Source organism: Lithobates pipiens, unplaced genomic scaffold (assembly GCF_037356315.1).
Source record: "Lithobates pipiens isolate NorthernLeopardFrog02 unplaced genomic scaffold, aLitPip1_a1.2 Scaffold_23, whole genome shotgun sequence".
Taxonomy (NCBI): Eukaryota; Metazoa; Chordata; class Amphibia; order Anura; family Ranidae; genus Lithobates; species Lithobates pipiens.
Window position 1 is genome coordinate 52,485,446 of NW_027507785.1, and position 72,089 is coordinate 52,557,534.

A 72,089-nucleotide genomic window follows, 5' to 3' on the forward strand; every position below is an offset into this window, starting at 1 on the left:
ATGCGTTGCAGGATTGTGCGTGTATTATGTATTAATGCAACACACTGCAGCATACAGTGTTCTGATGCACCCCGACCTATAAAAGCAACACACATTTAAAAAGCACCTGCAATGCAGAGCACCACAATATGTGGTAATGCATTACTGGGTGTCAGCAAAAATGGTGCAGGTGTGATTTTAACCACTTAAGGACCGGAAGGATTTGCCCCCTTAATGACCAGGCCATTTTTTTTGCGATACGGCATTGAGTTACTTTAACTTACAATTACGTTCGTGCGACGCTGCACCCAAACAAAATGGACATCCTTTTCTCCCCACAAATAAAGCTTTCTCTTGGTGGTATTTGATCATCTCTGCGGTTTTTATTTTTTTGAGCTATAAACAAAAAAAAAAAGATTGACAATTTTGAAAGAAAAAAATATATATATTTTTTACTTTTTGCTATAATAAAAAAAATATACCCAAAAAATATATACAGTTCTTCATCAGTCTAGGCTTGATTGGTTTGCACAAAAGTTATTGTGTCTACAAAATAGGGAATAGATTTATGGCGTTTTTGTTATTTTTATTTTTTTACTAGTAATGGCGGTGATCTGCGATTTTTTTTTAGTGTGACTGCGACATTGCGGCGGACGAAATCGGACACTTCTGACACTTTAGCCGTTTCACAGGCTGGGTTTAGCCGTTTTGCATTCTCTGGATGCCGAACTGATGGTTTTTATTTTTTATTTATACTGGATTTTAGTTACTTTACAAAGTGGAGACTATTTTAGACTCTCTGACCACACGGTTCATAAAGTGGTTGTAAACCCCTTTTTACAACTTGTGCCTATAGGTAAGCCTTATTCTAGGCTTACCTATAGGTACTGTAAATATCTCCTAAACGTGCGCTGTTTAGGAGATATTTACCTTGTAGTGCGCCGATGATGTCATCAGTGCATGCGCTGCAAAGAAAGGGCCCTCCGTGAAGTTTTTTCATGAGTGCCGTGACTGGGGGTTCCGGCGCGCAGTGAAGCAACGCGGCTCCGGCCAGTCACAGAGACAGAGTCTGCGGCCCCTGGATGGAAGGGGGGCGAAGATGGATGCGGCCACCAGCAGGGACAGCGCGGGCTTCGTTTTCCAGGTACAGTAAGTGCCACATAATGGGCTAGTATGCGTTGCATACTAGCAGTGGCGGTGAGTCCATAAGGGCGCACGGGCGCTGCCCGCTCTCTCCTGCCACCCCCTCTAGCAACAATAGATAGATTCATGCAATGCAAGAATCTATCTATGGCCGCCACTGCCACCCCCTATTCAGGCACAGGGCGCCTGAATTACAGCGGTGCGGGGGGGGGGGGGGGATTGAAGCATCTGATTAGAGCCATGCCGGGCGCTCGCAGGTTACTCAGCTGTGTTATGCCCCGTACATGCGATCAGACATTCCGAGAACAAAATCCATGGAGTTTTTTCCGACGGATGTTGGCTCAAACTTGTCTTGCGCACACACACGGTCACACAAAGTTGGTCAGAAATTGCGAACGTCAAGAACACGGTGACGTATGACACATACGACGAGCCGAGAAAAATTAAGTTCAGTGCGGCTCTTCTGCTTGATTCCGAGCCTGCGTGGAACTTTGTGCGTCGGAATGGTGTGCACACGATGGGAATTTCCAACAACGGATTTTGCCGTCGGAAAATTTGAGAACAAGATCTCAAATTTTGTGCGACGGAAATGTTCGATGGAAAACGTCCAATGGAGCCTACACACGGTCGGAATTTCCGACAAAAAGCTCCCGTCGAACATTTTTCCTGTCGGAAAATCTGACCGTGTGTACGGGCATTGGGAAAGCGAATGGATATTCGCTTTCCTAACATTAAACCGCCCTGTCCACCAATCGGGTGCTCGGATCTGTTACCCGTCACCTGATTAGCTGAAATGACAGGCGCTGTGATTGGACGCTCATCAGGCGTCCAATCATAGCAGAGGACGGGAAGAGAGGATGGGAGAAGACATCGAGGAGCTGTCCCACCGAGACAGGGTAAGTGCAGACAGCTGGCCGGCTGGGGGGCACACTGCATCTGATATGGCACAGCGGCGGCGTTTGATGGGGCACAGTGGCGGCGTTTGATGGGGCACAGCGGCGGCATTTGATGGGGCACAGCGGCGGCGTTTGATGTGGAGGCGTTTGATGGGGCAATCATAGCAGAGGACGGGAAGAGAGGATGGGAGAAGACATCGAGGAGCTGTCCCACCGAGACAGGGTAAGTGCAGACAGCTGGCTGGCTGGGGGGGGCACACTGCATCTGATAGGGCACAGTGGCGGCGTTTGATGGGGCACAGCGGCGGCGTTTGATGGGGCACAGCAGCGGCGTTTGATGGGGAGGCGTTTGATGGGGCACAGCAGCGGTGTTTGATGGGGCACAGCGGCGGCGTTTGATGTGAGGATGGGAGAAGACATTGAGGAGCTGTCCCACCGAGACAGGGTAAGTGCAGACAGCTGGCTGGCTGGGGGGGCACACTGCATCTGATATGGCACAGTGGCGGCGTTTGATGGGGCACAGCGGCGGCGTTTGATGGGGCACAGCGGCGGCGTTTGATGTGGAGGAGTTTGATGGGGCACAGCGGCGGCGTTTGATGTGGAGGAGTTTGATGGGGCACAGCAGCTGCGTTTGATGGGGGCTTTTTCTCAGAATTTTTCATTTTGTTTGCGCCCCCCTAAGAATTTTGAGCACCAGCCGCCACTGCATACTAGCCCATTATGCTTTTACTTTGCAGGATTTGCAGGGAACAAAAGAGGAAGTAAAACCCATCAGGGTTTACTTCCTCTTTAAAGCTTTCATATATTTGAATTGTATATCCTCTGACCAGTACACCAGGATGTCTTCTGGAACTGGCCAGTTTTAGCTTTTTTTTTTTTTACTGCATTTCAGTCACTTTACAAAGTGGCCAGTTTAGATTTTACTTTTCAGTTTGTTTCAAGCATTGCTTCGTTTTAAGACATCAATAGGTCCCAGTGGCCTCTGAATGTCACAATTATCTAAACACCATATCGGTGTCAGGAGTGCGAAGAAGCTCTCCATTTTAATGCGTCCGCTTCCGAAACTGGGGCACATTAACGCCATCCCCCCTTGCTTTACGGAGCCTGTTAAGTCAGCATCCCGAGTGCTCGTCGTGACAAAAGGGTGTCAACGCGGTGAAAAATGGTCTCATTAACCCCCCCCCCCCCCCCTTTTTAGCGTTGCTGGAATTTGCAGCTCGCTATGGAACCGAGGGTCTTCGGGGTAATAAAGGATTCTAATTGAGAGGCCGACGCTCCATAAAAGTGCGCATGCAGTATAAATATTTGGAATAAGTCGGAGACAATGAGACGAGTGGACACCAGGGACCGGGATGCTGTGTGCTAAGCACATCGGGAAGCGCTCGGAAAAGGGCAATGAAGCCTCCGGGACGGCTTTAAAAAGGGCTTTGGGGAGGCCAAAGAAAAAAGCGCGGTGCGGCGCTGGTCGCGGGATAAGGTGGCGGAGATCTCCGGGGGGGGGGGGAACTTATATTTTAATGAGCTGGGCTTGTAAGACAATTTTTTTTTTTTTATGTATCCTAAAACATGCAAGGGTAGCAATTCCTTTTCATCTCTAAAGTAATTCCACCTCTGGGTACGTTTATCCCGAATAGTCACTTTTCATCGGCCTTTTTATTCTACTGCATACAAATTTTGGCACCTCTTGCCAAATCGCATGGTGTCGATTTTGGTTGAATAGGATTTAAAGGGTCACGCCACCCAAAAAAATATTAGCCAAATAAATAATATAGCATATACAATTGCTGCATTCTGTACCAGCTGGTTTGATGGCCATAAAACATCCGTATGCATTACGAGCATAATCCGTTCCAGAAGAATGCTTGTAATCCAAAGCGCTCGCATATCAAAGTGAGTTTCCCCATAGAAAGTCAATGGAAACGAAGATAATACGTTCCGCATTGACTTCTATTGCATGCAATACCGCATGTGACCAGAGATGGGGGGGCGCTAGAGAGCCTCGGAAATACTCGGCTGAACTCGGAAACCCTCGGTAACACTCGGAAACAAAGTATTACAAAGTGATCCCAAGTATTTCCGAATGGCTCTGAACCGTTCAAGTGTCCCCGGCACTCCCGCACCTCTGGCCAAATGTGGTACTGCACATATCCCATTGGCTTGAATCTTGCTCGTTTTGCAAGACAACACTCACAAACGGAGTCAGGATTCTTAAAAAAAAAACAAAAACAAAAAAAAAGTTGCTCATCTTTCAAAACACTTGTTAACCACGTTACTTGTAAACCGAGGTTCCACTGTATAGTGAACAGTAGATAGATAAAAAGTAGAATACAACCCTCAATTTTTTTAACTATAATACCGAGCACAATGTAAACTATTTGCCCAAATTCTTACCCCAGCACTTTCCAATTTTTTAATACTGCTGGCTTCTGTGCTCTCAGGGTTGTTTCCCTCAACTTCCAGTCGTCACAGGAAACATTCTCCAGTCAGTCTGTTAGCTTGGAGAAAGGAGGGGGGAGGGGATGAGCAGAGAAGAGCCTTGACACCCTAGGCTATGGGGCTGTGTGTTTCTATTGCTGCACATAGTGTAAGGAGACAGGACTCTAGTCCCTGCATACAAGGGTAGCTCCGTAGAGCGAGCCACCCTGAAACAAGGAACCTGGGGCTGTGATCATGGGCACCAACTTAAACTGGAACACAGGTGAGGATTGAAGCGGACCTCCACCTGAAGTGGAAGTTCCGCTTATCTGATCCCTCCCCCCCTCCGGTGCCACAATCGGCACCTTTCAGGGGGGTGCAGTTACCCGGATAATCCAGGTATCTGCACCCACTTCCGGGACAAGACTGCCGCAGATGCCGCCCCCCCCCCCCCGTTGTGTTCTGGGAAACACACAGTTCCTAGGACACAGCGGGGACCAGTAGAGACGCGCAGCACGACTCTCGCATGCGCAGTAGGGAACCGGACAGTGAAGCCGCAATGCTTCACTTCCCGATTCCCTGACAGAGGATGGCGGAGGGGGCAGCAGAGAGACGAACGATTGCTCGTCATCTGCCGCCGACATCGCTGGACCCCGGGACAGGTAAGTGTCAATTTATTAAAAGTCAGCAGCTGCAGTATTTGTAGCTGCTGGCTTTTAATATATTTTTTTTAAAAAGGTGCAGCTCCTCTTTAAAGGCCTGATTCACACTTGTGCATTTTTGCAATACACATCTGTAAACCATTGAAGTCTATGGAACCAAAGACCAGAAAAAAAATTAAAAACCCTGGCCCCTTTCAAAAACTGCACAGATGTGAACTACATCCATAGGAAACCATGTTAAATGGACTGGACTGTAGTGCGTTTCTGCAAAACTGAAAACGCACAAAAAAATAAATAAAAAAGTGCATAGATGTGAACCAGGAATGAAAGAGAAAGAAGCTGCACACTCAGCAAGTGATTAAAGTGATATTAAAACAAATCATGTTATACTTACCTGCTCTGGGCAACTGTTTTGCAAAAAGCAGCCCCGATCCTCCTCTTCTCAGGTCCCCCACCTCCACTCCTGGCCCCTTCCCCTCCTGCCAAGTGCCCCCACAGCAAACAGCTTACTATGGGGTCACCCAAGCAGAGCTGCTGCTCTGTGTGTCCATTCAGACACAGCTGTGGCTCGGCCTTGCCCCCACACCCACTCTCTGTTTTCATTGGCTCACTGGCTGTGATGGACAGCAGCGGGGAGCCAATGGTTCCCGTTGCTGTCTCAGCCAATGAGAGAGGGAGAGTCCCTGGAGAGCCGAGTTTCTGGTGCACATTGCTGGAACGCGATGGGGCTCAGGTAAGTATTAGGGGGGCGGCTGCACACAGAAAGTTTTATTTTACCCTCATGAATAGAATACATGAAGGCCAAAAACCGTCAGCCTCTACACTTTAAATCAGCTGCTGAAAGTGTTTAAAATACTTTAACCACTTGCCAACCAGCTCACGTACATTTACTGCGGCAGGTCGGCTCTCCATGCAAGAAGAAAAGCGGGAGCGCGCTGTGGGAGCATAGCCCGCGGGCCCCACGCCCTCGATGTCCGCCGGTGGAAAAGGCGATTCCCCGTTCTGCCTAGTGACATGTCAGATCTTCGGTTCCTAGTGATCGGGAACAGCGATCTCTGTCAGGTCCCATCGAGCCCACCCCTCCCCCCTCTACAGTAAGAACACAACCCCCTTGATTGCCCCCCAGAGTTAACTCCTTCCCCGCCAGTATCATTTATACAATGATCAGTGCATTTTTATAGCTCTGATCAATGCAATAATGTCACTTGAAAGTGTCATTAGGGGTCAGATTTGTCCACCACAATGTCGCAGTCCTGAAAAAAAAAAAAAAAAAAAAAAAAAAAAAAAAAAAATAAATAAATCGCAGATCGCTGCCATTACCAGTAAAAACAATAACTAAAGTTCCTAAATCTATTTGTAGACACAATAACTTTTGCACAATATAGGCCTATTGTGATTTTTATTTTTACCAAAAATATGTAGAAGAATATCGGACTAAACTGATGAATACATTTTTTTAATATGCATTATAGCAAAAAGTAAAAAAATAAATAATAATAAAAAAAAAAAAAAAAAAAAAAAAAAGTAGATTATTTTTTTTCTAAATTGTTGATCTTTTTTTTGTTTATAGCGCAAAAAATGAAAAACCGCAGAGGTGATCAAATACCACCAAAAGAAAGCTCTATTTGTGGGGAAAAAAAAATGTGTCAATTTTGTTTGGTTGCAGCGTTGCACGACTGCGCAATTGTCAGTTAAAGTGATGCAGTGCCGAATCGCAAAAAGATGATGGTCATTGATGCTTCCAGGGTTGAAGTGGTTAAACATAAATTTCAACACTGGACTAAGTTAAAAAAAAATAAAAAATCCATGCATTTATACGTACTTCATGAACAAAACTTGTTAATTATGAAATAAATTTATTTTATCTGTAACAAAGTATTAATTTAATTTTAATTGAAAAACGATTAAAACATCTTTCCTTCTGCCTTGGAAACACTCATTTAGAACGTTTATTACACACTGCTGCCCCCTGCTGTACAGCGAGTTCAATTCACGTAAATCAGTAAGACCCCTTTCACAGTGAGGAGTTTTTCAAGCGCTTTTGTTGTTTAAAAAAATAAAAAATAAATAGCGCCTAAAAAGCTCCTCAAAACCGATTTCCATTAATTTCAATTGGTCCTTTCACCCTGGGGCGGGGCGCTGGAAAGCGTCCCGCAAGCAGCATCTTTGGGGCATGTTTGGAGCATTTAAAAACCTGCCTCAAAAAACGCCCGTCCATTGAAATGAATGGGAAACGCTTCAAAAGCTCTGCAAAATGTTTTTTTTTTCTTTTTTTAACCACTCCCCGTCCAAGGTCGTCATATGACATCTTTGACTTTTAGGCTGGGTTTACACTGGAGCGATGCGGGAACGCCGCGGATCCGCGGCGATTTCCCGCATCGCATGCCTCCCGCCGGCAGTTCACACTGCCCTATGCGGACTGCTGGGAGTGTCAGTGAAAAGTTAATGACACCCCCAGATCAGTTCGCACATCGCAGTGCGATCTGCAAACTCGGACAGGAATCGGATCGCATGGTGTGAACACCCATGCGATCCGATTCTGCTGCGGACCATAAAAAGGGTCCCGCGCGAGTTTGCGGCGGGTGCGATGCGAATTCAGCCATACTATCTGTATGGCTGAACTCGAATCGCACAGAGATCGGATGTGATTTGCACTGCAGTGCGGTGCGAATCACATCCGGTTCTCGCTGCCGCAGCAGTGTGAACCCAGCCTTAGTGGGAATATCTGAATGATGCCTGCAGCTGCGATTTCTATTACATGGGATGTTTACATTCCTTGTAATAGGAATAAAAGTAATAAACATAATTAAAGAAAGTAAAAATAAAAACAAACTAAAGTAAAAAAATCTTTTTTAAAAACACCCCCGTCTCCGGTAGCTGGCGCTCAGGTGCAAACGCACACGTTAGTCCCGCCCACATATGTAAACGCCGTTCAAACCACACATGTGAGGTATCACCGTGTGCGTTAGAGCGAGAGCAACCATTTTAGTACTAGACCTCCTCTGTAAGTCTAAACATGTAATCTGTAAAAAAAAAAGTAAAGCGTTGGCCTATGGAGATTTTTAAGTACCAAAGTTTGGCGTCATTTCACAAGTGTGCGCAATTTTGAAGCGTGACATGCAGAGTATCCATTTACACTGCGTAACATCATCTTTCACGTTATACAAAAAAAATTGGGCTAATTTTACTGATTTGTAATTTTTAAATTGTGAAACCCCCCCCCCCCCCAAAAAAAAATAAAACAAAACAAAAAACACACGTTTCAAAAATTTTTGTGCAAATAGCATGCGAGATAAAAAGTTGCCACGACCACCATTGTATTCCCTAGGGTGTCTGCTAAAAATAAAAAAATTTTTTTTTTATATATATATATGTGTGTATATATATATATATATATATATATATATATATATATATATATATATATATATATATATATATATATATATATATATATATTTTTTTTTTTTTTTTTTTTTTTTTTTGGGGGGGAGTTCTGAGTATTTTTCTAGCAAAAAAAGTTATGATTTTTACATGTAGGAGAAGAGTGCCAGAAAAGGCCCGGTATGGAAGTGGTCAAGGTCACGTGATCTTTAAAAAAAAAGAAATGCCGCGAAAACACCCGGCGTTTTATGGACGGTTTTCGAGCGCCTCAGTGTGAAAGGGGTCTAAAAGGAAACATGTTATAGGGATGGTCACTTGTCCAAAGTCCTGACCCCTGATATGTCCCTTACCTGTCCCCTGACACTTTGCTGATATGCAGGATCATGTGACCTGCTCCCCTGTGATTATTTCAGTGCCTAAGTGCCAATCGCTGTCACGTGGCCCCCCTGGGCCCCCCGACACAGCTAATCTCCATGCTGCAGCGGAGGACAGGTAAGGCGAGTATACCGGGGTTTCACACCTTAAAAAAAATTAAAAAATAAAATTATATTTTAGGCTTTTAAAACCCCTAAAACAAACGGTATGTTTTCTGAAATCAAAGACCCTGGAGAATAAAATAGCGGTAGTTCTAATTTTTTATGTCATATATTTGCACAACAATTTATCAAGCATAATTATTCAACCAAAAATACACTAAAATGAAATTTTGGAGCATATAAAAACACCATATATTATCCAATTTTGATAAAAAAAAAAAAAATATATGAGGTTGTGCCAAGTAAATAGATACCCAACATGTGATGCTTTAAAATTGCACATTCCTGTATACATACGGTTAATAATTCCGTCTATAGCCCTACAGAATAGACAGTGCACAGTCCACGTGTGATATTCTGCTGCTTAAAGGGTAACTCCACTTTCGAGGAGGAAAAAAATTTGCAAATAAAAAAAAAAAAAAAAAAAAAAAAAAAGCATATACAATTGCAACACAAATCGTATTGTACTTGAATGCTATTAAAAATTATCTTCCCTTTTCAAATCTGCAGCTCTGCCATTTTCTGCAAAATGTGGTCACCTGGAGGCGTTCAGTACACAGATAGTATACCCCCCCCCCCCCCCAGAAATGTAATTTCCTGCTTGTGTGATCGGCTCACAGATTTTCCCAGAAGTCTGCACTGAGATACAAGTTAGATTTTGGGCATCTCCTGCAACACAAATGTAATTTTTAGCGAGATGCTCTCAAGAGCAAATCACGTCTAAAAGGGATGCAGACCCTGCAACTTTCCTCATTAGAACCCTGCAGGTGCAGCAGCCGATTGATAAGCATAAAATCACTCCCATTAGATGTGCACATGGACACAAACAGCTATTTCTTCAGAGTAGCACAAGGTAGGAATCTGCAAGAGTTAGTGAAAATCCCTGCAATGTACAGAGATCACCCAGAGAATTTTTTATTTTTTTTCTCAACAAAAGTGGAGTTACTCTTTAAAGCTGTGTTCCGCCTGGGGTCTCCCCCCCCCCCCCCACTTGGTGCCAAATGTGGCATCAAAAGCTGGGGGTGGAGGAAGCAAACAAGCGGAGGTGCCACTTTTTTTATCCCCTGCTTTAGAAAATTGGATCATTCTCTGCTGTTTTTTTTTCGCCTTCCTCTGGATCAACTGTGGGTACAGAATTGGGTATATGGGACTGTATGATATTTTTTTTTGTGGTTGAACTGGATGGACTTGTGTCTTTTTTCAACCTATGTAACTGCGGACAGGAAACAAACTTTTATTCAGGGAAAAGAGAGGATACCATAGATGCAGCTACAAACACTGCCATCTACTGGTTGAAGAATATACATCTACTAAATACTGATGTACAGTAGTACAATTCTGTATTCCAACACATACCATAATATATATATATATATATATATATATATATATATATATATATATATATATATATATATAAATAAATAAGGGGGGGGTCGAGATAAGCACTTGGTTGTAATTGTATTTTTGACACTTGTTTTCATTAAAACTTTATTTATATTAAATAGGTCATCACAAAAGTCCCCAATGTGTCATGATTTCTTTTTCACAGGTTCTCTTTAATGAGGCTTTTAGACCTCCAATCTCTCCCCCCACCCCCTCCATGGAAGCTAAAAAGGAGCACAGATCAAGTTCTATTAGTTTATACCCTGGCCTTAGGATGTATGTAAATGCCAACAATTAATTCCTCTTATTTGCTCCCTTTTGCTTTGCGGCCATGGCAGGAATTATACAGCCCCCCCCCTCCCCCCCCCCCCCCCCCCCCCCCACTTGGTGCCAAATGTGGCATCAAAAGCTGGGGGTGGAGGAAGCAAACAAGCGGAGGTGCCACTTTTTTTATCCCCTGCTTTAGAAAATTGGATCATTCTCTGCTGTTTTTTTTTCGCCTTCCTCTGGATCAACTGTGGGTACAGAATTGGGTATATGGGACTGTATGATATTTTTTTTTGTGGTTGAACTGGATGGACTTGTGTCTTTTTTCAACCTATGTAACTGCGGACAGGAAACAAACTTTTATTCAGGGAAAAGAGAGGATACCATAGATGCAGCTACAAACACTGCCATCTACTGGTTGAAGAATATACATCTACTAAATACTGATGTACAGTAGTACAATTCTGTATTCCAACACATACCATAATATATATATATATATATATATATATATATATATATATATATATATATATATATATATATATATATATAAATAAATAAGGGGGGGGTCGAGATAAGCACTTGGTTGTAATTGTATTTTTGACACTTGTTTTCATTAAAACTTTATTTATATTAAATAGGTCATCACAAAAGTCCCCAATGTGTCATGATTTCTTTTTCACAGGTTCTCTTTAATGAGGCTTTTAGACCTCCAATCTCTCCCCCCACCCCCTCCATGGAAGCTAAAAAGGAGCACAGATCAAGTTCTATTAGTTTATACCCTGGCCTTAGGATGTATGTAAATGCCAACAATTAATTCCTCTTATTTGCTCCCTTTTGCTTTGCGGCCATGGCAGGAATTATACAGCCCCCCCCCTCCCCCCCCCCCCCCCCCCCCCACACACACACACACTTTCAAGTGAACAAACAGGGCCAGAATCATGGGCCTAGTGCTGAGGATTTTATTTTTTGCTAAATTAATAAAAAAAAAAAAAATATATATATATATATATATATCTTTCTTCGTTTGTTACAAAATTTTGTAAATAAGTAACTTTTCTCCTTCACCGATGGGCACTGACACAGTGACACTAATATGCACCAATATGCAGCACTGGCAGGCACTGATGGGTAGCCTTTATGGGCACCACTGATTGGCACCAATAAGGGGCACTGATTGATATTGCTGATGGGGCTGCACCGATAATCAATGTGCCGATTATCAGCCCAGACCCCCCCCCCCCCCCCCACTTATCGGCTCTCCTACTCATGCCCTGTCAGCACGAGTAGAGGAATGTTGATAACCTGCACTTCCCATTTACACTGTGATTGGACACAGCTGATCGCGGTAAATAACGTATGCTCTTTACCACATGATCAGAGATGCCAGAAGACACACCACACCATCAAAGTGCCTTGTTCTGAAGATCGTCATATGGCATCCAGTCAGGAGAATGGAGCCCCGCCTGGGCGTCATTCTGCTATAGGCCAGGTGGGAAGGTGTTAGGCTGGGTTCACACTGCTGCAGTGTATGAGATTGGATGTGATTCGCACCGCACTGCAAATCACATGCGATCTCTGTGCGATGCGATTTCAACCATACAGATAGTATGGCTGAATTCGCATCACATCCGGCCCAAACTCGCACAGGACCCTTTTTTGGTCCGCAGCAGAATCGGATCGCATGGTTGTTCACACCATGTGATCCGATTCCTGTCCGAGTTTGCAGATTGCACTGCGATATGCGAACTGATCTGGGGGTGTCATTAACTTTTCACTGACACTCCCAGCAGTCCGCATAGGGCAGTGTGAACTGCCGCTGGGAGGCATGCGATGCGGGAACCCGCAGTAGATTCGCAGCATTCCCGCATCGCAGCAGTATGAACCCAGCCTTAAAGGCCCCAAACATTCCTAAGTGCTAGTTCACACCAGACGCAGTTCTGTGTGCTTTTTTTCTGCACTAAAAATGCATGCACAGTGTTTTTCCATGTATTCCAATGGATCTAGTTCACACCATGCAGTCAGTTTCCGGTGCAGAAAAAAAGCACACAGAACTGCATGTGGTGTGAACTGGCCCTAAAACCACCTCAGGATTACAATACGGTTTTGGTTAAAATTATATATTTTTTTTAAATCAGAACAAGTAGATTGTCATGAGGGACAAGTAGAGTTGGGACCCCGATTTAATCCCTTGGACAACTAGTTTAATGTTTCCTCCAGATCCCCGATCGGTCCTGTCAGCATCATATCTTGCAGCGGCTTGTCACCTTGTGAAAAAAAAACAAAAAAAAACCCTGCCAACACGGAAATACACAAGAAGTTTTATTTTTATATTACAGTAACTGAAACATGGGTCAAAATGTCCAACACTGAAAATGCTTACAAAAGAGCAAAGCACAGGGGTGACCTGATCAATGCTATGTAATACCATACCTGCGAAAGGCTTTATCTGCCAATGATTTTAAACCACTTAGCGCTTTAAGAGGATTATGACATCAGGAGGCAGGGCACGGCTGAAGATCATGTGACTGTCGTGATTGGCAATCCAAAAAAACGCTGATCGCTTGTTGATAGGGAATGGCAACTGTGCTGGAAGCGCGCAGGGTGCACCCTCTCAGCACAGGTGTATACACAGCAATTCAGGCAAATATGTTTTAGGCTAGGTTCACACCGGAGCGATGCGGGAACGCCGCGAATCCGCGGCGTTTTCCCGCATCGCATGCCTCCCGCCGGCAGTTCACACTGCCCTATGCGGACTGCTGGGAGTGTCAGTGAAATGTTAATGACACCCCCAGATCAGTTCGCATATCGCAGTGCGATCTGCAAACTCGGACAGGAATCGGATCGCATGGTGTGAACACCCATGCGATCCGATTCTGCTGCGGACCAAAAAAAGGGTCCCGTGCGAGTTTGCGGCGGGTGCGATGCGAATTCAGCCATACTATCTGTATGGCTGAACTCGCATCGCACAGAGATCGAATGTGATTTGCACTGCAGTGCGGTGCAAATCACATCCGGATCTCCCACCCGCAGCGGTGTGAACCCAGCCTAAAAGGTTAAAGAAGAGGTCCACCCAAAAAAAAAAGAATTAAAAGCCAGCAGCTACAAATACTGCAGCTGCTGGCTTTTAATAAATGGACTCTTACCTGTTCCAGGGTCCAGCGATGTCGGCAGCCGAAGCTGAGCAATCGCCCGTCTCTCGGCTGCCCCCGCCGCCATCCTCGGTGAGGGAATCAGGAAGTGAAGAGTTGCGGCCTCACTTCCCGGTTCCCTACTGCGCATGCGCGAGTCACGCTCTGCGTCCTTACTGGTCCCCGCTGTGTTCTGGGACCTGTGTGTTAGCCAGAACACAGCGGAGGATGACACGAAGGGGCGTGATTCCTGTGGGAATCTATTCCTGGGAAGTGGGTGCAAATACCTGTATTATACAGGTATCTGCACCCCCCCGAAAGGTGCTAAGTGTGACACTGGAGTGGGGGAGGGTTCCGAAAAGCAGGGGTTCACTTTTTTTGTGTATGAACCTCCGCTTTAAAAATTCTGTTCAGTGGGTCTTATGATACAGGCACACCTGCCAGGTCAGTAAGAGATCGTAGCATTAGCTCCTGCTCGGGTGATCACTGTGATTGGCTGTCACAGTGATCACGTGAACTGGAACCCATTCTAACAGCTTCCAATCATTGCTAAGTGACCAGATGCTGTCAAGTGACTGTGCAGTCGCAGTGCTGGGGGTGCCAATTGAAAGCGTTCCCAGCACAACAGGTTCACGCCACATTGCGCATCAATATAGGTCTAAATTTTTTCAAAAATTTAGTAAATGCACCAAAAACAGCACAATAAAAAATAAAAAATAAAACGCATTTACTAAATGTTTGCTTTGGGTCCTGCAGAGATCTGCAACCACAATCAGGTTGTTGCAGATAAAATGTACAGGCTCTTGCAGTGTTTTAATTCCGGCACGCTCGGCTGCTGTGGCAGAGGGGACTTCGGTATTTTCAATGAGAGATCCCACTGAACAGGTGACGTGGCTGTAGGGCGGAGTCATGCTGAAATAAAGAAAAAAAAAAAAAAAAATCATAAAAACGCCCCATGATTCAGGTAAAAGGGGAGTGGTTTTGATTTAGTGGGATGATCTACCAGTGGTTCTCAACCTCAGTCCTCAAGTACCTCCTAAGGACCATGTTTTGGGAACTTCCCTTAGATAAAATTGCTCAGCTGCTTTTAATCAATATCCATGACTTGGTATTGATAAGAGCTAAGTAAAGAAAAACCTGAAAACATGGCCTGTTGGGGGTTCTTGAGGACTGAGGTTGAGAACCACTGATCTATGCTACCATGCTTCCTTCATGTTACTGTACCTTTTAAATATGGGAGTAAAAAAAAAAGAAGTAGACTATGCTTTTTTTTTTTAAAAGCCTAGTACACACCACTAGTTTTTTCTCGTTCAACCCGAAAACCCCCCAAAAAACTGACAGCTCTGGTCGGAGCCGCTGTACAACAAATCCAATGTTAGTACAGCAAACTCCCCTGTTATGCCATTATGTTCTGATGGGGGGGGGGACACCCCCCCCCACTACAACACTCCGGTCAGCGCTCTCAGCCCCCCCCCCCCCCCCATCCCTGCACAGTGATGTAGGATCAGGTCACCTTCCTGTAATAAGACAACATTTCATCCAGACTCCGCTCGTCCAGCTTGGCGGGCTTGTTGGGTCCCGGTGCTTCCTGTGCATACTGGTTGTTCTCTACACCCGATCCTGAAGTGTCATTAGAAGGTCCCGCATTAGCGGGTCCTGCATTAGAAGGTCCCGTCTGGTTCAATCTTTTATTCTGATTCCTTTTAGTTCTTTTGTTCTTTGAAGCGTAGAAAGACGGCGGTGCAAACTCGGGTTCGCGTTCGTTTCTCAAGTCGTCACAGACTTTGGACCATCGGCCGAATGTGAATTCTGAAACAAAAAGAGCAGATTGGTGGTGATGTCATGCTAACAGACCAAACTGCAGAAGCTTATATATTACTCGTTCCACCCACCCACCAACCCAACAACGCTTAAATGGTTCTTCATATTACATTAAAAAGTGGTTGTAAACCCTAACATACACCCAGTGAAGGGACTGGCCTCAGGATGATACACAGAGATAAAACAAATCCTCCTACATATGTTGTAGTACTTATCTGCAGTCTTTTCCTCTCTACAGAATTTATAAAGCTTGTCCGAGATGTCAGAAAAAAGGGATCAGAGAGGTGAAGTTACACTCTGCAGATCAGATCTCCTCAGGGAGGAGATCTGATTGAAGGGAAGGGTAACACACCCCCCTTCACACAGTACACAGGAACAGAGCTGAGAGCTTCCTCCCCTGTCACCTTTCCTCTCTCGGTGTCAGGAAAGCTTGTTAGAAGCGATTCATGCTGATAGCAGAGGAAGGAAGCAGAAGATGGAAATGACACTTAGTGCTCGGGATTTAGACAAGTACACACTATAGAGGGATGTGCTTTGTTCATATTTCATGTTGTTTCTTAGTCAAGGTACTTGAATTACTGCTCTTAATCTAACGTTGGCAACTATACCTCACGTGTGGTGCGATCACCATTTACATATGCGCATGAGACTTGTGCATAATTTTGCATTCACACATAAGCATGGGGGGGAGCAGGCGCTTTTTAAAATTGTTTTAACTTATCCGCTAGTGGCCAGGTAAACAGAGGCGGAAACGGAAGTGACGAAATCCTTGTCACTTCCGGTTCCCGGGGTCACAGAGAGGAAGTCAGTTCCTCTCTCTCTCTGTTCTGTGCAGCCATCACCACTGGTCATAGCACTCCCGGGCTCCGTATTACCAGGGGCCCCCACCCCACTTCTACTCCAACCGATAGGTGTGCAGAGCGGAAATTCTACTCCCCGCCCCCGCCTGAAGACAGCACTAGATCCTTGGACAGGCAATAATTTCGATGTCATAATTATAACAATGATAATGTCATAATGAGTATAAGATTTCCTATCATTTGAGCCAAGTCTTGCCACAAAGTTAATCCAGCTCTGAGCAATCCTCTTATTGTTCAGTCAGATAAATCTTGACAAACAGAGAAAAAAATAGTCAAATCCTCCCCCTTGTTGTAAGTGACAGGTGATTTACATATCTCGCACACTAGCCTAAGAGATGTGCATTATTTTTTTTAATTCCTTCCCACTCCTTTCTGCTGCTGCTCTGCCAGAATTGGATGTTCCCCACCTCAGCCCGATTTGGCATGTTCGAGTCATGTGGTTACTTTCCTGTCTTTTCACTGGATGTTAGAGATCATAGTAGAAGTTCAGTGTAAGAAATACACAGGAGAAAATGCATATTGATAAGAGGAGTGTAGAGGTGGGCGGGGAGTCTACTGACAACAGACCCACCCACAGAATATGTAGTTTTTCGGGTCTCATAGCAGACAGAGGGGAGGAATTTGACAGGTAAAGATACATGCAGGAGGTATGTATATCCTTCTAGATAACCCCTATGGTAGTAGTTTAGAAAGGATGACATTGGGTTTACATCGACTTTAAAACTCTTTATAGATGGTATTCTGCAGGTATGTAACATCTCTTCATTAAAATTGGATTGAAACTTTAAAACTACTGTATTTTCCGCACCATAAGATGCACTCCCCCCCGAAACATGGGGGAAAATGTCTCTGCGTCTTATGGTGCGAATATACAGGCATCCAAACCCCCCGTGGGCGCTGGGCCCAACACTGTTTCTGTTTCACTGTTTTCCGTACACCATTTGGTTCAGAATATTTTTTTTCTCGTTTTCCTCCTCTAAAACCTAGGTGCGTCTTATGATCAGGTGCGTCTTATGGAGCAGAAAATACGGTAGAATGTGTGGCCCCACTCATGGCCAGGACAAGGGGTGGGCAGGAGGGACAGTCGCCTTAGGCGCGGCAATGTGGGGGGCACCCCCCTCACAAATGCACACTCCATGCAAACTATGGGCAGCAGGCAGAGAATAGGTGCAGGGTAGTACAGCTATTCAATGGCACTCACTAGCAGCAGGAGAGGAGGGCGCAATTCTCAATCCTTGCCTGGGCACGGGGACAAACCTGTCCTGGTACAGGGTCCACTAATGAGAAGCTATGGGAGGCCCCCCCATAATCTATCATTCCACACAGACAAGCCTTACCTTTGCCTCTGTCCCACTCCCTGACATGGGGGACTCCGGGTTTGGTATCTCTTCGCTCTTGAATGACAACTTCCACCTTCTTCTCCAGCTCAGGGGGCTCTTCTGGCTCCGGCCCAATCACTTCATCCTGAGCTTCTGTGTCACATACAAAAGGAAATAAATATGTACACTGACAAACATAAGACAAATATACACATATCTTAAAGTATCACTAAACCCACATCATAAAAAACTCTCAATAAATGGTTTATTACGTGCTGTTCATACTCATTTCTGTATTCTGCATGAAACCTGGTTGATCCTGCTGCTCTCTATCTCCCCCTTCTGTTTATGTCCCCAAATCGGCATAGCGATTTTGCAGAGCAGTGGTGGCAGCTCTGCACATGCTCAGTTTTCAATGAGTTTCTATGCTGAGTGTTTCCTCCCTATCACATCTGAGCAGCCCATGTGACTATAGAGTCACACATGTGGGCGTATACACAATGACAGCCCACTCCCTCCCTTCCTCAATGCCTACTAACCAGCTAAACACAATGAGGGCAGGATATTACATGTAGATTAATGGCTGCTTCACCTCCCTCTTATTCCAAGACTGGAATGACCTGGAAGGGTGTGACACAGCCTGTGACTGGCAGAAATCCACCCACACCTTGTATTTTTTATATATATATATATATATATATATATACACACACATATACACACACACACGTTTGACAATTTAAAAAACAGTTTATTGATTTATTTATTTTTTAATATGTGACCAGCAGAAGACTATAAGCTCCTCCTGCTTAGGTTTCCCTGCTGATAGGCTGTGAAAGATCTGGGTGATGTGACAGCTGTATATCGATTAGGAAAAGGGTACTTATATGCGGCCGCATATTTAAGTGCATTTAGAGCTGTGCCGAAAGCGCGCACCCTGCACGCTCCCGACAGTTACCAGCGGCTAACGGCTCACTAACGCCACTTGTGATCAGGAGCTTTCGGATCATGTGACAGCCAATCACGGCAGTCACATGACCATAAGCCCCACCCCACCTCCCATCCTGGCATTCTGAACCCCTTTAAAGGGGTTATAGACATATACAAAGCAAACAGGTCCCAATGCCATTGTCATCAGACTGATTAAAAAGAAAAAAAGGTCTCCTGCTTTTAGCAACAATCAAATAATCATCATTTCAACAAACTCAATGCATTATGAAGGGAAAAAAAAAAAAAAACAGAATCTGATCAGCAAAAGATAAGTTTTCAATATCCACGATATCATTTCTTTTCCCTTACCCTGAGCTGCCTCCGGCTCTTCTCCTTCTGTCACATTTTTCATTTTACGCTGCCGCAGTTTGGCAAGCCGTGCGTCCAGCATTGCTTTACGCTTTGCTTTTAGGCGTTCACGCTTTACCCTTTGATCTTCAGTCTGCAAGAGGAAGAGAAATTTTTTTTAATTTTTTTTCCACATTACTTGAGAACGTTGTAAATGTTCATTTTATATTTGTGACATGACATTCGGGTTTGTATTGTAATAATGTTCATCTCCATCAAAACCTTCCTGTCCCTTTAAAGCTGAACTCCGGCCTTCCCTTCAGCCTCCTCTGTTGGACTAAAATTGATTACTCTGATTTCACTGCACACTGCGAGAGCTTTTCACAATGTGCATTAGAAGCTGCAGCGAATCAGATATAGCCAGCCCCATTTAGTGGCTGGATGATATCCAGCGTCATTTAGCCTTTTCCCTCCACAGCCTGACTGTGCCTGGGCTGCCCTTTTATTCATAATGTATGTAATAAAAAAAAAAATGGAATTGCTTTATTTATAATATTTAAAAATGTAATTCACATGTTGACGAGGGGGGGGTTGCCTTTGGCAAGGGTATTCTGGTGGTGTCCTCAGGAATGAAGTTCCACTTAGGGCCAAAGGAAAGAGCAGAGTGCTTAATAGTACAAAGCAGAGGTAGCGATATATGTGGGGGCTCGCCTGAGACATCTCTACCTGGTCTGTGAGTTAGAAGGTGGCAAAATCAAAGCAGATTCAAGTTCAGATTTAACCACTTGCTTACTGGGCACTTTCAGCTCTGTCACTCTTTGAATGACAATTCTACGGGCCATGCTACATTGTACCCATGTATGAAATTGTTACTTTTTTCACCCAAAAAGAGCTTTCTTTTAGTGGTATTTAATCACTACTGGAGTCATTTTTTTGCTAAACAAAAAAAAAAAAAAATGAAACAAAAAACAAAAACACAGTTGTCACAGTTTGTTATTAGTACTTACAGGAGCTGGAAGGTGGCACTTATGAAGCGGCAGTGGCTCTCCGTGTGCAGGACTGATGTCCCGTTTACACAAGCCGGTAATCAGCTTTTTTTATTTATCCTCATGCTGTCAGTGTGAGGAAGAAAAAAAAAAAAAGCAGATCACCGCCTTCTGTTTAAATCACGTGATCAGCTGTCATTGGCTGACAGTAGATCACGTGGTAAGGGGCCCAGGATCTCACAGACTCACTGATCACAAAGGGCAGCGCCGGCGCCCCGCGAGCGTGGGAGGACGTACATGGACGCCCTCCCGGCAATTTAGGCCTGCGTTATAGCGCCGGTGTGAAGAGGTTAAATAAAAGAAAAAAATGCTGCAGAAATCAGCTCAAGGAGCTTTGGAGAGAATTAAGAATGCATTCATAGGATGGCTTGACCTCCAGTTAAAGCCCAACTCCGGGCAAAAAAAAAAAAAAGATAAAATTTCCCATGCTGCGGGGCTGTGTCCGCACTGCACGGATCAACTGCTAGTTTTTGTCTAGGGGATTGGAGAAAGCTTTTACTCATCAAATCCTTTGCGCCACCTGCAAACGGTACTCCCCCATAATCCAGCAGTGGACTATTCCTGATGTCTTCATGTTCAGAGCAGGTCTATGGGCAGGGACAGTCCACAGCACAAGACCACAGGGAGGGGCAGGAGCCACAGGGACTAGTCTTGTGTCAGGAAGGATCGGAGAAATAGACAAGTATAACTCCATTTTCCAAACCCCTAGACAAAAAGGAGAAGCTGACCCATGTAGCACAGGTCCACTGCATGGGAAATTTTTGTTTTGCCCGGAGTTCAGCTTTAACCTACAAAGCTGCTTTAAAGAGGAAGTAAACCCTTTCAAACCACTTTGACCTACAGGTAAGCCTAGATTAAGGCTTATCTGTAGGTCCAAGCAATATCTCCTAAACCTATATGGTTTAGGAGATATTTGCCCGAAAATGGGCACCGCTGTCTACGGCGCATGCGCCGTAGACAGCGGCGCGCAGGCACACTAAATGCGGCAAGTCCAAGAATGGATTTGCCTAATTTGTCGACTCCCGTGCGCATGCGCGGGAGTGACGTCATTGCGGCTTCGCCGAATGGCAGCGGCGGAGCTGCGAGACACGACTCCCGTGCGCATGCGCGGGAGTGACGTCATCGCGGCTTCGCCGCTGTGATTCGTCGGAGCTGCGAGACGCCACCAGCAAGATGGATGCGGCGGACTACAGGGGACAGCGGCGACTTCGCTGGCTCCTGTGTCAGGTAAGTGACACATAATGAGCTACTATGCGATGCATAGTAGTCCATTATGCTTTACCTTTGCAGGGAAAAAAAGAGGAAGTAAACCCATCAGGGTTTACTTCCTCTTTAACCTGCGTCAAGCTTAAATCAGGAAGGCTGGCAACTTGGATGCTCTTGAATAAAAGTACTTTATTAGTTACATTGGTACAGGCGATACCTGCATCAAACTGCTTTTGCTTTCCCAACAACTGGTGCAAACAAAAGTCTATCGACTTAGGCCCTAATATAGAGAATTGCAGTTACCTTTATCCATGCCTCTTACCTGATCTCGCAGCATATTCAGCGTTTCTCTTTGCTTCTGACGGCTCTGTTCATCCTTGGAAAAGGCAAAGTAGCCAACACCCAGCTGCCTGGCCTCTGCAATAGCAAAACAGACAACAAAAAGTTTATTATCATCAATAAAAAATAATTTTTGTACTCCCTGTAAAATCCTTCTCTTGTACTCTATCAAGGCACACAGGAAGTCGCGCACTTTCGGATTATACTGCTGTTTACAGGAGAACAGGACATTGGCAAAAAAAACTGCAGGCCAGCCCAGAATAACAGCACCTAGTACCATCTTGCCTCAGTTAAGTAGCAAAGTAGTACTGAGACTATACAGTACCCATCTCCCTGAATGGACTCTAAGAATAGGATTTTACAAATAATCCTTGTACACTGAGGAATACTGGCAGTCATTCACTTTTGGGATGTCCAAAATCAGTCAAACTGAACAGTGGACAACACAAAAAAAAAAAAGTGGGCATGCTGGTAGTGGGATGGGTTATCCCGAGCTAACCTACAGTTTTTTGTTGGCCAATGTTCAAGCCCCCCCGTAGTGGAAGTAACCCAGAAGTGGTCAACCTCCTGTGTCCTTCAATGAAAAAGAAAGAAATGTAAAGAAACAGATTGCAAAATAGACATTTATAGCAGTGTTGTCTCAAGCCATAGTTTAGAGCAGGGGTGCTCAACCTTTTGAAGAGTGAGGGCCACTTAAAGCAGAAGCTCCACCGAAAAGGGAAGTGTCGCTTGTTCACACAGCGCCCCCCCCCCCCCCACACACACACACTTGTCACTTTTTGGAGTGCTGATCGTTGATCTACGACATTTCTGGCCCCTCCTCCTCCCCTGCCTTCTGGGATACACACAGGTCCCAGAAGATGGAGGGACCATTCAGAAATCGCGGCGCAATTAGCACATGTGCAGTAGAAAACCAGCTGTGAAACCTGAAGGCTTCATTGCTGGTTTCCCTTACTCACAATGCCAGCACCTGCACCCGAAAATGATTGACGAATCGGCTCGGGGGAGGAAGGCGACATTGCGGGATCCCTGGACAGGTAAACGTCAGCAGCTACAGGATTTGTAGCTGCTGACTTAATTTTTCTTTTTTTTTACAGGAGCTCCTCTAGGTTATTTAGTAACCAGTCACTGGCCACAATGAACTATGGGGTTCTACCCCCCCAAACGTAAATGAGTCCTTATTATTCTGAGCCCCCTATAAGACTGCTTTCACACTGATGCATTCCAGTTTCTACACCACTGCACCACACCCGCAGGATATAATAGAGGTCTATGGCTCAGTGCAGCTAACCAGCAAGAAAGCCTCAGGTGCACCTGTGGATCAGTCTGAAAGCAGCCTAATAATCCTTTTTTCTAAGTGCCAATATGCCTATTCAAAGAGTGCAGTGTGTGATGTTTAATACACTGACCTCTTCCAGATTCTGCTGGCATCGCTCTCCAGGCTGCTAGACGAAGTGCACTTGGTATCACTCCATCTGGGACAGGAGCTGCTGCTTCAGAGGAAGCGTTGGCTAATGCGGCTCTTGCTTCCTCTGTCCGCATCGGCTCCATTCACTCTGATGCTCTAGGATAGCCTGTCGGTAAACAGTTGATTTTGATCTGGGCTTGCCCACCTGCCATCCCAGAGCATTAGCTTCCCTGGTTTGAGGTTGAGAGCCACATCAGAGGGCTCCGCGGGCCACGGGTTGAGCACCCCTGGTCTAGAGCATTGCCCATCATTACCCAAATTAAAAACTTTCAGCAGGGGCTCACACTCCTTTATTCTAGGCTGGCTATGACTGTCACAATACTACATTAAAAAGTAGCAGCAAAGCAAACAGAATATTGCTATGGATTAAAAAGGGGATTAACTCCAGAGATAAAACGATAATTCTCACGCTCTACAGGACTCTGGTCCGGCCGCACCTGGACTATGCTGTCCAGTTCTGGGCACCAGTCCTCAGGAAGGATGTGCTGGAACTGGAGAGAGTCCAGAGAAGGGCAACAAAACTAATAAAGGGTCCGGAGGTTGTTCGTTTGTTATGAAGAAAGGTTACGAACACTGAACTTGTTCTCTCTGGAGAAGAGACGCTTGTGGGGTTACTGTACTGGTTACCCCACAATAGGGATTCAACTTTTCCGTGAAAGGGAATTTATAAAGACATGCGGCCATTCACTAAAATTAGAAGAAAAGCGGTTTAACCTTAAACTGCGTAGAGGGTTCTTTACTGTAAGAGCTGTAAGAATGTGGAATTCTCTTCCACAGGCGGTGGTCTCAGCGGGGGGGCATCGATAATTTCAAAAAACTTAGATAAACACCTGAAAGACCACAACATACAGGGCTATACTATATAATAAAAGCACAAACACTGACATAAAAGCACCCACATAGGTTGGACTTTTTTCAACCTCACCTACTATGTAACTGTCCTCATGTCTAAATTCATAACTTGCCAAACCATTTAGAAGTTTAAGGTTATTAAAAACAACCTTTTCATTTCAATCTGCAGCCAGTTATGATTTCAAAGGGCCTGTTCATTTCATGTCCAATGTGCTGCATTTTTCTGCACCCCACCACATATGTCTTGTGTGAACAGGGCACACAGAAAACAATTTTGCCCTCAACAGCTCCTTTTTTTTTTTTTTTTTTTTTTTTTTATTAATCAGGAAATTCAGTCTGCTATTGTAGCAAGGGCATTTCCTGTTGAGGAGATGGGTCAAAAGGCAGCTAGATGTGTACTTGGGGCTTGAGACTACCTAATACACATATGCAAAGAGAAGAAGGGAAGGGGGCGCACTAAGTGTACCGGTGTAAGCATTTGGAATAGATAAAGACGCCACTATGTATCACCCCCCCACCACCACATAGGGACGTCATCCACAATGAAAGCTACGCAGAGAAATTGATCACTGCTGAGTGGACCAAGCGTACCCGGAAGCTTCCGCACAGCCAATCACCTTGTGCTCCAGCTCCATATCCAGCTGCTTACTGGCGCCACTCTGCCTGTGCCCTGCCGCTTTCCCGACGATCTTTGCACATTCCAAAAGAGCCACTGTGATGACATGCACACCACCCACTTACTAATACTGAGCTCTACTAATACAGCCGCTTACCTGCCGACCTCTGCATATCTGCCGATCTCAACCCATGTCAGTGTATTTATCCTCCTCTATTCCAAATGCTCACACGGGTACATTTAAATGGTGCGTCCCCTTTCCTTCTTCACACTGAGGTAGTTTTCAGGCATTTTAGCGCTAGAAATAGCGCCTGTAAACTGCCTCCTAAGCCGCCCGCATGCGAATGCCCGAGTGCTTTCACACTGGGGTGGTGCACTTGTGGGACGTTAGAAAAAGTCCTGCAAGCACCATCTTTGGGGCCGGTTAGGACCGCTGTCTTTAGCGCTCCCAAAATACCCCTGCCCATAGCAATGAATGGGCAGCAAGTTCAGCAATTTCCGAAGCACCTGAAAAGCCCCTCCAAAGCACCGCAACATGGGAGTTTTTAACCCCTTCTTTGGGGTTAAAAGCATCCCGCTAGCTGCTGAAAAGCGCCGCTTAAACAGTGGTAAAGCGCTGCTAAAAACAAGTGGTGCTTTACCATTAACGCACGGGCAGCCCCATTGTGAATGGGCTCTAACAATGGCAACACAGAAAGTATGGCCGCGTACACACGGGCGGACTGTTTGCCCAACTTTGTCCGCTGAACAGTGTTTCAGCGGACAGTCCGCTCGTGTGTGGGCTTCAGCGGACAGTTTCAGCGGACAGTCTGACGAACAAAGTTTTTCGGAATTCCCGTTAGACAGTCCGCTGAAACTTGGTTTCAGCGGACAGTCCGCTCGTGTGTAGGCTAGTTCGACAAACTAAGTTCCGCGCATGCTCAGAAAGGATTTACACGGCGAAGGTTGCATTGCAGTGTATTGGACGTCGAATTTCTCGTCCCGTCGTACGTGCCGTTCACGTCATCGCGCAAGTTTTCGGCGGACTGTCCGTTCGTCGTGTGTGGTCAAGTCCGTTCATGCCAATTTTGAACGGACTGTTTGTCAAACTGTTTGACGAACCTAGTTTGGCGGACAGTCCGCCCGTGTGTACGCGGCCTAAGTCATTCGCACTGCTGCCCTGCAGCACTTAGGTCCTGGGGTCAATCCCACTAGGGGTGCCATCTGCAATTTGCATGTCCTGTATGGTACATTACTAAAAAAACACGATTGATTATGGAAAAACAGAGTTTATCCAGGTACGGCAGATGCTAGTTAAGAGAAATCATACAGTTTTACAAAAAGAGAAAGCTTCTATACCATTGTCCCTTATGTCTTCATAATGTATGGGACCCATCGGTCTCTTCAAGGCTTCTTCCTCTTCCTGTTCCCACTGCTGTCTTTGCATCTCCTTTCTCATATCCTCAGACAGTAAAGTCTTTTCCTGAGCAGCCGGTCTGTAAAGACACACAGAAGGTTGAGCCGTTTCACACTTGACATTTTACAAAGTTTATGGACATCTTCTATTATCCCCTACACAGCTACTAAAACTGGAGTGTGCAAAATCTGGTGCAGTTTTGCATAGAAACCAATCAGATTTTATTACACAGCGGCAGGTTGGATCTCCTGCGCGAATCGCCGTAGCTGTACGGTGGCCGCTTTAAGGGCTATAGGGGGCGTGATGCCGAAGCCGATGTGTGACCCGCGGTCACTCCTCAGAGAGCCAGAAGGGGGATCTGTCAATGTAAACAGACAGATCCCCATTCTGTCAGGGAAGTAGAGAGAGATCTGCTGTTCCTAATGATCAGGAACAGCGATCTCTCTCTACTACCAGGAAACCCCCTCCCCCCACAGCTAGAAACACCTCCCTAGGACATACCTAAGCCCTTGATCGCCCCCCCTAGTGTTAACCCCTTCCCTGCCAGTGACATTTATACAGTAAACTGTGGCCATTTTTAGCTCTGATCGCTGTATAAATGTCAATGGTCCCAAAAAAAGTGTCAAAAGTGGCTGATCTGTCTGCCGCAATGTCGCAGTCCCACTAAAAATTGCTGATCACCACCACTACTAGTAAAAAATAAATAAATAATAAAAATGCCATAAATATATCCCATATTTTGTAAATGCTATAACTTTTGTGCAAACCAATCAAAAAACGCTTATTGCGATTGATTTTAGCAAAGATATGTAGAAGAATATATATTAGCCTAAACTGATGAAGACTTTTTATTTTATTTTTTGGGATATTTATTATAGCAAAAAGTTAAAAAAAAAATAATAATTTTCCCAAAATGTATGCTTTTTTTTGTTTATAGTGCAAAAAATAAAAATCGCAGAGGTGATCAAATACCACCAAAAGAAATCTCTATTTGTGGGGGGGGGAAAGGACATCAATTTTGTTTGGGTACAACGTCCGAGGACTGCACAATTGTCAGTTAAAACGACGAGGTGCCGTATCGCAAAAAATGGCCTGGTCATTAAGGGGGCAAAGCATCCGGTCCTTAAGTGGCTAACTGAACAAGCTGAGGTTAGAAGCCAATTGGCTACCGTGCACAGCTGCCCCCCAGATTTTGTACTTTCCAGTTTATCAACCCCACTGTATTCTATACTAGTCATATGTTGCGATGTCTTACTTTTTTCCTTGTAGATTTTTGTCCATTTTCAAAAGATCTGGTAGATCCTTCTTCATACAGCGCCTCGATCGGCCTAGTGAATCAACATAATCCACCCTATGGATAGGAGAGAAGACAAATGATCACAGACATTTATACACTTGTGGATCACGCATGCATAGGAGCTCTAAATAGCACTGCAAAAGGGAAACATCGCAGTTTTAAAACTTGCTCTAAACCATAGAAAAGTTAAATGATTGTAATTTTTTTTTCTTCTAAAATAACAAAACATGTCTATACTTACCTGCTCTGTGCAATGCAAGCTGAAGTTAGGCTGCATTCACACCTGAGCATAGTGTTTTCAAGCAGAAAATCACGCAAATTGACAGCGATTTTGCAGCGTTTTTTTGCCGTGATTTTGCTGCGTTTTTTTTTGCTGCGATTTTGTGCAGGGCAAAAGGTCACCAATGTAAAAAGAAGAAAAACGCCCAAATCTGCTCGATTCGAGTGACAAAAAAGGGTCCGGAACTTGTTTGAGCTTCAGGCGACACGGAGTGGAGATGTGAACCATCTCCATTGAGAATAGATTTTTTTTTCCCCCTCTAGCGTTTTGTAGCTTCAGGCTTCAAGCTACAAAACACACAGGTGTGAATGGGGCCTTAGAAGCGGATCGGCTACCATACACAGCTATACCAGGTTTTGCGCTCTCTGCGTTTTGGTAAATCAACCCCTTGTAGTCTCTATTTGAGGGGTGACAACACAGGGACAGAGCATTGTCACCCTATAGAATGCCCGAGCAAAAAAACTGACATGGCAGGACCACCAGATATAATTCTTAAAATTGAAAATTTGAAAGCTGAAAATGTAAAAAAAAATAAAAATAAAAAATAATAATATTGAAAATGATTATTTTCAATTACTTTAACATCTCCCACTGTGACAGCAGGTGAGGAATTTTTCCCATGCACCCTCTGTCAAAATATGAATGAACTACAACTAACATCTGCCATTGCTGCAGGTGGCCTTTAGCTCTCAATGAACTGTGAGGGCGCTGGTGAGCACTTGTTAAACTGCTTCCCACCCGCCCAACGCCATATGACGTTGTGGACTTTGAGCGGTGATATCTGAATGATGCCTGCAGCTACAGGCATCACTGCAGGGTATACGCATCCTCTGTTTTATGTGGTGATCTTTTTCATTCAATAAACTTACATTCTTGAGGAGATAGCCTTTGGGTGTTTGCATTCATTTTTTTTGTTTGCAATTTTTATGGTCTAGTTTTTTTGTATATACGTCCAGCCCTTATAGTGGGCGGCACCTCTACTTATTCTTTCATTGATCAGGCTCCCGGTATTCTAGGGTTCTTTTTACAATATGAAGGTTAATCTGCCTTCCCTGGTTTTCCCTTTTCCACCTCATCAACAGGCTGTTTTTCCAGTACCACTATTCACCAGCTGTGGTCCGATCAGCGTTCAGGTGCCGTTGTTATAGGGGATCCATCTTTTAGAGGGGGTGGGGGGGCGGTTGTGGTCATTCTCTGTCTTAGCTCTCCAAGAGGGCTGCTCTGGGCTTTTGTAGGGGAGTCAGTGTTGGGGATCCAAATTCTTAGTGGGAGGGTGTAGGCATGTGGGTGGGAAGTGTACGGGTTTCAGGGGGGGAAGGGTGGGGGGGGGGGGATTTGCAGGGTATAAGCAACCTCCGTTTTATGCTGTGATCTTTTTCATTCAACATACATGCTTTAGGAAATTGCCTTTGGGCGTTTGCATTAATTTTTTAGTTATTTTTAAAGAGGAAGTAAACCCTAATGGGTTTACTTCCTCTTTCATTCCCTGCAAAGGCAAAGCATAATGGACCACTATGCATCGCATAATAGTCCATTATGTGTCACTTACCTGACACAGGAGCCAGCGAAGTCACCGCTGTCCCCTGTAGTCCGGCGCATCCATCTTCTCGGTGGGGTCTCGCAGCTCCGCCGCTGTCATTCGGCGAAGCCGCGATGACGTCACTCCCGCGCATGCGCACGGGAGCCGACACGCGCGGCATCTTCGTTATTGACGAAGCCGCGCTCAGTGCGCCTGCGTGCCGCTGTCTACGGCGCATGCGCCTTAGACAGCGGTGGCTGTCTTCGGGCAAATATCTCCTAAACCGTATAGGTTTAGGAGATATTTCTTGGACCTACAGGTAAGCCTTAATCTAGGCTTACCTGTAAGTCAAAGTGGTTTGTAAGGGTTTACAACCACTTTAAGATTAACCTGCAGCTTTAGCAATTGGATTTCCATGTACTTGCCATGAAGTAGTCCCTCTGAAATACACTCACCATTCCTCCTCGGGGTCTTTAGGACCTGGGACTGGCAGATCTGGAGCTCTCGTGTCCTCCTCCCCATCGTCCGTCTTCTGCTCCTTGTGACACAATGTCTGCACCTCTCTCTGCTTGTCTATAATCTTCTGTGCAAAATCCACCAGGTACAGCTCCTCCGTCTCCTCATCTGCCAGGCAAAGACGGAGTGTCATTAGCACAGGAGAAAAGGAATGGTTAAAGCAGCGTGTTGCAGCATCAGCTGGCATGGAAAATAAAAAAATAATGGGAGCCGAAAAATCGGGGGCTTTGATGCCACGCTTCAATACAGCATAAGAGAGACTTGAAAGGAGCGCATGAAGTGCGCCGGATGAGAGGCTCTCGTCTCGCACATAAAAGCACCAGCTGTGTCGGCATTGAGCACCTCAATTTACCAATAATGAGATGAAGCAACAGCGAGGCCAAGAGATAGCGAATCGCCCGACTCTGAACCTGGGATGAGTCACAATGGTACGTGCTGATACATACACAATGCAGAGCCGATTCTGTACCGGCTATGAAGGGGAAAATCACGGACCATTATAAATGTCAACTCATTTAACCTTTCAGAGGTGGGAAGAGAAAGTAGATAAACAACTGAACATTTTTACAGAACTGCAATCATTTGGGTAATTTAGGGCTGGCTGAATCCCAGGAAGTTAAAGTGTACGTAATACCCTTCTACATCATTAGAGGCATAGAGTCTAGGAAGACTAATCTGGAACAATCCAGAGATAAAACGCAGCAATAAAAGTATCAGAAATACAATTTTTTAGGTCATCAGAGCCATAAAAGTAGCAAAAGTTAAGTTTTCTCCAGACTTTCTAAGCAAAGGACCGGTTTATGGTTCTTGAGACTTTAGGGGGTTCAGACTGCGGCCAGTGGGTGTAAACCAGGGTGCGATTTTTTTTTTTCTCTAAGTAGGATCGAGGGGGAACAGTACTTCTAGCGCTGGGTCTATACATTAGCAAGTGGTGCTCGAGGGTCTATTGATGCTGGCTAATGGGACTCTATTGTTGTTGGTGGGTGTAGCGTCGCTGAAGGGAAAGCTACTGTTGTGGGGAGGAGTCTTATGCTGCTGGGGGGGGGGGGGGATTACTGTTGGGCAGGGGTCTATTGTTGCTGGGGCATTTAGCATTGCTGGTAGGGGGATCTACTGTTGTGGGGAGGAATCTTATGTTGCTGGTAGGGGATCTACTGTTGGAGGGGGCTTGTTGTTGCTGGTTACTGGGGGGGGGGGGATCTACTGTTAGAGAGGGGTCTATTCATGCTGGTTACTGGGGGATATATTGTTGCTGGGGGGGAGGATCTACTGTTGTGAGGAGGAGTCTCATGTTGCTGGTAGGGTATATTGTTGTAGGCTGCAGGGATCTATTGTGCTGCATTTCTTCGTATCATTAACAAATGTCATAAAAAATTACTTAGCACCGCAAAATGATAATTGGTTCTGTATGGGGTTGGCACTATGAGGTGGGTAGGGGGGAGGGGACAAGAGACGGTGCTCAGAGGTAGATAGGCAGCAAAGACAAGGAGTGGCTCAGGGGGAAGACTATCTGCACCTACTATCTGACAAAAAGCCCTGGGAGGAAACGGTGCCCCCACCCGATGGCGTCCGGAGAGAGAAACGGTGCCCCCACCCGATGGCGTCCGGAGGGAGAAACGGTGCCCCCACCCGATGACGTCCGGAGGGAGAAACGGTGCCCCCACCCGATGGCGTCCGGAGGGAGAAACGGTGCCCCCACCCGATGGCGTCCGGAGGGAGAAACGGTGCCCCCACCCGATGGCGTCCGGAGGGAGAAACGGTGCCCCCACCCGATGGCGTCCGGAGGGAGAAACGGTGCTGTTATATCCTCTGTGTTGTGAGAGACACAAGACTCTGGTATGTGTCCAAGATGGCTACCATACCCCTTGACCCTTGGCATCACTCCTGGGTGGAGCCAGCCTTAAAGTGGCAGTACATGTGGAACCCTTCAGGTATAACACCTTCCATCCATCCCTAAAAAAACAAAACAAAAAAAAAACAAACAAAAAAAAAACAAGAAAAGGCACAAAACATTAACTAATAACTGTCCAATAACAGTCCTCCAAACACAGGAGATGCACAGGACTTTTCCTGCATCCAAATGTGAGAGCAAGATTCCAGGGACAGTTGCGGGGATACAATGTCATTGGATCACTTTCGGCGGCCCCGTCGAAAGTCTCGTAACCGGTCTTGAAGCTGAAACCGGTCAGGAGGGCGACAGTGTCGTTGAGGGCGGGCACCCATCGACTCGGGATCGGAGGAAACAGGGTCGACTGGAATGGGCACTGGCGGTGCCAAGAAGGGATCCCCCAGCTCAGTGGGTGAACCAACCCCTGGACCAGGGCTGGAGGGCTCTGTTGGAGCTGAGTTCAAAAGATCAGAGTCCCCCCAATCATCAGTTCCCATGCATCCTGATCCGCTGGGAGCAGTTCCTTGCAACACTGGTGGTTCAGCCGGCGTCAGGGATTCATGCAGTTGAAAACGAGGGCGCAGTTGGTCCGCATGCCTTCTGCAAATAGAACCATCTTCCAGGCAGACCCTATACATCTTGGGTCCCAAAGTCTCTGCAATGACAGCAGGAAGCCAACGGGTGTTGGAAGCCCCATAAGATCGGGCCCATACCTTTTGTTGGGCTGTGAATCGGGGGATCTCATGGTGTTTGACCATCTTGTCTTGGGACTGCAGTACATGTTCCTGGACTGTTTGTGGGCGGAGCATGTCCAAAACAGTCCATGGCTGCCGACCCAGAAGGAGTTCTGCTGGAGTTTTCCCGGTGGTTGCATGTGGTGTGTTCCTGTAAGCAGAAAGGAAGGAGTCCAGCTGCTGGGGTGACAGGGACTGCTGTTTACTTGTAGCCACTGTAGCTTTGAAATAGCGTTTAAAAGTCTGCACAAACCGCTCTGCTTGACCATTTGTAGCTGGGTGGTAAGGTGGTAAGGTGCGGTCAACTTGTGCTTGATGTTGTGGGCAGTCAAGAAACGCTGAAACTCCTGACTGGTGAATTGGGCACCGTTGTCTGTGACGATTTCTCTGGGGTATCCAAATGTAGCAGCGAGATGTAACAGTATGGAAACTGTTGCCTTAGTTGTTGGCTGAGTAACAGGAATTACCTCAGGCCACTTTGAATGGGCGTCCACTATGATCAAGAAGGTGTGTCCTCTGATCGGACCTGCAAAGTCCAAGTGTAGTCGAAACCAAGGAACCGTGGGCCAAGTCCAGGGCTGGACGCACCCTCGAGGAGGGTCTCTTGCAGTTTGTGCACATCCAGCACAAGCATTCACATATGTTGTGATATCCGAGTCTAAGTTTGGCCACCACACATAGCCTCGGGCCTTTTGTTTCATACGTGTGCCCCCGGGATGACCAGTATGTAGCAAGTCCAGAATGTGTCTCCGGAGGGTCTGTGGAATGATCACTCGGTCTCCCCATAAAACACAGTTACCAGCCACAGTTAATTCCATACGCCTACGGAAATAAGGTTCATAATCCTGTGTGACGGTTGCAGGCCAACCGGACCGTACCCAGGAGAGTATTGTTTTCAGAAAGGTATCCTTGGCTGTATGGGCTGCTATCTCCCCAGAAGACAAGAAGGACAGGCTGGTGTAACGACAACTCTTGACCGGTGGAGAGGAGTCCATTGACCTCCCTGTCAGTCGGGACATTGCGTCCGCATTAGCATTGGCATCATGACCGCGATACTGGATTTTATAACTGTACGCTCCCAAGAACAGGGCATAGCGTTGGAGGCGGGCCGCAGTAGTCTGAGAGATGCCTTTGTCAGGGCTAAAGATCTGAAGGAGTGGTTTATGGTCTGTCAGTATGGTGAATTCCCTACCATACAGGTAAAGATGAAACTTCTTAATTGCCCATATCAGCGCAAGAGCCTCTTTGTCAATGTGTGAGTAATTGCTTTCTGCTTTTGTCAAAGACCTGGAGGCAAATGCCACTGGTTTTTCTGACCCATCAGGTAAGATGTGAGACAGTACAGCCCCCAGACCATAGGGTGAGGCATCACAAGCCAAGGTCAGAGGCATCTGGAGGTCATAGTGAACAAGCATGCGTGACGCCAACAGCTTCCGCTTAGAGACTTCAAAAGCGCGTTGGCATGCAGCCGACCAGTCCCATCTGGAGTGTTTCTCCAAAAGCTTGTTCAACGGAAACAAGGTGTGTGCCAGATCTGGCAGAAATTTGTGGTAATAGTTCAGCAAGCCAAGGTATGATCGCAGCTGCTGGACATTGGTTGGGGCAGGAGCTTTGACTAAGGCATCAACCTTGGCTTCTGTGGTGTGTATACCGTCTGCATCCACAAGGTGGCCACAAAACTCCAATTTTGGCACCATGAATTGGCATTTTGCTAAGTTCACTTTCAGACCCTGCTCTTGGAGTCTTTCCAACACAAGCTCCACGTTTTGCTTGTGTTCCTGGTCCGTCCGTCCCGTGATGAGCATGTCATCTAACAGGCACTGAGTGAAAGGAATGTCCGCCAAAATCTCATCCATCTTCCGTTGCCAAATGGCTGGGGCAGAGGCTACACCAAACACCATCCGATTGTACTCATACAGTCCCTTGTGGGTGTTGATGGTCAGAAACTTGCGGGAAGAAGGATGGACCTCAAACTGTAAATATGCTTGTTTGAGATCAAGCTTGGTGAACTTTTGACCCCCTGCAAGAGAGGCAAAAATGTCATCTACTCTGGGTAGAGGGTACTGGTCTATTTCCAGTTGGGAGTTCAGTGCCATGCGGAAATCGCCACAAATGCGCAAGTCCCCATTCGCTTTCTTCACTGGTACAACAGGTGATGCCCACTCGCTGTGCTCTACCTTTGAGATGACACCTTGTTCCTCCAGCCGACTTAGTTCTGCTTCCACTCCTGCTCGGAGTGCGAAAGGTACTGTGCGAGCTTTGAAGAATTTAGGCTGGGCGTTGGGTTTCAGCTTGAGTCTCACACAGTCATGCTATATTTTCCCCAACTGGTCATCAAAGATCTTTGGGAACCGCTGCTTCAGGGACACCACCCATCCCTCATTATCTCCTAATGGAATTGTCACAGTGTTACAGGGATTTATAGCGATGTCTGGCATACCAAAGTGAGCAATCCAGTCTCTACCAAAGAGAGGGGGTCCCCCATTCTCTAGTATATATAATGGCAGTCTCTTTGTCTGACCCTTGTACAATACCTGCACTTTTGCATAACCCAGTGGGTGGAGTATCAGCTTTGAGTATGTCTGCAGTTTGATTGGCGTTGGGCGGACAGTTGTTCGGGTCTGAAGTTGTCTCCATTGTTTCTGAGTGATAACTGAAACTGCTGCTCCTGTGTCTACATCCATCTTTAGTTTCTTTCCCTCAATGGTTACCTCTACAGTCATTGCAGAGGGTGCTGAATGCATATGATGTATGTCTAAACTGTGGAGCACTTCCTCATCCTCTGACTCAGATGATGATGTATATCTTCCCACCATATAGGTCTTTGTCTTGGGGTTCAGAGGTTGTTTATCTCGCACCTTCTTGCTCCGGCAAACTCGTTTCAGATGTCCTGTTTTACCACAGTTATGACAGGTCTGATCCTTAAACCTGCAGACTTTGTGATCATGGTCTGTATTCCCACAACGGTAGCAAGCTGACCCCCGGCTTGGTGGAGGTCTGTATTTCCAGTTTGTGACTGTGGGCTTGACTGCTGTTCTGAAAACTTCTTGTTTCACCTCTTCTCTTCTGCCCTGAGAGTTCAATTCCTCTGTATCTTTCACAGCCATTTCCATCATTGAAGCTATCTCAATTGCCTTTGCAAGGGTAAGGTCTTTCTCTGTTAACAGTCTCTTTTGGCTAGAGTCACAATTCAGTCCCATGACAAACTTATCTCTCAGTGCGGTAGGTACTCCCCAAAAGAACAGGTAGAGGCTAGTCTGCGAAGGGCGAGCACATAAGCTTTAATTTCTTCACCTGGCTGCTGCTGCCTCTGATAAAAACGAAATCTTTCTGCAATCTCTAGTGGTTTAGGCTGGAAGTGACCCTCTAACAGTGTCAGGAGCTCTGCCAATGTCTTAGTTGCTGGTTTTACAGGGGAAAGGAGATCCCTGAGAGTGTCATATGTCTGAGCACCGACCACTGTCAGAAATACTGCTACTTGCCTTTCACCTGGGATGCCATTTGCACTGAAATACTGTTCCAGTCTCTCCACCCAGGAACTCCAGGATGTCTGTTCTCCATCAAATTCACTTAATGTCCCGATCAATGACATTTTCCTGCTGGGATCTGTGATTGCTTTTATCCAGGTAACAATCCACAATGTCTTTGTCTCTCTCTCAGACTGATAGACACTTTGTAAATCCCATCCTCGTCGCCACTGTTATATCCTCTGTGTTGTGAGAGACACAAGACTCTGGTATGTGTCCAAGATGGCTACCATACCCCTTGACCCTTGGCATCACTCCTGGGTGGAGCCAGCCTTAAAGTGGCAGTACATGTGGAACCCTTCAGGTATAACAGGTGCCCCCACCCGATGGCGTCCGGAGGGAGAAACGGTGCCCCCACCCGATGGCGTCCGGAGGGAGAAACGGTGCCCCCACCCGATGGCGTCCGGAGGGAGAAACGGTGCCCCATCGATGGCGTCGGAGGGAGAAACGGTGCATGCGGGAAGTTTGCACATGTGTGCAGAATCCAGACAGGGAAGGCAGATGTCATTTTTACTTAGGCAATAAATTCAGAAATGCTGCTTTCCAGCACAATAGATGTTCGGGTTTCCTTCATAAAGACATACTTACATGTCCAGCAAATTCAGCATTTTCCTGCTGCTCCACTGCCACAGCTCAGGTCCCAAGCTGCTTCTCTTATGTCATTGGCAGCTGGCTGTCTTTTCTGTGTTCTTACAGCCTGCCCCCAATGACATACCCCAGGTCCACCCTCCAGCCGCTGTGCATCCCTGCTCCTGCAGCTTCCTGAGATTTGTGACACCGACGGCAACACTGCAGAGTCTAGATGAACCTGTGGGCATTACCCAGCACAGTAACGAACATTTACCGGAAAAGCTACCGATGAACACTTGCGATTGGTAGTTTTCCGATCATGTGACCGCCGTGACATCTAATCACAGAGGTGACATGATTGGAATGCATCTCGCTGCCTCGCAGGATTTAGATCCTCTTAAAAGGCCAGGAAGTGGCAGCGGTAAGAGGTTAAGGAAGCAAAAAACAACTGGCAGGAACACCGGGCATTTTCTATTTACTTAAAATGAAGAGGTCGGCAACTCAGTGTAATGTGTTCTCAAAATCGAATTATTGATCCATCAGGCAGTAAAAAAATCCCAATATAGAGGGTGGGCTTTAGTCATAATTTACTAGAAAGATTTTACAGCTACCAAACAGCACACAAAAACTATTTTGTTTGGCAGTCTCTAATAAAAGGCGAGTTTTGGGTTTACAAAGACTTTAAAGCTCAACTCTGGGCAATTTTTTTTTTGGGGGGGGGGTAAAAAGTTTTCTTCTGCACTGTGTCTGCCATACTTACCTCCTCTCGGAGGCTGTCCACCTCTGCTAATAGCTTTCTGCCACTAGATGTCCTAGTACAAACTATGGAGGACATCATGGGCCCACCGCATTCAAATCATCACATTACCACCTTTCTCTGCATCAGAGGACTACCCACCGGGAGAAGATTCCAAGAGGAAGATATCACCATCAGACCAAAGACTTTTGGCAAAACAGAAATAAGAATTAACTGGAAGCCAGGATGAAGAACTCAGGCTTTCAAGAAATGGCCAACCTTTCTTGGATGTTCTTCGATCTCCTCCTGTTCCAACTGATAGAGCGGTTTACTGCGGTCCCCGACTCCCCACAGGCAGCAAAAAGGGGGAATCCTGCCCTTCTCACTACTGTAAAAGTGATCAGGTGGCTGTAGAACCACCCAGATCAACTTTAGCAAACAGACGATTATTGGACAGAGTGGAGGATCAGTGAGGATGACAAACATAACAGGTAACAACACAAGGGATGCCAAAATAACTGCCGAAAAAATGGATTCCAGTAGTGGATCCTATGGGAAGACACAAGGCAAAAGGAGGAAGCCCCCCATTATGTTTAGATAGATACTCAGGTATTGCAATGTGAAACCTAAAGGATCTCATCAACAAGCAGATTTGTGTCCAGAGTCCACCAAGGAGGCCATTCATTTTGGCAGCCTTCTTGGTGGACTCTGGACACATACATCCACTCATTGATTAGATCTTTGGAGCTTCCCATTGCAATGCCTGAACGTATCTAAGCATATTGGGGGCTTTCTCCTTTGTCCAGTGCCTTCCCACAAGATCTACTGCTGGAATCCATTTTCTGGCAGGATTTCCGGGTGTCACTTGTGCCAATACCAGTCAGTTTGTGATCCTCATTGATGCTCCCCTCAGTCTGGTGGAGGTGTTGGTTCACACAGATGATATTAAAGAGAGGATGGCCTATACAGAGACTATTTTTAGGGAATCCCAATTACTATATTCTGTTCACAGCAGTGTTCATTTTGGCAGCAAATTTTGATTCCGTTTTAGTCTTAGGACTAAAATGGCATTTTAGATTTAGTCCCATTTTAGTCTTCTGCAATTGTTTTAGTTGTATTTAGTCGACTAAATCTCCAGTACATTTTAGTCAACTAAAACTCATTTTAGTCATCTAAAATCAAATTGTAATGCATTAGTTAACATTTCTCTACAATTTCCAAACTCATTATATACTGCTGGAGTGAAAAATCTCATATATTATTTAACCACTACAATACAGGGCACTTTCGCCCCCTTCCTTCCCAGCCCAATTTTCAGCTTTCATAGCTCTACCGCTTTCAGTGACAATTGCGCGGTCATGCTACACTGTACCCAAATGAAATTACTATCATTTTGTTCGCACAAATATAGCTTTATTTTGGTGTTATTTATTCACGACTCCGTTTTTTATTTTTTGCGATATAAGCGCAAAAAAAGCGGAAATTTGGAAAAAAAACAATATTTTCTTTTTTCTATTTTAAAAGAAATCCAATAAAATCAAATTTTGTCATAAATTTAAGCCAAAATTTATTCTGCTACATGTTTTTGGTAAAAAAAAATTCCGTTAAGTGTATAATAATTGGTTTGTGTGATCACGGACATATGTACGCAAATGATCATGTACATATGTGTGCAGATAATCATTGGGACATGTGATTTTAGTGGGACATATGTGGGGGACATGTTTTTATTATTAGGGACATGTGTGTTTTGGGGACATATGTGGGGACTGTGTTTACACTGTGTTGTGTGTTTACACTAGACTGATGATCAGTGAGTAAAAAGCTGTAAAAAACAGCTCATACTCACTGATCATCAGCCGGCTGCAGCGTTCTGCTCTCCTCTCCTCAGCGATGACTTCCGTGTGAGGAGAGGAGAGCCGATTGCCTAGCAACCGGCTGTTTGTTTACATCCCATGACGGCCGTGATTGGACACGGCCGTCATGTGATCAGGAGGGCCAATCACAGAGCCCTCCTGCCGATCTGAGATGTGCCGTGTCCGGGTGACACGAGCACATCGGGATCGCGCCGCTGCGTGGGCACGCGCGCGATCCCGCTACTTCTGAAGGACGTTCCTGAACGTCCTATCAGAAGTAGACGACTCCCACCCGGCCGTATATATGCATTGGCCGGGTGGGAAGTGGTTAAGGTATTGAGGTATGAACATGCACTACAGACCAGTGTTCATTTTGAAGTCAATTTTAAATTTAGTTTTAGTCTTATGCCTTGTACACACGGTGGGAAATTCCAACAACAAAATCCATTGGATTTTTTGCCAAACTTGTCTTGCATACACGCGGTCGGACAAAGTTGTTGGACAATCCGATCGTGGTGACGTTCGTTGCGTACGACGGGACTTCGTAGAGGCTAGTAGCCAATAGCTTTGGTCTTGTAATTTAATCTGAGCATGCGTGGCACTTTCTCCGTCGGAATTCTCTACAAACGATCGGAAAAAGTCGAATCGGATTTTTTTGCCGGAAAATTTTAGATCCAGCTCTCAAATTTTTTCCGTTGGAATTTCCGACAGAAAAAGTCCGATAGAGCCCACACACGATCGGATTTCCCGGCAATATAATCCGATTGGACCTTTTCCGTCTGAATTTCCGACTGTGTGTACAGGGCATAAGTTGACTAAAATGCCATTTTAGTTTTAGTCCCATTTTAGTCTTTTGACTAATGTCATTTTAGTCATCTCAATCATTTTAGTTGTATTTTAGCCAACTAAAATAATATTCATTTAGTCGACAAAATTAACACTGGTTCAAAGGTGCTCCCAAAGAAGACAGTGAATGTTTGAAACACATTGAGATTTCATGTGGATTGTTCTATTTAACAACAGGAACCAAATATACTAGATATGTGAATCCTTTATGCAATACATTTTTTTTTTTTTTTTTTTTATAATAAAATGTAAATTTGTAACCATATGTAATTGATGTTAGCACAGATTTTTGTATCATAAGCCCTTTAAACCAAAAAAAAAAATTTGTAGCAAAGCTATGAATTATAGGATGAGGGCATAGTGGAATGGACTGCCTTCCTCAGGAGGAAGAGGAAGAGGAAGAGGAAGAAAGAAAAAGGGAAGAAGGAAGAAGGAGGAGGAAGGAAGAAGGAGGAGGAAGGAAGAAGGAGGAGGAAGGAAGAAGGAGGAGGAAGGAAGAAGGAGGAGGAAGGAAGAAGGAGGAGGAAGGAAGAAGGAGGAAGGAAGAAAGGAGGAAGGAAGAAAGGAAGAAGAAAGAAAGGAAGAAGAAAGAAAGGAAGAAGAAAGAAAGGAAGAAGAAAGAAAGGAAGAAGAAAGAAAGGAAGAAGAAAGAAAGGAAGAAGAAAGAAAGGAAGAAGAAAGAAAGGAAGAAGAAGGGAAGAAGAAGGAGAACTGCAGCTAGAAGCTTGTTTTAACCTATTAAAGTTCAGGACATTTTAAAAAGTGGTTATAAGGGATAAAACAGAGAAATGTGCACTGAAGCACTGGAGTCCCTATGGATCACAAAGCAATGAGCTGAATCAGTTCCTTGTAATCTTACCGGGAAAGTCTCCTTTGGTCATCTTCTCATACAGGAGTGCTTTCTCCTCCAACTTCTTCCTAAAAAAGATAAAAGATTGCAGCTCACGTTATATTATTATTATTTTTTTTTTTTTTACAGGCATTTATATAGAATTTATGCATCACTTTACATACTGTAAAAAAAAAAAAAAAAAAAAGTCTACACACCCCCGTTAAATGTCAGTTTCTGTGATGTAAAAAAAAAAAATTAGAAAAAGAGATCATTTCAGAACTTTTTCCACCTTTAATGTGACCTATAAATTGTACAACAAACTGAAATCTTTTAGGTGGAGGGAAGTAAAAAAAATAAAAAAAGAATATGGTTGCATAAGTGTGCACACCCTTACACTAATACTTTGTTGAAGCGCCTTTTGATTTTATTACAGCACTCGGTCTTTTTGGGTATGAGTCTATCAGCATGGCACATCTTGACTTGGCAATATTAGACCACTCTGCTTTGCTAAAAGACTCCAAATCTGTCAAATTGGGAGGGCATCTCCTGTGCACAGCCCTCTTCAGATCACCCCACAGATTTTCAATGGGATTGAGCTCTGGCTGGGCCAGTCCAAAACTTTAATCTTCTTCTGGTGAAGTCATTCCTTTGTTGATTTGGATGAATGCTTTGGGTCATTGCCATGATGAAAAGATAAAAGTTACTCTTCATTTTCAGCTTTCTAGCAGACGCCTGAAGGTTTTGTGCCAATATTGACCGGTGTTTGGAACTGTTCATAATTCCCTCTACTAAGGCCCCTGTTCCAGCTGAAGAAAAAAAACATCCCCAAAAGCATGATGCCACCACCATGCTTCACGGTGGGTATGGTGTTCTTTTGGTGATGTGCAGTGTTGTTTTTTGAGCCACACATATCTTTTGGAATCATGGTCAAAAAAGTTCAACTTTGGTTTCATCAGATCAGAACACATCATTCCACATGCTTTTGGAAGACTGCAGTGTTTTTCCAAAATTTAGCCGGCTTTGGATGTTTTCCTTGGTAAGAAAAAACCTCCGTCTTGCCACTCTACCCCATAGCCCAAACATATGAAGAATACGGGAGATTGTTGTCACATGTACCACAAAGCCTGTACTTGTCAGATATTCCTGCAACTCCTTTAATGTTGCTGTAGGCCTCTTGGCAACCTCCCTGACCAGTTTTCTTCTTGTCAATTTTGGAGGGACTCCAGTTCTTGGTAATGTCACTGTTGTGCCATATTTTCTCCACATCCATGGTATATCTAATGCCTTGAAAAATAGTTTGTACCCTTCTCCTGATATCTTTTAACAAAGAGATCCCTCTGATGCTTTGGAAGCTCTCTGCGGACCATGGCTTCTGTTGTAGGATGCGACTAAGAAAAAGTCAGGAAAGACCTACTAGAACAGCTTAACTTTATTTGGGGTTAATCAGAGGCGCGTTAAACGATGGCAGGTGTGTACCGACTCCTATTTAGGCCTGGTTCACACCTATGCATTTTGTATACACCGCTCCTTCACGCTCCAAAAATGCTGCTAGCAGGACTTTTTAACCCTCCTACCAGCGCACCGCTCCAGTGTGGAAGCCCTCAGTGCTTTCACACTGGAGGCACAGCAGCGGCTGTTTCAGGTTGGTTTGCAGGCGCTATTTATAGCGCAATAGCGCCTGCAAAACGGCCCAGTGTGAAAGGCGTCTAACCCATCCACCCTTAGCTCAGTCATGCAGGCAGGAGGGTGTGCTTAGCTGACAAAGCCCCTCTTCCCCCTCCTGACAACTTCTGGGCTGTATGAGATAATTTGCATAGGCAAGAAATCAGGAAGCAACGGAAGAAATGTAAAAATAAATAAAAGTAAATATAATATACCTTCCTATCTATTTACTAATGCTAGCAGCATAAGGATTAAAAATAGTCACTGTTGATTGAGAGAGTGAAGTTCCGCTTTCAGGAGAAGGGGCAATGCCTACCACTGGTGCCCAACACCTTAAAGCGGGAGTTCCACCGTTTTCTTTTTTTTTAAGTAAGCAGCTACAAATACTGCAGCTGCTGACTTTTAAAATATGGACACTCACCTGTCCAGTGCACCAACGATGTCGGCACCCAAAGCCGATCTATCGCTCGGCTCTCGGGTGCTGCCGCTGTCATCTTTGGTATGGGAATCAGGAAGTGAAGCCTTGCGGCTTCACTTCCAGTTTCCCTACTGCACATGCACAAGTCGGGCTGCACAATACGGACGATCCCTCCCCGCTGTCTCTGGGACCCGTGTGTTTCCCAGCAGACAGCGGGGAAGGGACAGGAAGTGGCGTAATACCTGCAGATTCTGCGTCTTTCTATGCCCGGAGGTGGGTGCAAATACCTGTAATATACACGTATCTGCACCCCCCCCCCCCCCCGAAAGGTGCCAATCGTGGCACCAGGGGGGGGGGGGGTCCGATGAGCGGAAGTTCCACTTTAGAGTGGAGCTCCGCTTTAACCATATATCAATATCTCCATAAATGACAGGTGCACTTTTGTACAATGACCGACCTGGATTTGTCAAGTGTGTTGCTCTCTTCAGCTTTCTGCTCGGCATCTTTCTCTGCTCGGGCCGTGACCCCGACATTCTGCTTATTCCAGATATTAGGCTTCTGGAAAGAAAAAAAAAATAGATAAAAAAAAGGATGTAAAAAGTATTCTGCTAAAAACTGCAATTGGTGCAATCAATGCTAACAGTTTCTTTTCAGCTTTGTTGCTTTTATTCCAACTGGTGTAAAATGGCGGTCAGGGTCCATTCACATGAGCGATTTCCTGCAGCAAGACTCTATGGATTCCTGCAGCTGGAATGAACAAGTGTGTGAACAGCTGCAGTCACCGAGCCCATACAATGCAATGACAGGGTGTCAGCAGCAGACCCTAAAATGACAGGGTGCATTCACACTGGCGATTTCACACGCTGCAATTTCCTGCAGAAAGAATTACAGATTGCTGCAGCTGGAATGGGCGGGCACGTGCAAATCGCTGCTCAGCCGCTGAGTGGCTGCAGCTATTAATGACTGTTCACACAGCCAGAGATTACCTGCGATGACTGCTGACTGTGTGAATATTTTATGTGCATCCAATCGTGATCATCGCAGACAGTCGCTGGCAGTGTTAACATTCACGGATAGCGGCAGCTGCCAACTGCCTGTCGTTGCACTGTATTGGCTCAGCAGCTATTTGAACAAACCTGTCCTTTCCAGCTGCAGCAATCTGCAGATTCTAGCCGCTGGAGATCGCAGCGCGTTTAATCGCCCGTGTAATTGGACCCTTAGTAGCTAGGCTACAAATAGACATGTGCACAGCAGTGATGATGCTGCTCATTGGAGATGGGCTCAGGCGTGTTTGAGATGTTACCAACCTACCTGCCCGATCCCGCCAGGAACCCGACACTGCACACCGCTTGTGATTGGCGGTGTGCAGTTGTCGGCTTCCTGGCGGGATCAGGCAGGTGGGTTGGGACTAGGATCTTGAAAAAGCCTGATCTCTAAGGCTCTTTATGTTCACACATGGGAAGAGAGAAAAAAAAAAAAAAATTATATTGTGCTACCTACCTTAGGGATCGCTTTCGGCTTTGATGGCCCATCAGCAGCCTTGGAAAATTTATCGCGCTTGAATTCTTCTTGTTTGCGGAAAAGTTCGGCTTTGAGATCGACCAGCTGCAAAGAAATACAAGACTGTGTGAGAAAAGAGGTGCATGATATCGACCATACTCCGATGCAAGTTAGAAAATGAAAGATTTGATTTGCTGCAGGAAATAAAAAATAAAATAAAAAAAAAGGATTTGGTTATCTGGTAATTTTCATTCTAAGAATCTTCAAAAGGTCAGCACCAGAGAGAGCGGCTCTGCCCACCGAAAGCAGACGGGGCCATAAGGGGGCATGGGGCCATAAATTGTAAGTTGCAGGCTCATTCCTGCACCCAGGAGACACAGCTGCAGCACACAGCAGTCCATAGCAATGAATGGATGTATGCTAGTTATGTGGTGGTGGTGGGGGGGGGGTATTCCGTGCTTGCAGAAACACATGCATGGGGTAGATCCCTGGATGTGGTGTGTGACAAGGGGTTTACTTCCATAGCAATGGATAGATGCATGCTAGTTATATTGGGGGGGTATTCCGTGCTTGCAGAAACAAATGCATGGGGTAGATCCCAGGATGTGTGTGTGACGAGGGTTTACTTCCATAGCAATGAATAGATGCATGCTAGTTATGTGGTGGTGGGGGGGGTTGGTATTCCGTGCTTGCAGAAACACATGCATGGGGTAGATCCCGGGATCTGGTGTGTGTGTGTGTGTGTGTGTGTGTGTGTGTGTGTGTGTGTGTGTGACAAGGGGTTTACTTCCATAGCAATGAATGGATGCTAGTTATATTGGGGGGGGTATTCCGTGCTTGCAGAAACAAATGCATGGGGTAGATCCCAGGATGTGTGTGTGACGAGGGTTTACTTCCATAGCAATGAATAGATGCATGCTAGTTATGTGGTGGTGGGGGGGGTTGGTATTCCGTGCTTGCAGAAACACATGCATGGGGTAGATCCCGGGATCTGGTGTGTGCGTGTGTGTGTGTGTGTGTGTGTGACAAGGGGTTTACTTCCATAGCAATGAATGGATGCTAGTTATATTGGGGGGGGGTATTCCTTGCTTTCAGAAACGCATGCATGGGGTAGATCCCGGGATGTGGTGTGTGTGACAAGGGGTTTAGTTCCATAGCAATGAATGGATGCATGCTAGTTATATTGGAAGGGGGGGGGGGGTTCTGTGCTTGCAGAAACACATGCATGGGGTAGATCCCAGGGTGTGTGTGTGTGTGTGAGAGGTGAGAGACAAGGGGTTTAGTTCCATAGCAATGAATGGATGCTAGTTATATTGGGGGGGGGGGTATTCTGTGCTTGCAGAAACACATGCATGGGGTAGATCCCGGGATGTGGTGTGTGTGACAAGGGGTTTACTTCCATAGCAATGAATAGATGCATGCTAGTTATGTGGTGGTGGTGGTGGTGGTGGTGGTGGTGGTGGTGGGGGGGGGGTTTGGTATTCCATGCTTGCAGAAACACATACATGGGGTAAATCCTGGGATGTGGTGTGTGCGACGAGGGGTTTACTTCCATGCATGCGTTTACACAGCTGTGTCTCCTGGGTGCAAAAATGTGACTGCAATTTATGTTGTATGGCCTTGTGTGCCTAAGAAAAGGACTATAGCTTGCTGCAGCTTGACAAAAGGTATAAAAACTTTGCCAAGTGGCTGCTCTGCAGATCCATTCCTGAGATGCTGCTTTTTTTGGTCCAAGAAGCTGCCGGAGCCCATACTAAGTGTGACTTCAGTTGACGTTGTATGGCCTTGTGTGCTCATGTGCTTGAGGCCTAAGTGAGGGACTACGGCTTGTAGCTTGCCAAAGGTATAAAAATTCAGCCAAGTGGCTGCTCTGCAGATCCATTCCAGAGATGCTCCTGTTTTTGTTGGCCCAAGAGGCCGCCAGAGCCCCTTACCAAGTGTGACTGTAGTGGATGTTGGATGGCCTCGTGTGCCCAGGTGAATGAGGCCTAAGTAAGGAACTACAGCTTGCAGTACTTTTCTGCCAAAGGCATGATCTTGATTGGAGATCAGGCCTACTCTACATCGTGTGACAATAAGGTAGGAATACTCTGCAAAGTGGCTGCTCTGCAGATCCATTCCGGAGATGTTTCTGTTTTTTTTTTTGGCCCAAGAGGCTGCCTGAGCCCCTTACTAAGTGTGACTGCAGTGGATGCTGTATGGCCTTGTTTGCCCATGTGCCTGAGGGACTATGGCTTGCAGCTCAACAAAGGTATGAAAACTTGGCCAAGTGGCTGCTCTGCAGATCCTCTCCGGAGATGCTCTTGTTTGTTTGGCCCAAGAGGCTGCCGGAGCCCCTTACTGTGACTGTGGTTGGATGGAATTGTGTGCCCATGTGCATGAGGCCTAAGGAGGGGCCTACAGCTTGCAGCACTTTTCTGCCAAATGCCTGGTCTTGATTGGAGATCATGTCTGCTCTATATCGTCTGACAAAGGTATGAAAACTTGGCCAAGTGGCCGCTCTGCAGATCCATTCCAGAGATGCGCCTGTATTTGTAGGCCCAAGAGGCTGCCGGAGCCCCTTACCAAGTGTGACTGTAATTGATGTTGGCCTCACGTGCCCGTGTTCATGAGGCCTAAGGAGGGGCCTACAGCTTGCAGTACTTTTCTGCCAAACGCCTGGTCTTGATTGGAGATCAGGTCTACTCTATAAATACGCGACAAAGGTATGAAAACTTGGCCAAGTGGCCACTCTGCAGATCCATTCCAGAGATGCGCCTGTTTTTTTTGGCCCAAAAACCTGCTGGAGCCCCTTAGGAAGTGTGACTGCAGTTGATGTAGTATGGCCTTGTGTGCCCGTGTGCATGAGGCCTAAATGAGGGACTACAGCTTGCAGCTTGACAAAAGGTATGAAAATTCGGCCAAGTGGTTGCTCTGCAGATCCTTTCTGGAGATGCTCCTGTTTTTTTTTTTTTTTGGCCCACAAGGTTGCTGGAGTCCTTACTAAGTGTGACTTGATGTTGGATGGCCTTGTGTGCCCGTGTGCATGAGGCCTAAGTGATGGACTACGGGTTGCAGTACTTTTCTGCCAAACGCCTGGTCTTGATCGGAGATCAGATCTACTCTATAATGTGTGACAAAAGGTAGGACTACTCGGGCCAAGTGGCTGCTCTGCAGATCTGCTCGGTAGATGCTCCCGTTTTCTTTGGCCCATGAGGTTGCGCTCTTACTAAATGCGTCTGGATTGGTGAATTTAGGTTTTGTACGCTTCTGCTATGTTATATGAGGCCTGACAATTTAATTCTCAGCATGGACCGTTTACTTACCTATAACCACTTCCGGACCAGCGACCTTCCCATACGTCGCTGAACTTTCGGTGATCATAGCACTATTTTTTTTTTTTTTTTTTTTTTTTAGAGTCGGCGGTTGGAGCTCCTGTAAAAGCAATCCTAGTGGCTAACTAGCCACTGGACTGCTTTTAGAAGCAGAGGAAGGAGATGTCCCCTGCCCCCGCGCGCCACCTTCCACGTCATGCTCAGGCTCTCCCGTCCCACTGGGATTGGCTTTGATCAGCACTCGGCTATGGTAACCCAGAAGCGATTACCTCACATCACTTCCGGTTTACCTGGATGTCAATGGCACCATTTAAATAAATAAATAAAAAGCATTCATCAACACTGATCTTGGTGTTTTGAATGCTTTTAAGTGCAGAGGAGAGATTCGGGGGGGGGGGGGGGGGGGGGGAAATAAACACCAGATCTCTTTCAATAAAGAGTACCTGTCACAACGACCCCCAACAACGCCTCTCTTATGACGAAACACGTAGGGTGGAGCCTGGCATATGACGTCATTGCGGCACCAGAATGAAGCGAGGTGGGGCCATCTTCTAAGTTGGAAGCTTTCCTAAGGGATATTCAATGCAAATTTTAACTGGAGTGGCTTTTTATACTTTAAATAAATTGTGACACAAACATATTACGCTGTGAGTTACATAGATAGTCAGGTTTAGAAAAGACACAAGTCCATCCGGCTCAAACATAAAAATAAATGAAAAATATCATACAATCCCATGTACACAATCCTACACCCACAGTTGATCCAGAGGAAGGCGAAAAAGCCCAGCAAAGCATGATCCAATTTGCTACGGCGGGGGGGGGGGGGGGAATCCTTCACGATCCCCCCCCGCCCGAGAGTCAATCGGATTTTCCCCAGATCAACTTTATCTATAAATGTCAGTACCCAGTTATATGCTGTACATTTAGGAATGAATCCAGGCCTTTCTTAACCAGTTCCCGACCGGCGCACGATGATGTACGTCGGCAGAATGGCACGGGCGGGCAAACTGGCGTACAGGTACCTCCAGTTGAATATGCCGCTCTTGCCATCGCATGCGCACTGGTCGGGACCCCCCCCGTGAGTCCGGTCGCACGGACTCGATCACCGCAGGGATACCCGCCATCGTCTCACGGGGAAGGAGAACGAGGAGATGCCGTTGCAAACAGCATCTGCCCCTTCTGCCTAACAACAAGTGACACTGATCTCTGCTTCCTGTGATTGGAGCAGAGATCAGTGTTCACTAGCACACAGCCCAGCCCCCCCACAGTTAGTAACACGCCCCTAGGACACACTTAACCCTTACACTGCCACCCCCTGGTTAACCCCTTCACTTCCAGTGTCATTTACACAGGAATCAGTGCATTTGTATAGCACTGATTGCTGTATAAATGACAATGGTCCCAAAAATGTCTCAAAAATGTCCGATGTGTCCACCATAATGTTGCAGTCACAAAAAAAAAAAAAAAAAAAACGCTGATCGCCACCATTACTAGTTAAAAAAATAAAATTATTCATAAAAATGCCATAAATCTATCCCCTACATTGTAAATGTTATAAATTTTGCGCAAACCGATCAATAATCGCTTATTGCGATTTTTTTTACCAAAAATATGTAGAAGAATACGTGGTGGGGGAGACGAGCGGGGCTTCGATCCCTCCGTGGGAGTCGTGATTGTAAATAAATCGTGATCTTTATTCTAAGCAAAAAAAAATTTAATAATGATCTTTATTCTAAGCAAAAAAATAAATAAACTGTGATCTTTATTCTAAGCAAAAAATAAAAATAAAATCGTGATCTTTATTCTAAGCAAAAAAATAAAATAATGATCTTTATTCTAAGCTCTCCTCCCCCCCCCCCCTCCCTTTTTCAATCATCTGGGACACGCGACAGGTCCCAGATGATTGCGCGGCCAGTTGCCACAGCCAGGCGCACACAGTTAAAATGTTGGCACCGCCAAGTGGCGGGGGAGACGAGCGGGGCTTCGATCCCTCTGTGGGAGTCGTGATTGTAAATAAATCGTGATCTTTATTCTAAGCAAAAAAAAAAAAAAAAAAAATGTGATCTTTATTCTAAGCAAAAAAAAAATAAAAATAATGATCTTTATTCTAAGCAAAAAAAATTAAATCGTGATCTTTATTCTAAGAAAAAAAAAAAAAAAAATTGTGATCTTTCTTCTAAGCAAAAAATAAAAATAAAATTGTGATCTTTATTCTAAGCAAAATAATGAAATAAATTGTGATCTTTATTCTAAGCAAAATAATGAAATAAATTGTGATCTTTATTCTAAGCAAAAAAAAAAAAAAAAAAAAAAAAAAATCACGATTCTCATTTTAGTTAGCCAGAATCGTGCACCTCTGTACACATTATGCAAAAATCGCTCGTTCTGTTTTCCGTACAAGATGAATTTTGGAGTTTGTCCCTTCGGGAATTTTCGTAGGAAAAATTCAAAATTGGCTGCTGAAAGTTGTGTACACACCTTGTACGAAAATCGTACGGAAATTCTTTGGACGAAAACGTTCGGCTGATTTTCTTATATAGTGTGTTATGAGCCTTTAGGACCAGTTCACACCATATAAGCGCAGTCTGGAGGCGTTCCCCGTGCTTTTTCTGTATGGGCGTTTTTTAATGCGATTAAATGCCTTCCCCTCCCCCTCTTCTTTTTTCTTAATCTTAAATAAAGACATGATGTGCGTTCCGGTGCGTTTTACAGCGTTCCAGTACAGTCAAGTGCAGGAAAAAATGCAGCATGTTCTACTTTTTTTATTTTTTTCCCTGGAACTGACCGCACTGGTGTGAATTATATAATTGGAAACCACATAACCTGCTCTCCATGCATTTTTGATGCAGGAAAAAAAAAAAAAAAAAAAGACTCACTGGACTGCGTGTGGTGTGAACCGTCCCTCGGGGGAGGGTTATTTGCCATCTGTGTCCCCAGTTGGGGGAGATTTCCCCTTCACACTTCCTGTTCCAGAGCCAAAACAGGAAGTGAGAGAGGAAATCCAAGGTTGTCTCCGGAATTAGGTGTCCTCCATTGGGAGATTTCCCGTCTCTTCCTGTTCTGGGGACGACCCAAAGTTTGGGATTTTCTTTCACCTTCAATGATAACGGTAAACAGGAACATATAGAAAGGGGGAATCTCCCCGAATGGGGACACAAAAAGCAATAAAAAAAAATGACAGGTGATCTAAATCTTCTCTATTCTATCTCGAAAAAAAAAACAAAAAAAAACAATAAAAAAAAGCAGCATTATTGTTAAAAAAAAAATAATAATCCATGATTGGTGGGGGGGGATGACCAATCGGCTCCTTTATAGCCCGGGACTGATTTGACTCGGGCAGTGAACACTGGAGGACGCTGTGTAAGGAGTCTAATTCTATACATAGAGAATAAATCCCCGTCACTGGACACATTTCCTTCATAAATGGATTGTTATAACCCCTTTATAAATAAAGATTCTGCAAGAGTGCTAAATTTAGGCTCCCATAGCAACCAATCAAAAAGCCACACCAGGAGAGGCTTGGTTCTGATTGGTTGCTATGGGTTACCACACCAGGAGAGGACTGGTTTTGTGTCACCACACTAGAAGCTGGGTTCCCATTGGTTAGGTGTTACCACACTAAGAGATTCTGGGCTTTGATTGGTTGCTTTGGGCCACCGCATGAGAGGATGGCTTCCCATAGGTTGCTATGGGATACCTCACATTCCTCCTGAGTGAGGAGCGCAGATATGTCTCTGGACATTACTGTCAGAGAGCCCTGAGCAGTCTGGAGGGACTACAAGTCTCAGCATGTGAGGAGAGAGCCGGTGGGACCGAGCTGTGTGCGTGTCACTTACCGAGGCCGCCGTCACCTCCAACACCTTCTTCTTATCCATATTACCGGATCACAACATCCCCGCACTCCGCCATCTTCATTATCTGTGGGTAGCACTTCCGTCCCTCAATTCCAGCGACACACGGGGCGCCATCTTTGGAAGGTCAGGAAACAGGGGGCAGCGGCGGCCATCTTGTGGAGGGCAATAAATCCGGCGCCATCTTGTGGAGGGCAGTTCCTAAGAGCGATGGGCACAGCCGCTGTTCCGTCACATTTGGCGACCCGCAGTGGAAAGGTAACAATCCAGACGACATGTTGTGAATGGCAATAGGGGAGACATGCTGTGGAGGGACGTGTGTGAGAAAGGGAGCCATGTTGGGAGTTTTTTTTTTTTACAATGTGTAACTAGGGTATCCATGTTGGGAGGGGCAATGTGTAACTAGGGCAGCCATGTTGGGAGTGTCAGTGTGTAACTAGGGCAGCCATGTTGGGAGGGTCAGTGTGTAACTAGGGCAGTCATGTTGGGAGGGGAAGTGTGTAACTAGGGCAGCCATGTTGGGAGGGGAAGTGTGTAACTAGGGCAGCCATGTTGGGAGGGTCAGTGTGTAACTAGGGCAGCCATGTTGGGAGGGGCAGTGTGTAACTAGGGCAGCCATGTTGGGAGGGGCAGTGTGTAACTAGGGGAGCTATGTTGGGAAGGGCAGTGTGTAATTACAATTGGAGTTAACAGGAAAAAAACTGCCACCAAATCATCAATATCAAAAGAAAACAACGAGCCCCAATTATTGGTGTCAGGGTAAGCCTTTTGCACCTAAGGGTAAAACAAATGTTAATGCCTGAGCACAATTTTGCAACTTTGATATGTGATAGTAAAACCGTACATATCATCACAACTACTTTGTGCATCCAGGTGGATTGTACCTTTTTTGTTGGTGGCCCATGATCACTATTATGGGGGCTACAAGACAAGCCTTTAAGCTGCTGCATATACCACTGATTTTTACAACATGGACACCCCCCCCCCATGTGATGTGTATGTGCCTTGTCTGCCTGCAGGCTACGTCCCCACATCTCCCGGGAGGGAATACTTTTTCGGCCTTCCTCAAATCTCAGCACCACACGTTTGAGTTCTGAGCTGATTTATACGCATTCTGCACTGACTCCTGAGGAAGTGGAGCTCAATCCATGAAACGCGTCAAGATGTTTGGATGCAGCCTTTATACAACCATGCATTTATACATAGATCCTATGTATGAATTCTATGGAATTTACTGCAATTATGATTTTAAAATGTGATGTCAATGTATACTGTACATATCAGCTCATATCAATATCCTTTATTTCTGTAATGTGCCATGTCTTTTTATGTGTACCCTCATGGATCAATAAATGTGGCATTGCCCATCATTTTACCAGTTGTGTCACATGCCTCATTTAAAGTCACGACTTTTTCTGTTTTCAATTACAGAACAGGGATGGCGGTGCACGGTCCAGTTGATCATGTGCTTCATATAAAGTCCCAACCCCCCCCCCCTCTATTTATAACACATCCCGATCATTAGTACGGCACCTGGAGCTCCCGGTGAGAGCCCGGCCTCTGTGCTGGGAGTGTGTAAAAAAGAGACTGAAATCATTGGTGTCAGTGGGTAAGAATGAGCCGCATATCATTGGTGTCAGTGGGTACAAAAAAGCTCCAAATCATTATTGTCAGTGGGTAAGAATGAGTCCCATGTCATTGGTGTCAGTAGGTAAGAATGAGCCCCATATCACTGGCATCCATGGCTAAAAGCCCCAAATTATTGGCATCAGTGAGTAAGAAAGAGCCCAAAATTACTGGTTACAGTGGGTATAAAAAAGCTACAAATCATTGTTATCAGTGGGTAAGAATGAGTCCCATGTCATTGGCATCAGTGGGTAAAAAAGAGCCCCAAATTATTGGTGTCAGTGGCTAAAAAGAGCTTCAAATCATTATTGTCAGTGGGTAAGAATGAGCCCCATATCATTGGTGTCAGTGGGTAAGAATAAGCCACATATCTTTGGTGTCAGTGGGTAAGAATAAGCCACATATCTTTGGTGTCAGTGGGTAAGAATGAGCCGCATATCATTGGTGTCAGTGGGTAAGAATGGGCCCCATATCACTGGCATCCATGGCTAAAAGCCCCAAATTATTGGCATCAGTTAGTAAGGAAGAGCCCAAAATTACTGGTTACAGTGGGTACAAAAAAGCTCCAAATCATTGTTATCAGTGGGTAAGAATGAGTCCCATGTCATTGGCATCAGTGGGTAAAAAAGAGCCCCAAATTATTGGTGTCAGTGGGTAAGAATGAGCCCCATATCATTGGTGTCACTGGGTAAGAATAAGCCACATACCATTGGTGTCAGTGGGTAAGAATGAGCCCCATATCATTGGCATCCATGGCTAAAAAAGAGCCCCAAATTATTGGCACCAGTGAGTAAGAAAGAACCCAAATCACTGGTTACAGTGGGTACAAAAAAGCTCCAAATCACTGTTATAAGTGAGTAAGAATGAGCCCCATGTCACTGGCATCAGTGGGTAAAAAAGAGCCCCAAATTTTTGGTTTCAGTCGGTAAAAGAGCCTCAAAATATTTGTGTCAGTGGCTAAAAATAGCTTCAAATCATTGGTGTCAGTGGGTAAGAATGAGCCCCATATCATTGGCATCCATGGCTAAAAAAGCCCCAAAATATTCCAAATTATTGACATCAGTGAGTAAGAAAGAGCCCATAATCACTGGTGTCAGTGGGTACAAAAAAGCTCCAAACACTGTTATTAGTGGGTAAGAATGAGCCCCATGCCATTGGTGTCAGTGGGTAAGAATGAGCCCCATGCCATTGGTGTCAGTGGGTAAGAATGAGCCCCATGCCATTGGTGTCAGTGGGTAAGAATGAGCCCCATGCCATTGGTGTCAGTGGGTAAGAATGAGCCCCATGCCATTGGTGTCAGTGGGTAAGAATGAGTCCCATGTCATTGGTATCAGTGGGTAAGAATGAGCCCCATGCCATTGGTGTCAGTGGGTAAGAATGAGCCCCATGCCATTGGTATCAGTGGGTAAGTATGAGCCCCATATCATTGGCATCAGTGGGTAAAAAAGAGCTTCAAATCATTGGTGTCAGTGGATGGGAAAAGCCCCAAATCACTGGTGTCAATTGGGTAAAAATTGAGCCTCGACTGGTTTCAGTAAGAGTGAAATAAAACTGAGCCCAGCATTGGTGTTCAGTAGCTAACTTAGCGGCCCCGTGCTATTACGCTGCCCCGTTTCTCTCCACCTGCTGTGCCGAGTGTTGGAATATATTCCAGAAATCAGTTTCCAGAACTCAGGACATTCGGACAAGCTCTCAGAAGACCACCCACAATATCAGGTGACTTGACAAGCACCGTATAAGTCTTGTATACCCCGACAGCCATAATTCTGACTCTGCTCCCGTCTACCGGTATGTTTTGGGTGTTTCGGCTCGCCGGAGTGTATTCCAGTTTATTCTGTTACATCCTCCGTAATACACAATAAATACATTAGCAGGGATGTTGGGGACTGACTGCAATCATCCCACCAATAAAGTCACCAAGAGACAGAAGAGGACTGTCCCTTTAACCAGTTCCAGTCTGGGCCAATTCTGACATTTCTCTCCTCCATGTGAAAATCAGCATTTATTTTTTGCTAGAAAACTACTTAGGGCCCCCAAATATTATATAGATATTTTTTTTGTAAGCAGAGACCCTAGAAAATAAAATAGGTTTTTGAATATTTTTATGTCACATGATGTTTGCACATTTGTTTTTCCCCCAAAAAATTGCGTTTGAAAAACCAATGTTATTAACATTAAAGCGGGAGTCCGCCGTTTATTTTTTTTTAAAAGCCAGCAGCTACAAATACTGCAGCTGCTGACTTTTAAAATAGTGACACTTACCTGTCCAGCGCGCCCGCGATGTCATCACCCGAAGCCGATCTCTCGATCGTCTCTCGGGTGCTGCCGCCACCATCTTGGGTATGGGAATCAGGAAGTGGAGCCTTTCGGCTTCATTTCCTGGTTCCCTACTGCGCATGCGCGAGTCGCGCTGAGCAATAAGGATGGTCCCCGCTGTCTCTGGGATCCGTGTGTTTCCCAGCAGACAGCGGGGGGGGGGGGGCCTTCGGAAAAGGGGGCGTAGATTCTGCGGAAAGGGGCGTACCTTCTGCAGAATCTACGCCGGAAGTGGGTGCGGATACCTGTACTGTACAGGATTCCAATGAGCGGAAGGTCCACTTTAGGGTGGACCTCCGCTTTAATGTACAAAACCACAATATAATACCCAATTTTTAGGTAAAATATAAAAGATGATGTTACGTCAATTAAATAGATACCAAACATGTCATGCTTTAAAATTGAATACACCTGTGGAAAGGCGCCAAAATACGGTACGGCTAAACACGGCAAAAAATATACCAAAATACGTAATGCCGCGTACACAAGACTGGACTTTCCAGCAGAATAGGTCCGACTGAATCATTCTGTCGGATGTTCCGATCGTGTGTGGAATAATCCGATCGTTTTTCTTTTAAAAATTCCAACGGACCTAGAAATTGAACATGTTTCAAATCTGTCCGACGGACTCAATTCCTATCGGGAAAACCGTTTTGTGTGATGCCTATTGGCTACTGGCTATTGAACTTCCTTTTCTAGTCCCGTCGGACGTCATAATGTTCAAAACGAACAAACTTTTCGAACGGGCTTTAGTCCGTTCGCGGGTGGGCAAGTCCATTTGTTTCGGAAGTCCGTCGTAACTCCATCGGGAATACCGTCGGACCTTTTCTGCCGGAAAGTCCGGTCGTGTGTACGTGGCATTACGGCAAATACAGCTAAAATTCTCAATAGGCGTTGCGTTTTAGATGCTAACATGTATGATCTGATCGCCGTTTACATATGTGCACGGGAGCAATGCGCATGTTTGCATTTGCGCGCGAGCGTGGAGGGTAAAGGTACGTAAATGTTTTCTTTAAATTTTTTATTTTATTTACATCTTTTTTTTTTTTTTACACTTTTTTTTATATTTTCTATCACTTTTATTGCTATTACAAGGGATGAACAAGCCGTGACAGGTCCTCTTTATGGAGAGATCTGGGGTCAATTAGACCCCAGATGTCTCCTCTGGCTTCCAAAAGCATCTGATGATACCAAAATTGGTTTGATCAGATGCTTGTATATCGTTGTAACTGTTTGTTTGTAAACAGCTTCCGGATTCTGACGTCACACAGTGGGAGGAACAACATTCGTTCCTCTCATTGTGTCCTAGGAACCGGATGCCATTGGTCGCTCGCCGATCACTCGGTAAAGGTGGAGGGGCGGTGGGGGTTGGGGCCCCTTTCCCGCTGCCTGTAAAAGAAATACAGCAGCCGCCAGGTCTACTTTTAAAGTGAAGGGAATCGCTGGCTGAAAAAAGAAGTTATGATAGCGAGAGATCACCTTTCCAATTAAGTGACATCCTGATACATCGCTGAATGAGGGTAAATGAGTTGGGCGGGCATAATATGATAATGCCAACATTTTATTTCCTAACAGCAAACGTTTTATTTCTAAATGAAAACTATATACACTCTTGCCAAACTGAAAACATTTCCTAATGCTGGCCATACACGGTTAGAATATCGTTCAGAAAAAACGTTCGCAAATTGTAAAATTTGTCGAACGTGCATGCGAGAACGCCAACATTGTATCAATAGATGCCGCCCAATATTCGGCATGTTAGCAATCGATAACAACATAAATAGTACAATTGTCCTCGATCGATTATATAAGCAGCGGAAATGCGCATGCGCTGTCGATTTTTCAAACTATTTTCGTTCGATTATACTACTAATCGTTCGAAAATGTTGGATTTTTTTTTTTCAGAACAAAATTTGCATTTCGAGAATCGAAATGTAACCACTAACGTTTCGAACGTCGAACGATCGAGCGTAGCGGACGTTTTTCCGAACGATATTCTAACCGTGTATGGCCAGCATAATAATGCTGTGATTATGGAGATGCTGTTTAAAACCTATTAAATAAATAGCGATTTATAATCCACAAGAAAGGTACTCTCTGTGAAAAAACAGCGCTTGCTTGTATAAATAACAACAATGTAACATGTCTTCAAAAAAAAAAAAAAACAAATGTACATAAAAGTACAAACAATAAACAATGGTGAAGTCCAAATAATTAGGCTTGTGCAATTCGTTTCGTAACGAATCGAAATTCGGCCCGAATTTTGCATCTTTCGGACATTCGGATGCATCCAAATAAAAAACCAACGAATTTCAACGAATACGAAAGAAATTATAGCGTATATAACGAATGAATTCGTCATGATTCGTTAATTTGTTAAAGATCTAATGAAACAAAAGGTCAACTCAAAGAAAATCTTATGCCGGGTACACACGATCGGAAATTCGGCCAGCAAAAAAAAACAATGAGAGCTTTTTCGTCGGAAAGTGCGATCGTGTGTATGCTCCATCGGGATTTTGCTGGCCGAATTTCCACCAGCAAAAGGTTGAGAGCAGGTTCTCAATTTTTCGGAATGGAAAAAGTTTGGAGAAATTCCGATCGCCTGTAGCAATTCCGACATGCAAAATTCCTACGCACGCTCCGAAACAATTCGACGCACGCTCGGAAAGCATTGAACTTCATTTTCTCAGCTCGTCGTAGTGTTGTAAGTCACCGCGTTCTTGACGATCGAAAGTTCAACGAAACTTTTGTGTGACCGCGTGTATGCAAGCCAGGCTTGAGCGGAATTTCCGGTCGGAAAAATCATCATAGCTTTTTCCAACGAGAATTCCGATCGTGTGTATGCGGCATTACAGTCCAATCAGCTGATTCATTTTGTGCTGGAGGTTGGATTACTGGCAAAGTGCATTCCTGAGAACCGAGTGAGAAGAGTGTTGTGTTTTATTCGAGCCGAAGAGAAGAGATATTGTCATTGTGTTTGTTAAAAGATTCAATAAACAAACGACTTTCCAAACGACGAATCATTATCAGGAATATATATATAAATATCAAATTTCAACAAATACGAAAAAAATTATAGCACATAGAACGAATGAATTCGACATGATTCGAGATTCAGTATAACGAATATCGACACTCTACAGCAGGGATATGCAATTACCGGACCTCCAGCTGTTGCAAAACTACAAGTCCCATCATGCCTCTGCCTCTGGGTGTCATGGTTGTGGCTCTCAGAGTCTTGCTATGCCTCATGGGACTTGTAGTTCTGCAACAGCTGGAGGTCCACTAACTGCATATCCCTGCTCTACAGAAATAACGAATTATACGAAAACGTATTAACAAAACATAACGAATATAACAGAACAAAATTGTATTTTACGAATGACAACGAACCGAAACTAAACAAAATTTTCCGTTGTGTACAAGTCTACAAATAATAATAAAGTGCTGAATTTCCCTGTTTTTCTCGTGTAATATCCAGTATACAAAGTTCTCTTAAGCTCACAGAACTTTTGCCGTGTACATCCCACAGTGACTGACTCTGTGTGCTCCCAAAAAACACACGTGAAAGGTGAAGTGAAGGTCTCAACTCACCAGATGTTGTTGACCCTCTTTGTCATATAACAAGAAAGGTCAAATGAGGCTTAAAAGGTCTCCTTGACCAAGATGTAGCCACAGGCCGGCTTCCCACGTCCCCTCCACACAACGGTCCGTGGTTCCAGGGTTTAGATCTCTCAGCAGGTAGGGTAGAAGGGGAAAAAACAAAGAACAAGCTCCTCATTGAAGGGGTTTTAAAGGTACTCCAGGTCCTGCAGACTACCAAAAAACCCCTACCGAGTAGACATGGGCGCCGTCAATAAATTAGTTTCGTTCTGTTCCGTTACGGTTCGTATTAAAATTAATTCGTACTTCGTATTTCGTGTCCGAAGTTCAATTTCAATTCGTACGAAATACGTATTGTCGTTAGGTTCGTTAACTTGTATGAATGTTCGTTACGATGAATTTAAAGGCAAAAATATACCTCAATATGACAGTCGATGCTGATGGAAGTTTGGTCTTTATCCGAAACACGAAATTCCATTGAAGAATTTGCTATCCGAAATACAAATTTTCGTTAGATGAGGGGCTCCCACCATCCCTGTGCTGTGCTGACTTCCTCCTGGGGATTCGTAAACAAAAGTTCGTATTTCGTACAAAATTCGGACGCATGGCAATTCGTATTTCTGATTTCCTCCCGAACGTACGAATTTAGGGAAATTCGTACGAATTTGAGATTCGTACGAAACGAATCGCACATGTCTACTACCGAGAGACACTTCCAAATGAACACAAGATACACAAAATTAGTTCAAAGAAAATGCCTACTTTATTGGGAGTGTATACAGCTTATATTTGGTTAAGCTTTACCAATCACAATAGGAGAGGGGGCAGTGGTTAGTAAAGGGTTACAGTAATATCATGAATATGTTTAAACAAGTCAGCAATATATGGTTTATACAAGTCAGTGACCCTCTAAGCCCTTGTACACACGGTCGGAGATTCCGACTACCAAATCCGTCAGAGTAATTCCGATGGATTAATTCCGGAAGAGGTCCGGAAGTGATTTTGCATACACACGGTCAGACTAAGTTGTTGGAAAATCTGATTGTACATAACGTGATGACGTTATTTTGTTAGATGGGACTACGTTCAGGCTAGTAGCCAATAGCTTTGGTCTAGGAATTTGATCTGAGCATGCGTGGCACTTTGTCCGTCGGAGTAGGCTACACATGATCGGAGTATGTCCGATCGGAGCATTTTGTCTGAAAATTTTACCGGAAAGTTGGAAAACTTGGTCCGTCGGATATTCCGACGGAAACAGTCCGATGGAGACCACACACAGTCGGAATATCTGACAAAACAGTCCGATAGGACACATTCCGTCGGAATCTCCGACCGTGTATACAAGGGCTAAGATACGTCATCATGAGTTAACACGGGTCAACAGGCCATCTGGTTATGAACCATAAGTCATGCATCTTGTCCCAGACAAACAAACCCACAGTGATATATATATTTAGTACAGTGCATCTTTCTAAACATTATTTGAGAGTTTCAGATTTAAGCCATCTTGTATACTGAAATGGCCCGAGCGTGTTTTGGGCATATTACTACACTCATAGCGTAAAAACTATCTTGGTATTTTATTAAAGCCCTTAGCGAGATTTAACGTGCAAAAAAAAACATTAAAAGTGCATCCTTTTGATGACATCACATTGATGACGAAACGCGTCAAGATGGGGCGTATGGTTTGTCATGCCACGCTGAGCTGTAGGTGGAATCCACGCTGACACTAGGTGGTTTTTCTAGTTCCGCTAACGGGAATGCCAGCACAGGATGTACTTTTAATGTTTTTTGCATGTTAAATCTCGCTGAGGGTTTTAATAAACTACCAAGACAGTTTTTACGCTATGAGTTCATTCTTTGTTTTTTTTTCCTTCTACCCTGCCTGCTAAGAGATTGAAACCCTGGAACCACAGACAGTTGTGAGAAGGGGATGTGGGAAACTGTCTGGTGGTTACATCTAGGTCACAGAGACCTTTTAAGCCTTTTTGGACCTTTTTTGTTATATGACAAAGAAGATCAACAACATCTGGTGAGTGGGAATCTTCACCTTTCATGTTGTGTTTTTGGGAGCGCACAGAGCAACGTGTCAGTCACTGTGGGATGTAAACAGCAAAAGTTTTGTGAGCTTGAGAGAAATTTGTATACTGGATATTACACGAGAAAAATGGGGAGATTCAGCACTTTATTAGTGGGACTGCTTTAGCAGTCCCACTATTGTTATTAATTTTTTTTATTTATTAGTCATCATCATCATCATCTTTTTATTATTCCGTACGTTTTTTGGCTCTGCGTAACTTATGCATACTTTCAGATATTAATGACATTCAACTTTTAAAATGTTCAGCTCTTTCAGCTGATGTGTGGACTTCTTCAACTTTTTTTCTACCATTTTATACTTTTTAAAATTTTAAGCTTTTTAACGCTTTTTTTTGAGAGCATGCTTAACCCTTTCCCGCCGAGCGTACGCAGATATGCGTACTCGGCTTCCGGGGGTTATACCGGGATGATGCCCGCACCTGCAGGCATCATCCCGGTACCGTTTTTTGCAGCAGGCGATTGGCTATCCAGGTATAACAACCGATGTGGCTAAAAGCCACTCGGCTGTTATGCCGGAGGAGCGGGAGGGGACGTCCCCCCCTCCCGCCGCCTCTCGCCGCTGCTACCGGTGCTCCCGCTCAATCGGGAGCACCGATTCCGTGTCCGATGCCTCCGGCTGCTGCGGAGGAACTGGAACGAAGCCGTAATCGGCTTCGTTCCAGTCTCCTCATCGTAAACACGGAAGCGACGTCATGACGTCACTTCCCGTTTACTCGGCTGCCAATGGCGCCGGTTTTAAAAAAATATCCGGTATTCAGAATCGCCGTTTTCGGCGATCTGAATACATTGAAGTGTAAAGGAGGGGTGGGGGGTCTTTTAGACCCCCGATCCCTCCATAAAGAGGACCTGTCACCGCCTATTACTGTCACAAGGGATGTTTACATTCCTTGTGACAGCAATAAAAGTGATCAATTTTTTTTTTTTAATTTTTTTTTTTTTTTTTTTTAATTTATCATAACAATATCCAGATGTATTTTAAACAACCGTACACTTCATAAAAACACAAGTAAAAAAACATAATACAATAAGGTTTGCTATCTAACATGTCCAGTTTCTTATCTCCCTAACCCTCCCTTCCTTCCCCCTCCCCCCTATCCCACCTCTATACCAGTTAAACATCACACAGTCTCCATAACTGTCACTATTTCGGGACTCAGCTATTAATAGGTATTAACCTCTTTCTACTCCTATCCTCGTGCAGTAGTATTAATCCATTGGGTGCTCCATTCCCTTCCACCAAGGGGCCCATATTTTCTCAAACCCTTTGAGGTTTCCCCTACGTATATATACCGTTCTTTCCTTCCACACCAGCTCATTGATAACTTGGGTCCAATCACTCAATAGGGGTGCTTCCGTCGCCTGCCACCTTTGCGCTATCAACTTCCGCGCTTGAAACAAACATCGTGTAACTACAGTTGTTATATTCCACCCTTCCCCCCGGTTTCTTCTATAACCCAGTATACATGTACCTGGATCTAGGTCCAGCTTTGTCCCAAATATTCTGTTTATAGTTTCAACTATTTCCTCCCAGTACCGGAATAGCTTTGGACACCTCCACACCATGTGTATGAGGTCTCCAAAGCCACCACATCTAGGACAATTAGCATCTGTCCTCTTACCGAACCTAAACAGCTTTTTGGGGGTAAAATAGGCTCGGTGTATCAACATTAAATGCGATATTTTTTGTGATGGGGAAATTGAGGTTAGTGGCCCAAGCTCCAATACTCTCTTCCACTGTTCATCAGACATTACACCTATGTCTTCCTCCCATTTCTCCTTTTGTTTAACCAGGTCGGTTTCCCCATTAGGATTTTTACATAATGATTCATACATGGCCGAGATAAACCCCCTGGACTTATCCATCGAGTTTATCTTCTGTGCTAGTGATGTCCTGTCCAGTACAGGTGTCTGGGAGCCAAATTGTGCTTCCAGGGCATGCCTGATTTGTAAATATCGGAAAAATGTCTGTTGGGGTATGCTATATTCCTCTTTTAAGTCCATAAATGACTTCAGAGTTCCATCCTCATATAGTTGACCCAGTCTTGTTATCCCTTTCCTCTCCCATACATTAATTTTTCCTACTGACAATACCTCCTGCAAGTTCTTATTATCCCATAGGGGCGTGTATTCTGACCATTCCCTGCATCCTGTCCGTTTTTTTACCGTTATCCATATTTTCCGCATCATTACTATTGTAGGGACCTTATACTTAAAGGAATTCGCCTCTAAAGCATCAGTCAGGGTTTCATGCGGGGTTTCTATCAACCTCCCCCCCCTATTCAAATTACCCACCTCTTTCTGATCGCTATCCACCATGTGTTGTAGCTGTGCTGCTAGGTAGTAGTTCCTAGGGCTGGGCACCGCCGCTCCCCCTCTATCTGTTGGTAACTGCAACGCCTGCAGCCGAATTCTCGCCTTTCCCTTTTTCCAAATTAACTCCCGGAAGAGAGTTTCAATTTTTCTAAACCACTTCTTACATATCCAAACTGGTGCGTTATGCAGTATGTATAACAATTGTGGCAGCCATATCATCTTGATTAGACTGCATCGGCCTGCCGCTGACAGGGGAAGCCGACTCCAGGCGTCGCAGTTCTTCTTAAATTTGCTCAACAACGGACCCACATTCCTATCCACATATTGGCTAACATCTGATGTTAAATATATGCCTAGATATTTCAATGCCACTACTACCTCCATTTGTGGAATCCCTGATGCGGTCACATCCCTCAGGCCATCAACCTGGAGCAGTTCTGATTTCCCCCAGTTTATTAATAACCCCGTAAAGCCTCCAAACTTTTCTACCACTTTGATTACTTTCTCAAGCGATTGCCCAGTATCTCCCAAAAAGAGGAGAACATCGTCCGCATATAGGGCGATCCTCTCCTCTCTACCTCCCCCCCTTTGAAACCCAGTTATCTCAGGATGTGACCTGACGGCTATTGCCAGCGGCTCCATCGCCAGCGCAAAGAGCAACGGGGAGAGTGGACATCCCTGTCTCGTGCCTCTGCTCATTTCAAGTTTTCCGGACTGATTCCCATTAATCCTTATTTTTGCGCTAGGTGCTCCATACATCATTTTAATCCACCCTATAAATATGGGTCCAAATCCACACCCTTCCAGGATGCGCCATAGGTACCTCCACTCTAAACTATCAAAAGCCTTAGCCATGTCTAAGGACAAAATGGCCCTTGAACCTCCTCTCTCCGCTGGGGTTTGTATATTCAAGAATGCCCTTCTTATGTTCATACTAGTTGATCTACCCTTTATAAATCCCGTCTGATCCGGGTGTATAAGCCTATTAATTACTTTATTCAGTCTATTAGAGAGCACTTTGGCTAATATTTTGATATCAGAGCATAAAAGCGATATTGGCCTATATGACGCTACATCCCGGGGATCCTTCCCTTCTTTAGGAATCACGATAATAATCGCCTCCATCATAGATGCAGGTAATCTCCCCGCCAATTTTGCCCCTTCCAACGTTCTGAGCAACTCCGGAAGTAAGATCTCGCTGTACTTCTTGTATACCTCCACTGGGAGCCCATCTGGTCCTGGGGATTTTTGGGAGGCCATACCGGCCACTGCCTGGCGTAGTTCACCTAAAGTTATAGGGGCCTCTAAATCCTCTCTCTCTTCTTGGGTAAGGGTTGGGGGCATCGCTTTCTCCAGGAAGGCTAACATATCTTCTTCCTTCCTTTGATCCCGTGTTCTATATAAATCCTCATAATAGGCCCTAAAGATCTCAACTATCTCCTTCCCATTGGTGGTAACTGTCCCATCCATGGACTTAATCATTGAGATGGAGGAGGGGGGGGAGTTGGCTTTCACAAGGCGAGCCAACATTCTCCCTACCCCCTCTCCATCTCCAAAGCTACACTGTTTCTGAAAGATGCGTTTATTTTCTTCTCTTTTTATAATCACAGATTTATACCCTTGTTGTTTATTTAACCATATTACCTGTTTCTCAGGTGTTGGATCCTTAACATAGTTAACCTCTGCCTCTATTACTTCTTTCCTGATTCTTTCCTCCCAGCTTCTAGATTTTTGTTTGATTTTAACCACCTGTTGAATCAGTATTCCTCTAACAAATGCTTTTAATGCATCCCAGGTTATATCAATTGGGGCTGTTTTTTTGTTAAACATTATAAATTCTTTTAATTTCTTTAAAACTTCTTCTACATCTTTCATTAACTCGAGCCAAAATGGACTAATTCTCCAACTCCCCATCCTCTCTTCCCTCCTACCAGTACTCAATGCTATTATCAAAGGCGAGTGGTCCGATATCCCTCTGGGCATATACTCGATCTTCCTCACATTTTGTAGTGCTTCTTCATTCCCTAATACCAAGTCTATCCTGGAGAGTGTTGAGTACGAGCTCGAACAACAAGAGTATTGCTTAGTGTTCGCGTTCCTCACCCTCCACAAATCCATTAATCCAATCTCCTTCAAGAATTGGCTTAGTCTCGTTATCCCTACCCCCTGAGACCTAATTGGGAATCTGTCTATCCGACAATCAAGCACTTCATTGAAGTCTCCCATTATTATGACTGGTACATCCTCCTTGTCTACCAAAAAATTTGTGAGCTTGTACACCACCTCCATTTTAAACGGGGGCGGTATATAAACCCCGGCCAGAACATACAATCTATCCTCCAAGGTGCAATACAGAAAAACGTAGCGACCCAATTCATCAATACTAGCCTGCCTGCAGGAGAATCTCACCCCAGCTCCTATCATCACACTCACTCCCCTCGAGTAGGAAGTGTGAGTAGAGTGGTACTGAGCCTGATACCTCCTGTTTTTAAGTTGCGATGTTGTTATCTTAGTTAAATGTGTCTCCTGCAGGCAGGCTAGTCCGATCCCATATCTCTCCAACATGGAGAGGACTACCGCTCTTTTAACTGGACTACCCAGGCCTCTAACATTCCAAGAGGCTATATTAAGTATTTTATCCTGCATCACTCAGTGTAAGAACAGTAACAAAATTATTGAAAAACAACCAAAGTGCGAACACATAAATTATCGGGGAGAAGCCCCTGTAGTGTTTCATTCCCCTTGTACTAATTCTACTCTCACTTAAAGTGAAGATTCTTACAAATTTCCTTCCTCTTTTATAATAAATCCCGTGATTTCCCTTTTGAATTGATATCTGTGTGCAAACTATATTAACTTCAACATTAACACTGTTGTGGTTTTCCAGACTTTTTTGATCCTTCCCCCCCCCCCCTCTCCCCCCTCTCCCCCCCCCCTCCCCCCTCTCCCCCCTCTCCCTCCGCCCGACCACCCCCCCCCCATCCTCCACCTACCTAGGTGTTCCCCTAGGGGATTACACGTGACCTTTAAACATTCATCTCTTCTATCCCTCTCCTCCTCCAACTTCCTATTCTCATACCACTTTTCCCTCATACAGAAGTGAATAAAAGTGAAAGCGAAAACATCAAAGAAAAAGAATAAATGATTATCCTCTTCCCCTTTCACCCTGTCCATCCTAGATTCAAACCCCAATTAAACCCTCCACCCCCCCGACTCTCCCCCCCCCGTGCGTTATTATCTCAAACCCCCACCACCCCCCAACTTATTTGCACTCTACAATAATCCCTTATTTGCTTCCAGCCATGAAATTACTTCCGCTGGAGAATCAAACAACTGGGTACCACCAAGCGCTGTTATTCTCAACCGTGCAGGATATAAAAGTGCATACGTAATCTTATGAGTCCGTAAAGTACGTTTGACTTCCAAAAATTCGGCTCTTCGCCTCTGCAATTCCAGTGAGTAATCTGGGTACAGAGAGATCCTTGCTCCATTATATGTGATGTTGCCCATTTCTCTCGCCTTGCGCATCAGAGTCACCTTGTCATTGTAATTAAAGAATTTCAGGATCATAGGTCTAGGGCGCCCCCCGGGGGGAGGAGCTTTAAAGGGGACTCGGTGGGCCCGTTCTATAGAGAAAAAAGATGAAAAACTCTCTCTTCCAAATAGTTCACTAAACCAGGATTCTAAGAACTTTATCTGTTCGGAGCCTTCACATCTCTCGGGTAGCCCCAGCAGCCTGATGTTATCCCTCCGAAGCCTATTTTCTATTTCATCCATACCGGTGTTATGATTATGCAGTTGCTTTCGCATGTTTTTGACCTCTTCTCTCAGTGGGTGTAAGTCATCTTCCATTTGACTTACCCTTGTCTCCAATTCTTCCATTCTTTCCCCTGTTCTCTGTATATCCTGCCTAATCAATGACAGTTCCTCCTGCATGTTTTTAAATTGCCCACAAAGTTCTCCCAGCGAGGTTTTACACACATTGACAGCTTGCAGAACGTCCCTTAGTGTGGGGTCCTCCTCAGTCATAGGGCTACTCCCGGTGCCAGCATCACTTTCACTCTGAGCCACCCCCTGGCGCCTACTTGCGCTCTTTTGACCTGATACCGCGACCATAGTTGGGCCTGTGTGTCCTTGGCTCTTCCTGTCCACCGCCCCCCCCTGGTGAGATTTTACTTGCAGTGACTGCATCTGTTGCAGTGTCTGTGTCAGCTGTTCCCCCTTCCCCGGGGACTGACCTGGGGTGCGGGCATACCGTTCTAACTTAGTTGCAGCAGCCTGTGCTGCCTGGGCAGTCTTTTCCTTAGAGGAGCGAAGCTGTTGAGCCCCCCCATTTTCCTGTGCTGCCTGCTCCTCTCCTCGCCGTCTTGACATCTTACTAGGAGTCTCTATATGTATAAACAGGCGGTATCAGCAGGTCAAGCTTATATTTAGAGCTTATAGCCGAGGAGTAGGGATGATGAAAAAGAGGGGGGGGGGAGGCCTCCTACCCTGGGTGTACCAAGTATGTATAGTCAAGTCAGCTTTCCATCGTCCTCCCAAGAAAAAGAAGGCACCAGTCTCTTACTTTACAGGGGGGGGGGGGAGGAGGAGGGGAAACAAAAAAAAAAGGGGTCACTAGTGTTCCTGAGGCCACTATTGTATGAGGGGGCAACCAAGGTTTTCAAATACATATATAAATAGTCCTGTATATGGCATGCTCGAGAAATAATTACAGCATCAGTCCTTAGCTTATACAGGGGGGAAATTTTTCGAATCACAGTAATCAGTCCTTTATCTCTCCACTTTACTGTTCTTCTACCCCCCACAGCTATTTCTCATACCTCATGCCTCATGCCTCATGCCTCGTGTCTCGATGCCGTCCCTAGAGGGTCTCAGGTGCCAGGTTTCACACAAGCACTTTCCCTGAAGATGTGTCTCCTCTCCCCAGCCTCTCTCCGCCCTCTCCGCGGGTGCTATTCGGGACCATACAGCTCTGTCTTCCTGTTCGTTCACCCCGGGACCCGTCCGTCTCTCACTGCTTCCGGGTACCTCGACGGGGCTCGGCGGGGCTCGGCAGTGGTCGGCAGTATTCGGCAATGCTCGGCCGTTTCCGGAAGTTTCCGTCGTTCCTCGGCTCCTCGGCCCTTCCCGACGTCCTCCAGCTTTCACCCAGCAAGCTTACTTCGGCTAGTGCAACGCCAACGCACGGGGTAGGAGTCTACCGGAGAGCCGCTCACATCACAAGCCTCTCCACTCTCACCTCTCCAAGCACTCCTCCCTCTCACACCCTCTCACATCCGGCCACTCCCCCTGCACCAGCTTCAGTGTGAGTAGGGAAAAGTGATCAATTTTTATTTATTTTTTTAAAACAATTTAGTTATTTTTAAATAAATAAAATAAATAAAAAATTAAAATTTTTTTTTTTAAAGCGCCCGCCGTCCCCGCGAGCTCGCGAAGCAAAGAAAACGCATACGGAAGTCGCGCCCGCGTATGTAAACGGTGTTCAAATCACACATGTGAGGTATCGCTGCGATTGTCAGAGCGAGAGCAATAATTCTAGCACTAGACCTCCTCTGTAACGCTAACCTGGTAACCATAAATTTTTTTTAAAGCGTCGCCTATTGAGATTTTTAGGTACCGTACTTTGTCTTCAATCTACAAGTGCGCGCAATTATAAAGTGTGACATGTTTGGTATCTATTTACTCGGCGTAACATTATCTTTCACATTACGCAAAAAAATTGGGCTAATTTTACTGTTTTTTTTTTTTTAATTCATGAAAGTGTCCCTTTTCCCAAAAAGTTGCGTTTAAAACACCACTGCGCAAATACCGTGTGACATAAAATATTGCAACAATCGCTGTTTTATTCTCTAGAGTCTCTGCTAAAAAAATATATATAATGTTTGGGGGTTCCAAGTAATTTTCTAGCAAAAAATATGGATTTTAACTTGTAAACACCAAATTCCAAAAATAGGCTTAGTCCTGAAAGGGTTAAAATCCTTAAAATCTTCTTCCGCTACCAAAAGTTTCAGCTCCTTTATACTTTAACCTACAGATGCCAAACACACTTTAAAAATTTCACAAAATATTCAGCTATCTGGCTATATCTTTTCAGTTTGATATCTTTTACAGTTTTTGTGAAAAGCTGTTTAAGTTTAGTGATCATTTCAAAAAATTTCAGGAAATTTAGGGCATCCAGGCTTTTGTTGTCTGTTTTCTTTCCATGGTTACCAAAGCTTCTTATACACAGTGATGGGCGGTGGGGGGGAGAGCACAGACACACCATGTACTGATTTATAATAGAGAAATATGATGGGCAGTTTTGATGGGGGAATATGATGGCGCAGTTTTGATGGGGGCAATATGATGGAGCAGTTTTGATGGGGGCAATATGATGGAGCAGTTTTGATGGGGGCCATATGATGGAGCAGTTTTGATGGGGGCAATATGATGGGGCAGTTTTGATGCTATTCAGCATTCCCACGCATTTTCTCCAGGAAATGCATTTTCTAGTTATTATTTGGACTTCACGATTGTTTATTAATTGTGTGTACAATTATGCACATTTGGTTTTATTTTAACACATGTTACATTGTTGCTATTTATACAAGCAAGCGCTGTTTTTTCACAGAGAGTACCTTTCTTGTGGATTATAAATCGTTGTTTTATTTCTAAAGGTTTTTTGAGGCCAGGAGGTTTAAATAAGCTCCCGAGGAGCTTATTTAAAATCGAAAATGGCTCTTCACACCTGTCAGTCCTTGGCTTCATTTACACCCTGTGCTGCCGTAAGTGGTACAATATAAGAAACATGGGAATGGGGGCAACCAGCCAATGAATGACAAGGTAATCGCTGAAGTTTCAGGCTACCGATGTTGCTGTCATTCTGTGCTTGACCTTTATATGGTCGAGATCAGTGCAATGCAAAATATATATATAAAACCTACCAGCATTTTATATATTTAAAGCAAAATTAAACCTTTTTTTTAAAAATTAAAATAACATACATGTTATACTTACCTGCTCTGTGCAATGGTTTTGAACATAGCAGCCCTAATCATTCTCTTCTTCTTGGGTCCTCCCCGCCAGCTCTCCAGGCCCCTCCTCTTCGGCAGGGGCCATCATGGACATAGACTGGGAGACTCGGCACCCACCCTCGTCACAGCATTTGATTGACAGCAGCGGGAGCCAATGGCTTCTGTGGCTATCAATCTACCCAGGGAGGAGCACATCCCTGGGTCAGATCTGGCTCAGGTAAGAATAAGGGGGTTGGGGGTTCTCTGCAGCACAGAAGGTATTTCACCTTAATGGATAGGATTTATTAAGATGAAAAACCTTTAAAGTATTTGTAAAGTCTTGTTTTTCCTATAAAAATAACAAACATGTTATACTTACACGCTCTATGCAGTGGATTTGCACAGAGCAGCCCCGATCCTCCGCCCCTCGGGTCCCTCTTCTGTGCTCCCGGCCCCTCCCTCCTGTTCAGTACCCCCCATAGTAAGCTGCTTGCTTAATCACAGCTCCCTTCAGGCACAGAGCCTCACCCCCTCTCTCCCCTGATTGGCTAGCTGACTTTGATTGACAGCAGCGGGAGACGATGGCAATCGGGAAGGAGAATGTCGGAAAGGCTGAGACACTCGTGGACATCGCTGGACAGAGAGGGACCTCGGGTAAGTATTAGCGGGGGTTGAGGGGGGCATTTTTTTTTTTTACCTTTTTTGCATAGAATGCATTCAAATAAATAAAAACTTTCTGCCTTTACAACCCCTTTAAGACTTTAGAACCCCCTTAGAAAAAAAAAAAAAAAAAATATGTGTGTGTGTGTGTGTATAAAAAATATATATGTTTTCATTTTTTTATTTCAATTTTTTGTCATATTTATTCATATTACAATATAATATTATATACAGTGGTGTGAAAAAGTGTTTGCCCCCTTCCTCATTTCCTGTTCCTTTGCATGTTTGTCACACTTAAGTGTTTCGGAACATCAAACCAATTTAAACAATAGTCAAGGACAACACAAGTAAACACAAAATGCAATTTGTAAATGAAGGTGTTTATTATTAAAGGTGAAAAAAAATCCAAACCATCATGGCCCTGTGTGAAAAAGTGATTGCCCCCCTTGTTAAAACATACTATAAGGGTCCTTTCACACGGGGCGGATCAGTTCTGATCCGCCCCGTGGATGTCCGTTTGCTCAGCGGGGATCACTCCGCCGATCCCCGCTGAGCAGGGAGATGACAGCTCCGTCTCTGCACACTGCGCAGGGACGGACCTGTCACAGCGCCGCTCTCCCCTATGGGAGATCGGATGACGACGGACCGCAGTGCCCGTCGTCACCCGATCCGATCCGCAGACGGATGGAAAAATAGCTTTTTCCTCCGTTACACTTTTTCGGATCGGAGCGGGTCGGATGTCAGCGGACATGTCACCGCTGACATCCGACGCTCCATAGACCTCTATGGAGCACCCGTTCAGGTCCGCCTGAAAAACTGACAGGCGGGCCTGAACGGGACGTCAGTGTGAAAGAGGCCTAACTGTGGTTGTCCACACCTGCGTTCAATTTCTCTAGCCACACCCAGGCCTGATTATTGCCACACCTGTTCACAATCAAGGCATCACTTAAATAGGAGCTGCTTGACACAGTAAGGTCCACCAGAAGATCCTTAAAAGCTACACATCATGCCGAGACCCAAAGAAATTCAGGAACAATTGAGAAAGAAAGTAATTGAGATCTATCAGTCTGGAAAGGTTTATAAAGCCATTTCCAAAGCTTTGGGAATCCAGCGAACCACAGTGAGAG

The 72,089-nt window shown here is 45.0% G+C and overlaps 1 protein-coding gene and 1 long non-coding RNA gene across 3 annotated transcripts; one reads left to right on the forward strand and one right to left on the reverse strand.

The window, feature by feature from the left end:
- Positions 1-12,980: 12,980 nt before the first annotated feature.
- On the reverse strand, positions 12,981-51,479 carry CCDC174 (coiled-coil domain containing 174). 2 transcript variants are annotated; one of them, XM_077451615.1, is made up of 12 exons: positions 51,335-51,479; positions 44,185-44,289; positions 43,142-43,242; positions 40,632-40,690; positions 29,555-29,723; positions 27,259-27,354; positions 25,946-26,082; positions 21,655-21,749; positions 19,102-19,234; positions 17,821-17,955; positions 15,316-15,611; positions 12,981-14,714 (listed from the first exon to the last, which is right to left on the reverse strand). In XM_077451615.1, exons 1-12 carry the CDS (start codon positions 51,371-51,373, stop codon positions 14,664-14,666), a joined length of 1,416 nt encoding a protein of 471 aa, XP_077307741.1. In that variant the 5' UTR covers positions 51,374-51,479; the 3' UTR covers positions 12,981-14,663. The 2 variants fall into 2 exon arrangements, with proteins under 2 accessions (XP_077307741.1, XP_077307742.1); XM_077451616.1 differs by having other exon boundaries at positions 12,981-15,611.
- Positions 51,480-51,516: 37 nt separating this feature from the next.
- On the forward strand, positions 51,517-52,724 carry LOC143927512 (uncharacterized). Its single transcript, XR_013262280.1, has 2 exons — positions 51,517-51,607; positions 52,369-52,724. It is a non-coding gene; the product is annotated as an uncharacterized LOC143927512 (long non-coding RNA).
- The last annotated feature ends 19,365 nt before the right edge of the window (positions 52,725-72,089 follow it).

What these genes read in the sequence shown, in the direction of transcription:
- CCDC174 (XM_077451615.1), bottom strand. Translation starts at nt 51,373, where the DNA reads ATGGATAAGAAGAAGGTGTTGGAGGTGACGGCGGCCTCG. An exon ending in AGCCGAAAGCGATCCCTAAG is followed by an intron (nt 43,243 to 44,184) that starts GTAGGTAGCACA and finishes TTTTCTTTCCAG; the next exon opens with AAGCCTAATATCTGGAATAA. An exon ending in TGAAGACATAAGGGACAATG is followed by an intron (nt 21,750 to 25,945) that starts GTATAGAAGCTT and finishes TTGCTATTGCAG; the next exon opens with AGGCCAGGCAGCTGGGTGTT.